A 70,700-nucleotide genomic window follows, 5' to 3' on the forward strand; every position below is an offset into this window, starting at 1 on the left:
AGGGGTGCATTAGTTCCTCCTGTCCTAGGGCTTAAACTGCCTCGTGGCTAGTTTAATAAGCAGACAAACAAGACACTAGTGAACAGATGAGGGAATAGATAATTTCGGATAGTGATATATGTCATGAAGAAAATAAAGTGATCGAGTGGATCACTTTAGGCTGAGTGGTCCCAGGAGCCTTGCTAAGAAGGTGACTTCTGAGGAGGGGGACACCCACTGACAGAGCCATTCTCAATGGTGTTAAGAAAACATCTTTTCTTCCTTTTTTTAAAACAATGAATCAACTTCTTATTTCACTGACTGGTACTTCTGATTCTCTATCTGATGCCACATTTAAAATCTTCAGAGTCCCCCAAAACAGCATTCAGTCTTCTTATATCCAGAGACAGAGGCCCAGAGGCAAAAAAGCTCAGGCCCCAGGCTGTTTTCAGGTGGGACAATGGCAGACATTCCTATGCAAGCCTGTGTCAGTTTTTAACTGAAATGCCATTAAGCTCTCCATCCTGAAACTTTGTTCTATGGAGTCTGTGGCAGAAATACACTCATCTCTCATATACATAATTCCATGGGGGTGTGGGGTGGGCATTACACAGGTGCCAGCCAAACTTCTTATTCAGCCAGAAAGTGGACTTCTGGCTCATCAAGGAGATGAGCAAAACTGTGGTGAGTGTGCTGGCTCTTCCTCAAGGTGAGCTGGGCTGGATGTGAACGGAAACACATGATAAAGGTGAATTAAGCTCTATAAAAAAATTAAGTTGCTCCTATCCCTATGAGCAGTCTATGAGCTGCTTCCAAGAATCCAGGGATGCCCACATCCCATACCTCATCCAGACAAGGCCAATTCCTCACGCACAGCTACATGGGAAGCATAAAAACCTTTTGTTGGACTTCCCTGGTGGTCCAGTGGTTGAGACTCCTCACTTCCAATGCAGGGGTCGTGGGTTTGATCCCTGGACAGGGAACTAAGATCCCACATGCTGCAGGGCGTGGCCAAATAACCCCAAAAAACAAAACAAAACAAAATCTCTCAAATAACGTCTTGCTTTTAAAAAAAAATCTCCTGTACTGCTGAACCAGTTTGCAAGGCAGAAATACAGACACAGATGTAGAGAACAAATGTATGGACACCAAGGGGGGAAAACGGGGGTGGGGTGGGGTGAAGTGGTGGTGGTAGTGGTGGTGGGATGAACTGGGAGACTGGGATTGACATATATGAACTAATATGCATAAAATAGAGAACTAATAAGAATCTGCTGTATTAAAAAAATAAAATTAAAAAAAAAGGAAAACAACCTTTTTCTTTAAAAACAAAATCTTTGATTAACATTGTGGGGTGGGGATTGGGTCTAGGGAAAGATGTGGGATGGCTTTTTTATTCCCCCTGCCAGCAACAGCTATGTATCTACACACACACTCAGACACACATACATATCCATGTTCAAGGAAGTTTTTCTTCCCTGACTACGGGACCCCAGAATCCAGCCTGCCCCAGGCTGAGAGACAGTGCCTATTAACTGCACAGGTCTGACGTATCAACGTACTGTATAAGGCTCCTGTGTTGTCTCACAAACTGAGAGGGCAGGGGCAAAGGGAGTGGATACTCACGGGGGGGTTGCTTTTTGTCTGAAATCCAACCTACTTGGCAACCCTCTTAGGACCAGGCTCTGGGAGAGGTTCTGTGGGCACGATATGGTGGGTGACCTGACGGTCCCAGCCCACTGGGGTAAGAAGGGAGTGATTTCGCAGGGACAGAGTAGTATCTCTCACAGTCTCTGTGGGCTCAGCTTCTACACCCCTCGGCAATGCCTGAGTCCAGCACAGCAAGTGAGCCGTCTTCACTGACAGAGGCCGGAAGGGAGCGCTGTGTGGGGAGAACACCAGCCCAGTGAAACACTGGGAGCGCACAGCTGAGCTGAGGGCACAGCTTGCACTCTTTGTGCCCACAAGGGAGACAGTCCATTCTCATCAGCGAAGACAAAGACTTTACTCCACTGAAGATGCCAAAGCTGGGAGGTAGGAAGGTAGTCAGAGACACTGCAGCCCACCTGTGATGCTGGCTTGGGGCAGTGGATATCCCACAGTGAAATTCTACTGTCCTCAGTGCACGAAAGAAACACGGAGTCCTTGTGTAGAGAGGCAGCAACACAGGTGACCTGCCCAGAGTGAGCTCGGTATGAATTCGGAATCATCTACCGAGCAAGGTCCCAAACCTTGATGCAGAAGTCTTTGCTACCACCAACCGCTGTGTGCCAGAGCTTGGGACGCTGCAGACACGATGTCATGGTGCTCATACTTGCAGAACTTGCTGTCAATGAGTGTCTCATTCTCATCCAGCTCCCACAATTCAACAGCACCTGAAGTGGAAGCCATTAGGATACCTCTGTCCCCTACCCAAGTGAGGTCAGCCACTCCAGCCTCCGTCTGGACTCCAGCGGAGCAGAAATCTTCCTTGCGGACAGCACAATGGTCCCTAAAAAGCCAGAGGGAGCCAGCCCAGCAGAGGCCACTCAAGCTGGAAGCCGTCAGCAGGAATGCCCCGATACCACACCGCCTCCAACTGATGCTCCATACAGGTGGGCGCATCAGGGGGATGGTTCCACTCCCCGCTGCCAGGGGCACAAGTTGGGGGTGGGGTTTCCTTCCAAATCTCCATGGTTCCAACTCCAACCTGGCCCCAAACTGGACGCCCGCCAGAGGTTCAGCTCTGCCAACCCCCACGTGGTCCCTCCTCAGGAAAACATCTTGATGGCCAGGAAAACGTTCATGGTGAAGTGGTACCCTTACGTTCATAGCAGCACTATTCACAGTAGCCAAGACATGGAAACAACCTAAATGTCCATCAACAGAGGAATGAATAAAGAAGATGTTGGTACGTCTATACGATGGAATACTACTCAGCCATAAAAAGTATGAAATAATGCCGTTTGCAGCAACATGGATTCAACTAGAGATTATCATACTAAGCAAAGGAGGTCAGAAAGAGAAACACAAATACCATATGTTATCACTTATATGTGGAATCTAAAATATGGCACAAATGAACCTATCTGTGAAACAGAAACAGACTCACAGACATAGAGAACAGACTTGTGGTTGCCAAGGGGGAGCGGGGTGGGGGAGGGATGGAGTGGGAGTTTGGGACTAGCAGATGCAAACTATTATATATAGAATAGATACACAACAAGGTTCTACTGTACAGCACAGGGAACTATATTCAATATCCTTTGATAAACTATAATGGAAAAGAATATGAAAAAGAATGTATATATATGTATAACTGAATCACTGCTGTACAGCAGAAATTAACACAACATTGTAAATCAACTATAATTCAATAAAATAAATTTTTAAAAAAGAATAAGATATATTAAAGCACGTTGAGGGTGGGAAGTCACGGGTGATTTCTTTTTACCTTTTTAAAGCATTCTTGTATTTCCTCAACGCCCTGCCTGACGCAAAAATCTGGGGGATTGGATCCTGGGGTGAACCAGACAAATGAGGTCCCTGCTCTCATGGAACAGGTATATTTTATAACTGGGAGAAACAAAACCCAGAGTAAAGGAGTAACGTTATTTTTTTAAAAGATTGAAGAAATTGCACTGGTAGGTGTGCCAAAGAGCCAGCTGGAATCTGGAGTCCAGGTTAGGAGGTGGTTGCAGCAGCCCGGGGTGAGAGCGGAGCTTGCTGGGGAAGGAACAGAAAGTCAGGGAGCACCTCTCAACAGTCACCCATTGTGTGCATGGGTGTAAGCCCTTTCCCCTGTCTCAGCCTCAGTTTCCCCATCTGTTAAATAAGAGGAGACACTAGAGGTGTTTCTTGTTTATAAAAGATTTATTTATTTATTTATTTTTGGCTGCATTGGGTCTTCATTGCTGCACGCGGGCTTTCTTTGCAGTTGCGATGAGCAGGGGCTACACTTCGTTGGGGGTGCGCAGGCTTCTCACTGCTGTGGCTTCTCTTGTTGCGGAGCTCTAGCCGTGCGGGCTTCTGTAGTTGCGGCAAGCAGGCTCAGTAGTTGTGGCACGCAGGCTCAGTAGTGGTGGCTCGTGGGCTCTAGAGCACGGGCTCAGTAGTTGTGGTGCACGGGCTTAGTTGCTCCGCGGCATGTGGGATCTTCCTGGACCAGGGCTCAAACCCCTGTCCCTTGCATTGAAAGGCAGACTCTTAACCACTGCATCACCAGGGAAGTCCCTCCTTCCCTTTTAAGACTGAATAATATTCCACTGTATATATATATATATATATATACGTTAGGTAGTTGTGAGTTTCCTTCAGCTCCAACATTGTAGGATTCTCAATTCCAAGTGGCTGTCCACCCTGGGGCTGATTGCTGCCTGGTGGGTTGGGGACCCCCGCTTCAAGCTGACTTTCCCTCCTGCTCGTGTCACCAGGCAGCCAGGGGAGGGCCCCGGGGGATGAGAGGCTTTGGCTAAATACCTGCTGCCTTCTCTCTGGAGCTTCAGGAGCCAGGTCAGGGCCTGGCACAGGGCAGGGGAGGGGAGCTAATGATGGCCTGTCAGAGGCTTTGTCATCCAGATGAAACTGACCCTTCTCCCGGCCCCTGCTCCCAGGCCAGCCTGATTGCAGGGAGCCCTATTCTTCCCCTCCTCGGGGCCAGGCCTGGCCTCGAAGCAGCCTCTGCATGCCCAGCTGCTCTGGAGCAGCTGCAGAGATAGGTCAGCTGAGGAATCTGGGGTAGCAGCTTCCAAAATGCACTGGCTTTGGGGCCAGAAGAACAGATACAACGCATGGTGAAGCCAGCAGGCTTATGCAGTGGTTCTCATCTGGGGGTGACTAGTAATAAGAGCCACTGTTGCCTGAAGTTTTACTAGGTTCATCAGGTACCAAGCACTGGACATGAATTATTTCATTTAATCTCACACAGCCCTAGGAGGTTGGTACTGTTAGCCCCGTTTTACAGAGGAGCAAGCTGAGGCTTGGGGAGCCTTACACAGCTGGTAGCAGCCCAGCCTTGTTCGGTGATGAAGCCTGATCTCTTATCCCCTGGTTCTGCAATTGGGTGGAAATTTCTTTGGCGAGTTCCTTGGTGGAGGGCAGATGAGGGGGCTGAGTGGATGGAGGTCTATTTGCCTTCCCTGCACCAACAAAGGGCAGCAACTCTTGTAGCTGCTCAGGGTTCTGCTTCCAAACATGTGAACTACTGCTGTAGTTCACCTTATTTGTTTTACAGGTGGAGAAACTGAAGCCCTGGGAGGGACAGGAAACTGTCCAGGTTCACTCCAACAGGGTCTATGGCAGAGCTGGGATTAGAACCTGAGTCCAGCCTCCCAGCCATGCTCTGTTTTTGGTGCCCACGTGGCCTGCTGGAACTTGTATGTGACCCACACAGGAAGGAGGGCACTCTGGGGCCTCACCTGCTGGGTCTGCTGGGCCTGGACCCCCACCCTTCCTTACAGAAGGAGGGAGATGCAGAGGTGGACGGCAGTGGTGCAGAGAATAGCATGCAGGCTGGAGCTCAGTTCTGATGCTGCTGCTACCTTGCTGTGTGGCCTGGGTAGCTCTGCTCTCTCCAGGCCTCAGTTTCCCCTTCTGTTCAATGGGGGTTGCTGACAGTTTGGACCAACAGGCACTGAGCAGGGGAGGAAGAGTGGTTAGTCAGGAGGAGAGGAAGGGAGGAGAGGAAGGGAGTGTATGGAGAGAAAGGGAGGAGCCACGGGGCCGCAGGACACCCTGCCTTACGCTGCTGTCCTGGGGAAACACCCCAGGTTCCGCCGCCCACACTCCACAGCTGGCTAGGGGACGCCGCTTGGCCTGAGAGTGTCCAAGCCTTGGATGAGAGAGTTCTTGGTCCCCTAGACTGCCATGGGGCCCGTGGCTTCCTTTCTTCAGCCCCAAGACATTCCCTCGCCCTGAGAACGGTGCTGGCCTCATGGGGACCTAGAGGAGTCTGAGTTCCTGGGTGGGCACTCCCATGGGTGTCAGCCTCACCCAGCCACGTGTGCTTGCATCCCCACAGTGCGTGTATGTGCAAACCCACCTGCACGTCTCACACAGCAGGGACTCTCACAGGCCAAGAGAGGCCCAAACCAGTTCTTATTTTTGAGGCTCCCAATAATTTAAAAACGAAGACATGCCGAAACAGTCTGGCCACAACTGTGGTGTGTTTAACATACTTTTATTTAATAAATTAACATCTTTAACATGCGCACACACACTCACAAATCCAATGCAATTGAGAGATTCATAAGATCATTGCAGGAATTACAAATTATATGAGTTCACAGTGCTGTGTAGTCTGGTGACGGGATATAGTTTAAAATTGTATGATGAGCGTCCCGTTCTTTCCATCTTGCGCGTGATTCCCTGGGACTAGACATCCAGCCTCCTTTGAGTGTACATTGTTTTCTAACATTTTATTATGAAAAATGTCAAGCATCCAGAAAGGTTGAAACAGTTGTACACCGAACACCCATATCCTTATCATCTGGAATCTACGAGGAACATCTTGCAATATTTGCTTCAACTCATATCCATCCCTTTTTCCATTCATCCACCCAAATCCATCCAAATCCATCCTTTCATCCCTCTATCCCTCCACCCGTCCATCTGTTTTTTGATGCATTTTTGAGGCTCATGAATGTGAGGACTCAGTCAAATGACACTCTTTTCCCGCCTCCTTCTCCCTGACAGTAACAGGCCTTGCTGCACTCACACTCACACTCACACCCCCCCCCACATGTATAACCCTCACCGGCTCACACCTCACATGATTCACCCATGTTCTCCAATTCATGCATGTCCTCTCCTTACACATATTGACATGAATTCACATATGCAAACATCACACATAATCACCTGTGCACACACACACATAAGGACACACACACACACACAGTGCCACATGTGCATTTGTGGCAGACTTTTGATATCTGTAAAAGGAGCATCCAGAGACCTAGAATCCTCAGACCTGTGACCCTCGGGTAGTCCGTGCCAGGCCCTGGTTTACTCTTCCAGCCTTTGCTTCCGGCAAGTGTCAGGGGCTCCCCTGCAGCTCCCCGCCCCACATGTCTCACCTTTCCCACTTTTCCCACAGTCTTCTCCCTCACCTCCCAGCCACATCCCACAGAGAAAACCTCCGACAAAAGTTCCTTCTGGAGTGTTAACCACATCTGGGTACAAAGCCCACCAGACTGCTGCTCCAGGAGGGCAGGGACAGTGTTGGCTTGTTCACACCACATCCCCGGCACATGGCACCCAGCAGGCGCTGTGGTCGGTTGATAAAGGAACAAAAGCGGCAGAGCTTTGCAGCCCCTGGGCAGCCTCAGGGGCATACGCGTCACACATGCTCACCGCCATGCACACACGACACATTCTGCGCGCATCCGTGCTCACAGGTACATCGTGTGTCTGCGTTCATGCACATACCTGTCTGCCTGTCTCCATATTCTCCAGATGGAGTCAATTCCAGGACCTGAGTCCTTTCCTAAAGCCTTGGTCGCCTAAGACACATCTGCTGGAGTGTGAGGTCCAGATGTGGCCCCCTGACCGTGCGCTCCCGAGCTTGGCCCTGTGCATCTGCATGGCAGAGGTTAAGAGTACCAGCTCAGGGCTTCCCTGGTGGCGCAGTGGTTGAGAGTCCGCCTGCCGATGCAGGGGACACGGGTTCGTGCCCCGGTCCGCGAGGATCCCACATGCCGCGGAGCGGCTGGGCCCGTGAGCCATGGCCACTGAGCCTGCGTGTCCGGAGCCTGTGCTCCGCAACGGGAGAGGCCACAACAGTGAGAGGCCCACGAACCACAAAAAAAAAAAAAAAAAAAATGAGTACCAGCTCTGAGAATTCCCTGGTGGTCCAGTGGTTAGGACTCCACGCTTCCACTGCCGGGGCCCTGGTTCAATCCCTGGTCGGGAAACTAAGATCCCCCAAGCCGCATGGCGCGGCCAAAAAAAAAAAAAGAGTACCAGCTCTGGAGTCCGACAAAACCCGGGTTCCATCCTTGCTCTGCTTGTAATCACTTTATATGTTTCACGTGTGACTTACATGAGTGCTACTTCTTGGAGCATGGATTTCCTTATCTGTTAAATGGGAAAATAGTTCCCATCTTAAAAGCGTCTTATAGGAGATGCTCTTAGCAGGGTGCCTGGCGTGTTGTAAGCACTTAAAAATGGTTGCTGTGTATATCATTATTGTTGTTACTTCAGGCCTCTGCCTCAAACTCCCATGCACCCTTTGGGAGGGAGGGCAGCCTTGGTGGGGGGCTGTGTATGGGTGGATGATGTCTCATGAATGCCTCTCCCCAGAAGCTCCCCCAATCCCAAGCCCTTATTATCCCACATGCATATTCATAAGGGATAGCTCCAGCCCTGCTCTGTAAATGGGTCAGAAGAAGGAAGTGGAGGTCAGGGCAGAGAGTGAGGCTCAGGGGACAGGAGGCTCAAAGCCAGAGGGCATCTGAGTCCTCAGGGACAGGAGGATGGTAAGAGGGATGGGCAAGGATGGGTGGGGGATACTGCGGGCCATGGGGGAGTTTGAGCAGGGGATTGTCCCCATATTACAGATTTGAAAACTGAGGCCCAATGAGATCAGATTAGAGAACCCTTGGGCTGAGTGGCCCAAGAAGCCAGGTCCTGCTTCCTTTGGGATCTGGAGAGTTGAGCATCTGTCTGGGCTGGGTGATGGGCACAGGGGGTTGGACCAATTGACCCCTGTAGGTTTCTCTCAATGGGTGTAGTTTACATGGCATTACACGGTTGGAAGAGCTGTGGTGATCCTGAATCCCAACCCTCCACTGAGGCTCCAAGAGGATGGGTGACTTGCCAGGATCACACAGCTGCTGACAGTAATCTTGCCTTTGGAGGTGTGAGAGATAGAATGATTCTGGTCCCTTGCAAGAGATTCAAGACTGGTAGAAAAGTGGGTGGGCTTGTCAGGATACCAAGGAATGAAGCGTCTTTATCTACCTCCTCATTTCATCTCCTCACTACTCCCGTGAGACAGCTGGAGCAAAAACGATGATCTCCATTTTACAGATGAGAAGCACGAGTCTGGAAGAGGAGGAAGCACCAGAAGGCTGCAGAGTGAGTTGTCTGCAGGGGGTCTGCCCCTCTGTGCAGGGCGATGTGGGGATGTGAGAGCCCAGCTCGCCTCCATCTTGGGCGGGGTGAGGCCAGGACAAGGCAGCACATCACCCCCCTCTGGAAAATTTCAATCTAAAAAATCAGAGGGGGCTGTTTCTCTACACTTGCAGGTATATTAATCCCTCCCTCCTTTCAGATAATTGCCCGTTTCTTAGAATGCTTTCTGGATGCTTGGAACTGCTCTGTGAGGTTAAGTAAGATAACCACTCCCATTTCAGGGTAAGGGGTGGAAGTAAGAGAGGAGACGTGATCTTCTGGGTGGCAGAGGGTGTGAGAGGCAGTAACAGAACAAGAGTCTCAGCGAAGTCGTGGGTGTTTTCTACTGGACCAGTTCATGGACAGGGACGGGTTGAGGGATGGAAAATTCGGCTCTTGGGGTAGCAGTGTCAAGAGGAACTGACCCTGGGGTGGATGGCCGTGAGAAGGGCTCACTTCAGACTGCTAGGTGGCAGACTGAGGACACTGGCCTTGTGGTAAACGTTCAGGCATTCATTCATTCAGGAAGCATCCACTGCCTTAGTGTGCCAGGCCCTGTGCTGTGCCTAGGGCAGGGGAGGGACCGGCCAGAGGTGAATCAGACAGTCCTTGGGTGGCTCAAAGTCTCCTGAGGGTCTCTGCCTAGGACTGAAGACATTATTGGACAGAAAAAGAGGCTGACTGGGTATTGTCACCTCTGCTTTCAAACAGAGGCAGTGAGATGTCGGGGACAGGCCTTGGGTTCTGAGATCAGGGCCAGATTGGGTGGTCTTCTAGCTCTGCCCTTCTGAGTTGTGTGGCTTTGAGCAGCAATAATAACTAAGCACAATAGTCATAGCTGATGTTTATTCAGGGCTCAGTTTACGTCTAGCACGTCACTTTACTTCTTTGAACCTGTTTCCTCATCTGTAAAATGGAATGGAGTAGGAGTTAGTCTACTTCTCAGGGTTACTATAGGGCTTGAATGGGACCATGTAGGTGAAAGAGTTTGGTATAAGCTTGAGCTGTGTGGTAACTTTAGCTATTTGTGGGGCTGTAAAGGGGTCCCGTGTTGTAGAAACACAGGGAAGCAGGAGGATATTTATTCCTAATGGAGCCAGGTAGTGGTTTTGGGGGAAGGGTGGTTCTCTTCACCAAAAAGATATGCGACTGTGAGCAAGGCTTTGAAGGGTAGAGAGGGGGATAAAGAGAAGGACTTTCCAGGGAGAGGGTATCTTGTGTGCAAAAGTGTGGAGGAGGGAAAGTGTAGGGTATGTTTGCGGAACAGTCCTGGTACAATGAATGGCTAAGCCTGGCGCCCCGTGAATCACCAAGGATGCAGTCAGGTAGGATCTTTGGCCCTGGGGCCAGCTTTGAGGCAAGCAGATTTCCTTCCCTAACATTATCCCATCTACGGCTGAGTGAGGAGCCGGCTGGAGGGTGAACCGAGAGTGATTACAGAGCCCTGCTTCTGGGTCTCTCCCACTTACCTCTAGGGGACGGTCTGGCAGGAATGTGACCCACCCACCCCTTCTGACCTCCTTAGCTGGGGGTCAGGTTCGGGCATCCCTGGAGCGATGAGCCGGGTGGCTCTGGGGAGCATGTGGCCCAAGACAGGAGTCAGTAGAGCTTAAAGAACAGGTGGATGGAGGGGAGGGAGGACAGACGAGAGAGGGGGAGGACAGACGACAGACGAGTGCGAGGTGGGGTCTTAGGAGTAACAGGCACAGGGAGCTCACACTTGGCAAGCATCTCCTATGTGTTGTACCAGCCCTTTGAGGTAGGTATCCTCACTTTACAGATGGGGAAACTGAGGCTCAGAGAGGTGAAGTGACTTGCCCATTTCTTTGTCCAGTCATTCATCATTCAACGCTTATGTATTGGGCAGAGGCTCCGTGTCAAGCGCCGAGGAGTCAGGGGTGACCATCTCTTGGCTTCTGTCCCCTGCGGTGGGGGTCCGGGGGAAGTGTTGTGAGGTCGCATCGCGGCCTCGTCGGCACTCGAACCCAGGTCTCACTATTTCCAAACCATCACTTTGGATCCGGACACGAGCCCCGTTGCACGGCTCGCGCGGCCACTGGAATCCTCGGTACCTCCACTTTCCCTAGGGTCCCACCTGCCGCACCTGGCCCAGGTGAGTCCCGGGAGGTCCTGAGCGCCGCCGGAAGGCGGCGAGCGGTTCCGGCAGGTAGGGCGGGGCGGGGCCGGGGCGGGACTGAGGGCGGGGCCAGCCCGCGACGCCAGGAGCCCGACCGGATTCCGCGCGCTTCTGCCCGCGCCCTGCGCCCCGCGCCGCCGCCGACATGGGGGCCTGTCTGGGCGTCTGCTCCCTGCTCAGCTGCGTGAGTCCCGCCCCCGGCGCCCGCCCCCGCCGCCTGCCCCTTCTTCGGCCTCGCACTTTTGTCCTGTCTTCTTCCTCCAAATAGTTTCTTCTTTTTCCTTCCTCCAAACTTGTCTTTCTGGGCCCGCATCCCGCCTCCTCGCCCCTCGGGTCGCCCCTCTCACCGACTTCCCCCGCCCCCATCCCGGGCCCGCGGGCGCCGGGGACAGCTGGTGTCCGGGGATCGGGTTACCGCGGGGGCGGGGGTGGGGCGCGCTCGGGCGGGGGAGGGGGTGTCCTGGGCGGGCGCCCCTCCAGGGAACTGGGGAGACTGAGGCCCAGAGCCCGGGGCGGCTGCGGCCCCAGCTGGCTCAGCTTGGAGTCGTCCTGGCAGTGCGCCTCTGGTCTCCCTCCCGGACGCTCTCTTTGTGTGGCCTGCCGGTCCCTGTGCCTCTCTGCCGTGTGTCCTTCTCTGTTTCTCTGGCAATCTGTCAGTTGGTCTTTCTGTCCCTACCCGTCTGCCTCAGTTTGTCCATTTGTATGTGTCTGATATCCGTCCGTTCGTTTGTCCGACTGTCTTTGTCCGTCTGAAGCCTCTCCATCTGTCATTGTCTGTCTAGACGGCTCCGTGTCTGTCCGCCGGGGTCTGTCTGCCCGTTCAGTCTGTCAGTCTCTCTGTGTCTTGTCTCTGCTTCGTTCAGTCTGGCTCAGGCTAATTCCTGGGCACTTCCCCCAATGAACCCCAGACGCTTGCCCTCTGGGCCCCAGAGCCGAAGTTGGGGGAGGGGAGGAGGCCTCCTTTGCTTTTCTAAGCCGGTCTTGAGTGAGGGGTGCGGGTTACCACCGCCATCGGCCCAGCTCTGGGTGGGAAAACCCGGGAACTGAGGGAGGTAGGGGTGTGTGGGGGAGGGATTACCTGGTCGTCTGCTCGGGGACCTGGGGAGCAGCCAGCAGAGGGGAGGAGCGTCCGCCAGACCCCGTCTGGGAGGCCCCTTCTCTTTTCTCCTTTCCCAGCCCCTTCTCCCTTCCCTCTTCCCTTCATTAAATCTGAGGTTCATTCAGGCAGCCCCCTCCCCCTCTGCCCCACACAAAAGATGAGCAGAGAGGCAGGAGGGGGAGTCTGGTGGCTGCTGAAATCCCAGTTTCCTTTGTCCCTGATTTGTGTGAGTGTGTTAGGATGGGGGTGTAGGAGTGGACAGCTGGGGGATCCAGAGATTTACTTTACAGCCATTTTTGGAGAATGATATCTGCACAGAGAGGCTACATAGTGGGTTCCTGGACTCTTGTCCTCCCTGGGCCTCTATTTCCCCATCTGTGAAGGGTGTGTGTGTGTGTGTGTGTGTGTGTGTGTGTGTGTGTGTACACGCACACACCTGCAGGAGGGGGAATCAAGAGCTGGTCCCTGAGATCCCTCCCTGCCCAGTGAAACCAAGGTTTGGGCTAGGGCTCTGGCCAGAAAGGGTTTGCTTCCTGATGCGGGAGGGAGGGTTTCCTTGGAGTTGACCAGAATTCCATCAGGCTGGGCTATCCTGGGGATGGGGGGAGTGTTGAAGGGAGACCTGCCATTTCTCTGTGCATCTGTCTCCCTGTCTACCTCCCTCATAATGCTGTTGGGAAGATTTAAAAGTGCCCCGCCCTGTTAGAGTAAGTGCTCCAAATAGGAGCTATTGTTATTATCATCTTAAAAAGGTGGGTGGAGACTTCCCTCTGGAGCTAGTTGCTGGTCTCTGAGTCAGACTCCTACAATGCTGAGTCAGAAGGCACCTGACAGGCCTGCTCCAACCCCCAGTTTACCCATGAGGAGGCTGCAGCCCAGAGAGGTTAGCTGACTTGCCAAAGGTTGCACAGTGAAAGGAGGAGGAACTGCACAGTCAGGATTAAAATCTGATTCCTGGTCTAGGCTTCTGCCCACACCTTCCCTCCCTTCACATCCTGGATGCGGAGGGATAGGGTTGGCACAGAGTGGAATCGGCAGGTTCGCTTAGGAAGTATCTAATATCTGCAAGGGACCTGCCCCTCGGGTCAGTGGCCTCCCCTTGGCGTTCTGACCTCTGACATTTACTGAGTACTTACGGCATGCCAGGTGCTGTGCCGAGCCCTTCACCGCTGCCATCTCATTACGCACCCCACCCGCCAACCCCATGACATAGTTATCCTATTTTACAGATCCTGATACGGACAATAGCTGCTGTTTACTGAGTGCTTACTGTGGGCCCAGAGCTCACAGCCCAGAGCTGTCCAGTGGTAGCCCAGGCCCAGCAGTGTAGTGAGCACTTTGTATGTACCCTTTCATTTAATCCTCACAACGACCCCAATGAAGCAGTGAGTATTATCCCCATTTCACAGCTGAGGAAGCTGGATCAGAGAGGGAAGATGATTTCCCCACAGCCACACAGTATTAAGTGGCACAGTTGGGCACTACTGCATACCAATAACAACCTGTTTCAATGGACATTGCCCCACAGGAGTGACGTTCTAAGGGGGGGTTGCCAGGCATCTTTAGAGGGAACATTTTGGCATACATGGGTCGGTGGGGAAGACTTTTGTCCCTCCTGCCGTGACGCATTTGCGTCTGCCTCTTGGTCAGATGCAAATGTGTCACGGCAGGAAGGGGACAAAAGTCGCTCTCTTGGTCAGCATTTGGACTGGGCTGAAGGTGAGTCCTGGCTGGGAGATGAGATGGGCCCACTAGGGATGGGAGTCGCCAGCCAAGCCAGCACATGGTGAGTTGGATGGTTAGCAGATATTTAAGGAGGACCTTCTACAGTCGAGGGAGTGTGAAAGGCCTTTGGCTTAGACCCATTGGTCTTGGTCCTGGCTTGGCCTCTTCTCAGCGGCGTGACTGAGGACCTCTCTCCTTGTCTGTAAAGTGGCGAGAACAACGGCACCTGCCTCTCAGCATGTCAGGAGGGTTCAGTGAGACTTAATTAGCATGAAGCTGGCGTGCAACGGCTGCTCTGTAAGCTCCCGCCAGTGGTAAAGTGCTGGAGACCACTTTCGAGGAATGGGGAACCTAGTGAAACCCAGGGCTGTCTGATGGGCTCCAAGCCACCTCACTGCCCTGCCCAGAGGCCCATTTTATGGCTGAGGAAACTGAGTCCCACTTGTCTAAGGTCATACTGCCAGCTGGTGGCAGAGTCAAGACAGGGCCCTCTCCTCTTCACACTGCGTGGGGGAAGGAAGTATGCTTTGAGTAGTCGGGCTGACCTCTTCTCTCCTGGGTTTGGTCTAGTGCTAGGGTGGCTCAGCCAGTTATGGGGTGCCATGGAACCTCGCAGCGTAAAGACTCTCAGACCCCGGGCTCCTGAGTTCTGAATTCTCCATTCTGAGAACCTGGCTGGTGCTAAGATTCCACCGCTCTTATTTCTGGTGCTTTTCCATTGCTGCCTTTCCCCTGAGTGCATTTGTGGAGGGGGTGTTGTGATCTGAGTGTGGGAACAGTCTGTAGTCTGCCTTGGCCTTTCACATTGCATCACAAGCATAGCTTGTGTTGCTGTCAGTCTAGTGGCTTTCATCTTTCCTGCCTCTATAACATTCCATGGAGTCAGTGGGCCACCACTGTCCCCTGGTGTTGGGCAATGAGATCATCTGCAGTTTCCTGATAGTCTGATAAGCTCATACAACCTAAAGCTTCGTGCCTGTTTTTAGTTTTTTTCTGAATTTAAAATTTCTATTTTTTGATAATGAAAATCAACTTTATTGGGGTATAATTTATATTTAACTATATTTAGTTGTATATACCCATTTAAGTGTTCCCAACACATCTGCTCCATTCAGCAGAGAGATCCCTCTTAGGGATCACGATGTACCATGATGTACCACGATGTAATGATGGATATTTAGTTATTTCAGCTTTCTCCTATTATTTTCCTCGTGGGAAGTGTCACAGTGGACTTCCCTGTGTACATGTGTGCGCACGCGTCTGCCTTTACTCCCGTGGGCTGGTATTTCTATAGGAAGAGGTTGTGGTAGGAGTGATCCCCAGAGGTGGAGTGGGGATCAGAATGTATGAACTCCAAGGAGGCTCCAGAAGCAGGGGGGGGGCGGGCTGTGTGTATTGTTCTCTCCCTGACCTGGTCTCTCTGGCTACCAGCCAGGCCCTTGGAAATCCTGAGGTTTCAGGTATCAGGAATACCTGGATTCTGATCTCCAAAAACCACAGTGAGTTGAAAGGCCAGGCTCCCTGACTGCAGTGTGCAGCTTTTCTTGTGTCTCAAACGTCTCAAATTGAAATGGTGTCAAGCCAGAGCCGGACCCTGACCTGGGTACTTGGGCACTTGGTTCCTGAGATCAGTACCTGTTGGCCTCCCTTGGTTTTCTTGGGCACTGGAGGGATTGTTTTCATCGCTGGGGTGTTTTGAAATTTAATGAGTCTGCCATCAGTGACTTAGCAGGCCCTGATGCAGACAGGCTTGACCTTGAATCCCAGCTCCTTAGCTCACTTGCTGTGTGACCTTGGCCACATCACCTCTCTGAGTCTCAGTTCCCCACTTGTAAATGGGAAGTTACAACACACTTCATAGTGTCCGTGAGGCTTAATCTAGACAAAGCCCTTATCATAGTGTCTGGGACAAGTATCTCGTCATAAAGGGAAGCTATTACTGTTATTACCTGAATCTCAGCGCTGCTGTTCGCTTACTGTGTGACTTCTGGCAAGTTTCTTAATCTCTCTGATCTCAGAATGCTCTTTATGTTTACGAAACACTTCTTCTGGCATTTGCTTATCTCCTCACCGCCCCCCCGCCACCAAGGTAGCCACGAACAGGAGTCAGGATTGGGGTGGGGTTTGCAAGATACAACCAGAAATTGCTGGATGATTTGGACCGTGAGGGAGAATTTCATTCGGCATTCACGTAGCAACTGTGCTGTTACTTGGCTTCGTGGGTGAGAGATATGGGTAAGAAGGAGCATTCTCAGGGGCATTTCCGGTGTGGGGGATACGGGAGGGCAGCTGCCCCTCAAGCAGAGTGTGCTCTACCCCTTGTGACCAGTCCAGAAAGCAGGGGGCGGGGCCTCAGAGGAGCAAGGGGCCCTTTTCAGCCTGCTCTCCACAAAGCTGGTCACTCAGCCTAGGGCTGTTCCTGTCCCTGCCTGCTTTGAGAGGTGATGCCCAATGGCAGTGGATGAACACGAGGATCCTGCACATGGCTGCCAGACTCTGCCTGCCTGGCCGACCTCACCACTCGCTTGCTTATGAAGCTTTGGCCACAGGGACTTCTTTCCATTCCTCCAACGCTCAGCTCCTGTCTGCCCCAGAGCTGCCTCAGGCTCTGTTCCCTCTGTCTGGAACACTCGTTCTTCCCCTTGGTCAGGAGAGTGAATCCTCATTGTTCAGCTCTCAGCTTAAGTGTCACTTCTTCCAGGAAGTAACCCACTACCCCCAATCTAAACTAGGCCCCCGCCGGTCACTCTCATGGCAGCACGTATGTTTTCTTCTTCACACTTACCGTGACAGGTGTAATGACTTGCTGAGTATCTTTCCTGCCCTTGGAAGCTCCAGGATGGCAGAGCCTGTGTCTTCTTGCCCTCCAGACTCTTAAATACCTGAATGAGGAGTCAGGGCTGTTTGGGGGAAGAGAAGCAGTGAACCAGATGTATCTGGATGTGGGCCCACTTCCTCCCAGGCTGGGCTGCAGAACTGGCTCCCAAGGGATGAGTCTACAGCTACGAAAGGTGTGGCATCACCAGCCCTTAAGTGATTTCAGCCAGCCCTAGGGAGGGAGGGGCTGACGGAGGGCAGAGGAGCTGGAGACAGAAAGGGCTGGACGCCTCTGCTGTCCCAAACCGGTGCAGCCCCAGAGCGGGAAGTCACAGCCACCCATATTCTTCATTCCATTCATTCAACAGATGTTGATTTATCAGCGCTTGCTCTTTTTGAGGTCTTCACACACGTCTGGTATGACGCCAGACGCTTTACATTTGTTCGGCAGACGGTCACTGAGCTCCCGATGGTGTGCCAGGCACAGTTCCCACCTCTGGGAACACCATGGTGAACAAAACAGACAAAACCCCTTGCCCTGCTGGAGCTTGCACGCTAGCAATGAGAGGCCGGCAACACGAGTAAACTGTGAAGCCAATCGGGTGGTAGTAAGTCCTACAGAGAAAAATAAAGCAGGGAAAGGAGAAAGGGAGCCTGAGCGAGTTACAGTTTTTTTTGGTCGTGCTACAAGGCTTGCGGGATCTTAGTTCCCCGACCAGGGACTGAACCTGGGCCGTCGGCAGTGAAAGCACGGAGTCCTAACCACTGGACCGCCAGGGAATTCCCAGGGAGTTACAATTTAAAATCCCTACAGGACTTCCCTGGCGGTCCAGTGGTTAAGACTCTGCGCTTCCACTGCAGAGGGTGCGGGTTCGATCCCTGGTCGGGAACTAAGATCCCGCGTGCTGTGCAGCGCCGCCAAAACAATAAGAATTAAACAAATAAAATAAAATCCCTACAGTATTTCATTCTTAGAACTGCTATGTGAGAAGCAGGTACTGTTAGGATTCCCATTATATGGAAGAGGAAACTGAGGTTCAGAGAGCTTGAGTGAGCTGTCTAAGGTCACATAGCTAATCAGTGAAAGAGCTGGCCTTCCGGATTTTTTTTTTCCACTCTGCCTCCTCCTAAATAAGAAGCACTGTGACCCCAGCTCTCTCGCCGAAGCCACAGTAACACCTGAGATAGGTCCAGGTTTGAATCTGGGTTCCGTTGCTTACTGGCTGTGTGTCCTTGTGGGACCCAGCCTCTTCCAGCCTCGGTTTCCTTGGCCTCTCCCTTGGGCTTGAAAGTTAGATGGGGTGACATCTGGGGAAGAGGTGTCCCTTCGTGGTGTGGCACAGGCAGTCTCTGCGTAGGTTTGGAGATATTGAGCAGGCAGAGGGCAGTGGGTGGATGCTGCGTGCTTGGGCGGGGAAGGGGAGAGGAGACCAGAGAGTAAGGTGCCATCCTGGCCTCCCCGCAGGCGTCCTGCCTCTGCGGCTCTGCCCCCTGCGTCCTGTGCAGCTGCTGCCCCTGCAGCCGCAGCTCCACGCTGAGCCGTCTCATCTTCACTGCCTTCCTCTTCCTGGGGGTGCTGGTGTCCGTCACCATGCTGAGTCCCAGCGTGGAGAGCCAGCTCTACAAGGTGAGCCACCCGCGGGACCTGGCCTCTGGCAAAGGCTCAGCTACCAGGGGCCCGGGCTTGGGGGCCCAGCCGATCAAGAGGTGGGCAGGAGTGCCAGCGCACCGATGATCCAAGCTTGACGATGGAGGGTCGTTTCTTCATATTGGGAAGAGGGTTTGAGCCTTATTGTTTCTCACAAGCCTTGGTCCCCTTGGGAAGTCTCATGAATCATTATCGCCATCCCCTCCAGACACTGGCCCCAGGGTAAGCTCTCCCCACTTTCATGCATGAGCCCAGTTTGAGGGTCCTAAGTCTTCCCTTCATCTCAGTGTTTCATAGCCAGTGGGATAGTTAGGCCAGAGGTCCTGACATACTGTATATACAGAGCGTGAATTCCCTGGGAAGTGTGCTAGTCATGCAGAATCTCAGACCCTGCCTTAGAGACTAGTTCTGTAGGAGAGGGGAACCTCCAGGGATTCTGATGTAGCTGGTGGGCGGAGAGCACTTTGGGAAATCCTGCCCTGGACCGTGCCATGCCTTCCGTTTGTCCCTGGGGGGCTCACTCATAGGGCTTCAGCCGCAGAGGTGGGTGGGAATGGAGATGGGCCATGGGTGGAAGTGGGAGGCTCGGGTGGCCCTTCTGGGAGAGCCTCCTGCCTGGCGGCCTGGGCAGAGTCAGCCCGGGTTCTGGGTGGGGTGGGGTCTTCCAGCTGCTCTGTCTGTCTCCACAGCTGCCCTGGGTGTGTGAGGAGGTGGCCGGGTCCCCCGTCGTCCTGCAGGGCCACATCGACTGTGGCTCCCTGCTCGGCCACCGTGCCGTCTACCGGATGTGCTTCGCTATGGCGGCCTTCTTCTTCCTCTTCTCCCTGCTCATGATCTGCGTGCGCAGCAGCCGGGACCCCAGGGCTGCCATCCAGAATGGGTGAGGAGGGGCCCCACCTGCACCCTGGGCCCCTCTCGCTGTGGTTTTCCCTACCCTCGGCCTGTCTCCAGCAATCTCCAGACCCTAACCCTCAGACTCAGGAGCCGCTGAAGCCAGGAGGGCACAGCGCAGAGGTCGGCTCATCTAGTAGTTCCCATTTCTCAGATGAGGAAACAAAGCTCAGGAAAGGCAACAGCATCCCTAGGGCCACACACCAGTTTAGTGACACAGTTGCGGTTAGAGCCCAGGTGACCATCCTCACCCATCACTGGTCCTTCCCTCTGCCCCTCGGGGCTTTTTCTAGGGCCAGGACAGAATTTCTGTGCCTGTCAGACCATCAGGAAGTCTCTCTCACCTCTCCCAGTACCTGCTCTTCGGGGTTGGGGTTCTGGGGGTCCAGCCTTCTTCTCTCCCCCTACTCAGCTTTCTTGTCTGTCCTCCCCCTTTCCCCACCATAGGTTTTGGTTCTTTAAATTCCTGGTTTTCGTGGGCATCACCGTGGGCGCCTTCTACATCCCTGACGGCTCCTTCTCCAACAGTAGGTGGCCCTGGTGGGGAGGGATGGAGGCTACCAAGGATGAGCGTGCTGGGGGCTCCTTTGCACACAGGCCCCAGACTACTGGCTGGGTCCTTGCCTTCCACCCAGGAGAACAGGACTCTGGTGCTTGGCCACATGGCCTTTGGGCAACTCGGGGTTGGCGGGAACCTCCTTTGACCCCGACCCACACCCTGACACAAGGCATCTCTGTGCGTGGCCAGGGGCTCCTGAGGGCGGGGACTTTGCTGCTTCTCAGTGTCCCCAGTGCAAGGTGTGGCACAAATGACTGTTGAATGTATAAAAGTGAGCGTGAGAAGAGACCCAGACCCAGGGGCTGCTGCGCCATGGCTGAACCCCTTGCCTCCCTCCCCTCTGCCTGCCTAGTCTGGTTCTACTTTGGTGTCGTGGGCTCCTTCGTCTTCCTCCTCATCCAGCTGTTGCTGTTAATCGACTTTGCGCACTCCTGGAACCAGCGGTGGCTGAACAAGGCTGAGAAGAGCGACTCCCGCGCCTGGTATGCAGGTCAGTGCCACCCAATGGCCTCGCGAGGGGGCTGGGCTACCTGAGGAGTCGGGGCGGGGGGTGGTCCCTGAAGCTGGACAACGGCCTGGAGGGCATCTCGAGCTTCCTCCTAGGGGCAGGAACTGAGCTGTCCGTGTCACGTGGAGGGAAGGGTGTGTGGCAGGGGCCTGCTGACCCGGGGTGGCTGAGGTGGGGTCAGATGAGAGCTGTACTGGAGAGTTCAGAGGAATCTGGTTGAGTGAGCCCTGCAGAGCGAGCCACGAATGACACCTGGTCATTGAAACCCCAGTGGCAGAACGGGTCCCTTTTCAGTTCTTCTGAATCGATCAAGAAGAAAGGCACTCTTCAGGGTTGATTTGATTTTCACACCTCCCTGATCACCAGGCATCTAGTTCACTTTTTGAGAGATTGTTCTCTATTCATTGTCTTTTTTTTTGGCTGCGTTGGGTCTTTGTTGCTGCGCGTGGGCTTTCTCTAGTTGCGGCAAGTGGGGGCTACTCTTCGTTGCGGTTGCGCGGGCTTCTCATGGCGTGGCTTCTCTTGTTGCGGAGCACGGGCTCTAGGCGCATGGGCTTCAGTAGTTGTGGCTCGCGGGCTCTAGAGCGCAGGCTCAGTAGTTGTGGCGCATGGACTTAGTTGCTCCACCGCATGTGGGATCTTCCCGGACCAGGGCTCGGACCGTGTCCCCTGCATTAGCAGGCGGATTCTTAACCACTGCGCCACCAGGGAAGCCCCCGGGGACTGAAGTTTAGTAGACATTCCTTGGAGGAGGAAGTTGGGGCCTGAGACCCAGTGCACTGCTCGACAAGGGATGGGGGTCCTTGCACCTCTTGACCCACCTGCCGCTGCCCCTCCCTCCCAGGCCTCTTCTTCTTCACACTCCTCTTCTACGCACTGTCAGTCGTGGCCGTGGCACTACTGTTCATCTACTACACCCAGCCTGGCGCCTGCTACGAGGGCAAGGTCTTCATCAGCCTCAACCTCATTTTCTGTTTCTGCGTATCCATAGTCGCTGTCCTGCCCAAGGTCCAGGTGAGCCTGCCTGTCTCTGCCCAGCCTGAAACCAGGCTCCTCGGTGTGTGGGACTTCTTGTAGGAACCTTGGGGTCCTGGGGCCAGGGCTGTCAGTCACAGAGGCTTGGGCCAAGAGTGTGGGCTCCCAAGTCAGCCTCCCTGAGTTAGAGTCTTGACTCTCACATTTATATGCTGGCTGTCTTTGGGAAAGTGCCTTAACCTCTCTGTGCCTCTTCCGTCTCAAATGTAAAATGGGAATAATAACACTATTTGGAGTTATTCTCAAGATTGAGACCATGTTTATGAACACTTAGAACAGTGCCTGGCATATCCATCAGACATTGGCTATTGTTATCATTATTTTGATGTCATCATTGTTTTCATGCAAATCAGGAGATCATTAGGAAGGGTCACTGAGTGATGATTCCTAGACACCTCAAGAGGTGGTATTAGAAGGTGCAATTCCACAGTTTCCAATCCCAGACTATCTGGGATGATGGGTGGGAGCTCCCAAGGTAATCACTTGTTCTTCAGAAGGGAAGCCCTCTGAATCCAGTGGTATTTCACAGTTTGGGATATCAGCCCACCAGGCATTTCAGAGGTAGCTTAGATAGTCTTTGGGGGTCCTTAGCAGAAAGGTTGGGAATCTCCCTTCTGGCCAGAGCTTCCATTTGCCAGTAAGAAAACGGAAGCCCAGAGAGGGTGATGCCTCTGTTCCAGGTCACACAGCAATCAGTATTCATTCAGCAAATACCTCTTGAGCATCCACTGTGTACCAGGCACTCTTCTAGATGTTGGAGATACAGCTGTGAGGAAGAGGAGGAATAATAATAGCTAACAGTTAATGACATCTGTCATGTTATTTAGTCCTTGCACCATCATCATCCCCACTTTCCAGATGAGGAAACAGAGGCTTAAAGGAGTAAAGAGACTTGCCTAAGGTCACACGGCTAGTAAGGGGTGGAGCTGGGATTTGAACCCAGGCAGACTGGCTCCAGAGACGGTGCTCGTAATCATAGAGTTCAGATTCATATTTTCAAGTGTGTCTGTGTGGTGAGGAGTGGGAAAGAACAACCGATAGGAGACGAGGCCAAGTGAAGTAATTTTGGAGAATAAGTGCTATGTGGAAAATAAAAGAGGGTATGGGCTGAAAGGGAGGTGGGCAGGCAGGGCCGGGGTCTGCTGCAGTCAGGGTTTTCAGAGCCTTTTGCGGGGGTCCTGTTTGAGCTGAAGCCTGAGTATAAAGACACTGCTGGTGCAGAGATATGGGGGAGGAAGATGTCAGGGAGAGGGCAGGGCGAGTGCAAAGACCCTGAGGTTGCAGAGGATTTGGCAGGTTCCGGACAGAGAGGTGGCCACCATGTTCGGGGAGTAGTCAGCAGGGAGGGCTGTCGGATGAAGATGCAGATGGGGTAAACGAAGGAGGGCTTTCATTCAGAGTGTGAGGAAGTGCTGCCCTTGAAGGATTCTCAGCTGGGGAACAAGTCGGGTAATCTGTTAAGAGAAAAAATTAGGACTCTACCGTTGGGTGGGCGAGGTGGCAGTGGGTGGCCCGGGTGGTATGTTTTCCCGAAGGGTGTGGGGTGGGATGGCCCTAGGGTGGTGAGGGTTTCTGAGGTCCCCCGGTCGGGCGTGGCTGGGCTGGGTGGGGGTGGGGTGTACCCAGGTTTGGCAGGAGTCACACTGTGGGCTGCCCTTGCCAGGATGCCCAGCCCAGCTCGGGTCTGCTGCAGGCCTCGGTCATCACGCTCTACACCATGTTTGTCACCTGGTTGGCCTTATCCAATGTCCCCGGTGAGTAGAGGCCTGGGTTCCAGGTGGCCTGGTCTTCCTCCTGGGCTGGGGACCCTCAAAGATGACGGGGACATTCCCAGCCCATTCCAAGACTTAGTCCTTCAGGGAGATGGGAGGACCCCATCTGTTCCTGGAGCTGTCTCTGTTGTTTTGTCTGCTGTCGCTGGGACTTGAGTGGTTGGTTGTGTGTCTGTCTGTCCCTTGGCTGTCCATCTGAGCCCATCCTCTGGGCTCCCTGGCTACAGACCTGGCCTGCGTGGGCTGAGGGTGACCATGCTCCCATCCCCAGACCGGAAATGCAACCCCAACCTGCTGACCCTCTTTGGCAATGGGACGGTCCTGGCAGGCCCCGAGGGCTACGAGACCCAGTGGTGGGATGCACCGAGCATTGTGGGTCTCATCGTCTTCATCCTGTGCACCCTCTTCATCAGGTAGGGTGGGGGGGCCGGTTTCGGGGAAGGAATCACGATTGGGAGCCCTGAGGCACAAGTGACGGGAGGATGTGGGAGCTGGGCCACCAAGCTGGAAGGCGCGCTCCGCAGGCAGCACATCCAGCCCCGGCACTGTGCTGGTGGGGAAACTGAGCCCCTCAGAGGGCGCAGAGTGACTGGGCAGCGGAGGCGGGGCTGAACCCTGCCTCCTGGCCCAAGGCCTTTCCCGAGCCCGGGTTGCCATGTGCCCAGCTCAGCCGGGTGCAGGCAGCTGTGGTGCCAGGGCCGGAGCCTGGACTGGGGCCAGCGGGTCCAGGCTCTATCACTCACACCTGTGTGTGGCCGCTTCACCTTTCCAAGCTTCAGCTTCCTTTTCAGTTAAAGGATGATAGCCTCTAATGCCCAGGGTGGCTTGTGACCCCACAGTGTCCCTTGAGAAAAAGCAGCTCATTCTTAAGATCACATGTGCTCTTAAGAGCACATTCTTGAAGGGGTCTTAGCAAGTGCTTATCAGCGTGGACTTGAGCCTGGCACCTTGGGCAAGTCTCTCAACCTTTCTGTGCTTCAGTTTCCTTATCTGTAAAATAGGAATAAAAATACTACTTATTGCATTGGATTGTTGAAGAGTTATGATGAGTTAATATGTACAAGGCACGTAGAAAAGAACTTGGCAAGTAGTAGGTGCCAGATAAATGTTTGCCATTATTGCAAAGAACTATTAATATTTGCACAGCTGGATGGCTGTGAGTGGCTGTTTTGTGTCACCAGATGGTAATATCAAGTATACTTATTGTTGACACTGGCAGACTCAGGTATTGCCTCCCTGTGGCCTGGCATTTCTCCAGGTGCCACTTTGTGTGTGGGCACCTCTGCCCTGATCTTTTCTCCCCCAGTCACCCTTCCTGGGCAGCGCCCGTTTGCCTGTAAGCAGCACACCTGCTTCTAGGCTCCTGGGCTAGAAGATTTTGAGGCTGTTTCACATTTCGTTTTGTTTTCACCTTTTTCAAAACATTTTCTCCTAGTTGAGTTGGGGCAGTTCACAAACACCTCTCTTCTTCGTCCTCTCCTTTGATTTCTTTTCCAACCCGGAAGGGCCCACGTCACCTCCATCTTACAGAGGAGGAGACTGAGACTTGGTGACGAGCAGCCCCTTGTCCGAGGCCACGAGCGCACAGTGGCCGTGGTGCTGGAGCTCACTTCCCTGCCCCCGGGCTCTATCCCTCCCCTGACGAGCAGCCCCTTGTCCGAGGCCACGAGCGCACAGTGGCCGTGGTGCTGGAGCTCACTTCCCTGCCCCCGGGCTCTATCCCTCCCCATCCCCAACGTGGGCGCAGAGCTGTGCTTCCTGATGCTTCTAATACTCCTCCGTGGCCTTCAGTCACTGGGCTGCGCCTCGGAGAGCGCACAGATCCCATCTGTTCTTAGCACAGTTCTTAAAACCCAGGAAGCAAGGAAGCATAAACGGCCACGAGGGCAGGGACCACTGATGATGGCTTTTGCCCCCAGCTGGATGGCCCAGATCTAGGCTCATGTGCACTAGATATCAGCACAGTATTTGGTGATTGGGGTCAACTGAAGCTCAGCAAGGGGTGATTTTTCAATTTGATGGAATGGGCTGGAATCCAGGCCTTTGTTCACTTTTTTCAGGATACAAGTTGGATCTTCAAAATTGTATATGTGTCTCAAACTATTAAATGTAGTTAAAAACATCAAGACCTCATTGTAGAAAAGCAATGACAGAAATCATTACTATTATTCTCTCTTTATTATAAACATAGAGAAAGGGGAGGCAGTGGGTAATACTACTTAGCTAAAATGAATAAAAGGTAAACAAACAAATGTACCAGCAAAGGAGCATTATTATGAACATTTTTAATGAATGTAGTAGCTGGTACGATCCTTTGCGGTACTAAGTTCTCAACACGTGTTTGTGGAGATGGCAAATAAACAACCAGAATAACAGGGGCCGCTTATCTGGTTTCTACTCTGTGCCAGGCACAGTGCTGGGCCTTCAAACACCATGACTCCATTTAATCCTCCCAGCAACCCTATAAGGGAGGTACTGTTATCTCTGAATTTACAAACGAGGAATCAGAGGCTCAGAGAGGTTAAGCGTCTTGCCCAAGGTCACATAGGGAGTAGGGGTAGAGTTGAGAGTCAAGGCAGTTTGTTAACTCCAGGGCCCAGGGCCTAACCTCCAGGCCGCCGGCTCCCGAGCCTCTGGGACCCTGGTGCCCATGGTCATCATGGCCAATGCCGTGGTGCGTGAGGCCCCCTGGCGCTGCCCACCCACCCACCTCAGTGGTGACGGCCTGACAGCCACAGGCACATCCTCCCCCCGCCTCCCCCAGTCTGCGCTCCTCGGACCACCGGCAGGTAAACAGCCTGATGCAGACGGAGGAGTGCCCGCCTGTGCTGGAGGCCACGCAGCAGCAGCAGGTGGCGGACTGCGAGGGCCGGGCCTTCGACAACGAGCAGGACGGTGTCACCTACAGCTACTCCTTCTTCCACTTCTGCCTGGTGCTCGCCTCTCTGCATGTCATGATGACGCTCACCAACTGGTACAGGTGCGTGGACGGAGCCTCAGGTCCGCAGTGCGCGTGCCACTTCCCTCCCCCTCCAGCCCTGCGCTGGGGTTTAAGACTTGGGCATGGAGGTGTCTCTCTAGGACCCTCCAGGGAGCCTGGCTCATCAGTGCCCCAGTTTCCCTGCCAGTGCCTAGTCCACGCAGTAGCTGGCACCTTCGCTAAGTGCTGAGAAGTGGGGATCACGGGAGGTGAGGCTGGGCCTGTGCAGGGCAGACCAGGTTTACAGATCAGGGTGGTGATTTGGGTTATGGGGTCGGATTTGGGATTCATGGTTTGAGGGTTAGGAGTAGGGTGTGGGGTCAGAATCGAAGTCACAGGGTCAAGAATAGGAGTCCTGAAGTCAAGAGTTGGGATTGGGGCCATACAAAGTAACAAATTTGGTCATTTGGTTAAAATTGGGGTTACAAGTCCAGAAAGCCAGGATTGAAGTGACCAGGTCAAGGAGCTAAGATCAGAGTAACTAGGTTAGCGGCCAGAACTGGGGTCACAGGGCCAAGGGTCAAAATTGAGGTCAGAGGTATCAGAACTGTGGTCATAGGGTCAGGGATGGGGTTATGGGATTGAAGGTCAGAGTCAACGTTAGAGGTCAGGACTAAAGTTAGGAGCTTCTGGGTCCCAAAGTCAGGGACCAGGAGTGCGGTCACGGAATTAGGATCACAAGGTTAGCGGCCTGAATCAGGTTCACAATATTATACCTAGGACTTGGGTCAAGGTTGGAATTGAGGTCAGGGTCAGGTCTACGGTACAAGGCCATGAGCTCTATGTAGGGTCTTAAGGCCAAGTGTCAAAAATATCAAAGGGCTTCCCTGGTGGCGCAAGGTCAAGAGTCCCCCTGCCGATGCAGGGGACACGGGTTCACGCCCCGGTCCGGGAAGATCCCACATGCCGCGGGGCGGCTGGACCCGTGAGCCGTGGCTGCTGAGCCTGCGCGTCCGGAGCCTGTGCTCCACAGCGGGAGAGGCCACAACAGTGAGAGGCCCGCGTATCGCAAAAAAAAAAAAAAAAAAAAAAAATCAGAGATGGGGCTAGAGTTTACAGGCTAAGGGCCAGAGGTGAAGTCAGGGGTCGCAGCTGGATCCTAAGGTCGGGGCCGGGACTGAGGTCACAGCGTCAGGGCCAGGCTCACTGGGATGATGGTGTGTTCCAGACCCGGTGAGACCCGGAAGATGATCAGCACGTGGACCGCCGTGTGGGTGAAGATCTGTGCCAGCTGGGCGGGGCTGCTTCTCTACCTGTGGACCCTGGTAGCCCCCCTCCTCTTGCCCAACCGTGATTTCAGCTGAGGCGGCCCCCTGCGGCAAGCCCGCCTGGTGCTTCGGGGCTCAGTGACAGCAGGCCGAGCACCGCTGCGCCTCCGGGACGTGCCTCTGAGCTGGGCCCCTCTGTTCTTAGTGCCTCCAGGGAGGAGGAGCATCAGGCCCCTCCCTCCCGCTGCCCCCCCACGCCCACCATGGAGCTGCCTCCTCCTTCCCCTCACCCCCATTCGCCCACTCTTGCCCTCTTGGGAAAAAAGGGCCCCTTGTTCTAAGGCTCCCCAGGAGAGGGTCCTGAAGGAGAGAAACACTGAGAGCTGCTCAGAAAGCAGGAGTGCTCACCGCGATGGGGTGCCCAGCACTGGGGCCCGGGTATTCCTGACTATGTACTCCAGGACACCCCGTCCCCTTCCTGGGCTCCGTGCCTTACTGAGTCCCTAAGACTCTGCCAATAAAGAAGCCGGTGTGTGTGCCTCCCATGTCTGTGCCCTTCCCCCTTGGCACGGGCCCCATCCCGTCTGGGCCCAGTGCAGGGGCTGGGAACAGAATGTCAGGGCAGAGGGGGCTGAAGGGCCAGACCATGAGGGGCCTTGAAGGTCAGACGGAGGGGCCCTGGCTCTGTCCTCTGGGCCGTGGAGAGCCTGCGGGCTGGGGCTATAGAGGAAGGAGGGGCTTTGGCGAAAGGGAGCCTGGGAGTGAGAAAAGGGGGTCCTGGAGCAGTGTCCATATGTGGGGTGATGAGGCCAGAGTCGGGGTGGAGAGGGGGCTCACGTGGGGAGGCTGAGAGGCTGGTCTTCGGGCCATCTTACCAGCGCCCATCCTGAGGTCCTGCCCACCTCTGACCTGCCTCTAGGGTCCTCCTGAAGAACTTGTCACCAGCCTCCACTTCTCCCTGCTGTAGACGTTGGCCCCTGCTCTGGCCCCAGGGTGTGGTGGGGAAGAGTGTGTGCTCTAAAGTCGGCCAAGCTGCCTGGATCCACTGAACTGCAAGGGCCATCGGGCTCCTGTGGGGCTCCGGGCAAGTCTTCGCCTCTGCGCCCTGGCCCCTCATTCAGCAGATGGAAAAACGCCACCTGTACCCAGGCTGCTGTGAGGCTCAGGTGAAACAGGTTACCCATTTCTGAAGGCGCACAGCGATGTGCGGGGGACGGACAGGCTCCTGGCTGGGGCCTCCTGAGCCTGGTCTTGACGTTGTGATGTCCATCCTCAGGTCATAACAGAAATCGAGGTGACTGGGGTTTGTTGGGGGCTGGGATGCAGTGGCCAGGGACGCAGCCCACTTCTAAGGAGCTTTAGGGTCACGGGGGCAGCACAGGTGCACGGGTGCACCAAGGAGGTGCCTGCCGCAGACCCTGTCAGGACAGTGGGAGTCGGCCAGATCAGGGGGAGGGAAAACGCCCAAGGGACAGGACACGGCATGTGAGCAAGAGAGCAGGGTGTTTGAGGACCAATGAGAAACGTAGGGTGGTTGCAGTGCAGAGGGCGTGTAGGGGTCAGGAGGTGGTGAGCTTCGGAGAGTCGGGCTGGGCCTGAGTCACACAGGCCCTTGAGGGCCATGGTGAGGAGACCAGATACTGTCCTGAGGGTAGAGGGGAGCCATGGAGGGTTGCTGAGCAGGGGAGAGGCCGTGAAGTTGTGAGCTGATCAGGGGGTGGTCCTGGAGGGTTTAGAGCAGAGTAGTGACGTGGTCAGACGGGTATTTCGGAAAAATTTTCCTGGATGAAGTGGAGGGTGTAGCAGCTAGAGGCAGGTACCAGGGCCCAGGGTGGAGTGGGTGGGGGCCTGGAGTCAGGCAGGGCCGAGGAAGCCTTCTCTCACCTTGAGACAGATCTTGTGGATGCTTTTGTCCCCTGATAGCTTTCAGCTGAAGGAGACCTCTCCGCGGAGCAGCCTGAGCTTCCTCCCCGCAACACATGAGATTTCATTTCTCTCCTTGTTTCACCTTAGGGAGAAAAAGCCCACTTTGTGCTCCCGATAACCTTTTTCAAAGGTTTGTAGAAGTGGGCACTTTTATCCTGCTTGTGTATCCTTGTTGCTCTACAGTTTTTCAGTTATTCATTCAACAAACATGTACTGAGCATGATTTGTGCCAGGGTCTGGGCTGGGGCAGGCCTGGCAGGGAAGGAAGCCAGAACCAGACTGAAGAGCCTGAATGCTGGCTAAGGAGTTTCAGGTCCCAGTTTGGCTCTGAGAAGCCACCTCGTATCCCCCAGGCAGGGAGCTCTCCCTCCGTGTTTCCTCAGCCCCTGTTCTCTCTGGCGAGACAGTGGTCACACTCCTGTACCTGGTGGTCGATGGGGGTGTCAGGTGTCAGGCCTGACCCACTGTCCCCCCAGGGGCTAGGAAGCCCACTCAGCCTGCTTGCTGTATCCCCCTCATCCCCTGCTGCTAGCATCATGGCTTCCACACATCCTCCCTCCCCCATCTTTCCTGCATCACCTCCTTCCTCTTTTCCTTCATATCCTCTTCTCTATCCCCTCTCTTCTCTCTCACTCTCCTTTGTCACCTCCCTTCCTTTGCCAGTCTGTGGGACAGGCTGTAGGACCCCAGCTCTTTTTGTCTGCCAGCGCTGACAGGCTGGGCTTCCCTGCTGGACTGCTAATGGGGAAGCGGCTGCCCTCATCCCCGGAGACCTGTGCTCTGTCCCTGGACACCTGCTTCCCAACACCTGGGCTGTGGTCCCTGCAGCGATACTACCAGCAGCCTCAGCCCAGCCTGCTCTGGAGCAACTTTGGACAAAGTTGTAGAACAAATATCTGGGCAGAGTGGGTGCAAGCCCTGCAGATCACGTGGGGAAACAGGCAGTGTGGTGCACTGGAAAGGGCTCTGGGCTCGGCTCCAGTTCTGTTTCCATGGCTGTCTCACCACTATCTCGTCACCTGAAGTTAGGCAACTCAGTTCCTCTCTCTGGGCCTCAATTGCAGCTTCCGTAAAATGGCAATAGTAGCTGTTTTGTAAACCGTAAAACATGGTGCTTTCATGAGACAAACACTGTGGTTAACCAGCAGACATTCCCAAGCCCCTTCTCCCTTTCCTGCCTCTGTCACAAAGGCGGGAAAAGTCAACTGTCACTTTGCAGCTTCCCTGAGAGTTAGAAGTGGGTACCTGAAAACATTCTAGCTAAGTAGACCCAAGTGGGGATGCTAAGGAGCACTTCTAGAAAAGTTTCTGATTTTCTTTTACAAGGCACTACTCATTCCCCCTTTTCCTATTTTAACACAAATACGATGCCTGGAGCCACAGCAGCTATCTTGGGACAATGAGGCAACGAGCCCGAGGATGAGAAACCAACATGGTGAGGATTGTGGTCCAGAAAAATGGAAGGCGTCTAAGTCCTTGATGCACTTTTGAGCTGCTGCATCAACCCTACTGTACCTGACTCCAGACTTCTGTTATGTGAGGAAAACAAACACCAATAAATTTAAGCCCCTATTAGTTGGGCATTAAGTTCCTTGCAGCTGAATGCATTTCTAAATGATATAACATGTGAGATGTTTAGTGATAATAAAAATAATAAACAGGAGAAACTTACCTCCATTCCTCAGGACTATGGGCTAGCAACAGTATAGCACCCCCATATATATGTGTATATTTATAAATAACTGTATATTGTATATGTTTATATATACATACATATATGTTTAGTAGCAGGAGAAACTGTGACAAGACTTTTTTTTTTCCTGCCCCTGCCCTGGACTTCGGTCCTGCTCCCATGATCTGACTAACTTGGCACCTCTGCTTTACTCTTTCCCTCTTTCCCATGGACACTATTATACTTTGTGATATTGTGATCAAATATATATCTGGTCTTTGCCCGTTTCTGGCACAGAGCTCCTAAAACCCTTGGAATTTCCTTAGTGATAAGAGTGAAAAAGTGGACAAGACAATTTTTTGAGATATTAAATTTTCTCTCCTCTGCCAAACACATGGGAGAAGAAGGTTCTGGACCTCCTTGTCTTGGGGGAGGTCTGAGGAAGAGTGGGAAGCAGGAGAGAGAGGTTACCTGCAAAATATACTTCCCCTTCTGCCTTTGGTATCCAAAAGTCCAAGTTTGTTGAGCAGCTTCTGGGCAGTGGGGGAGGGGATGGTGATGGGGGCAGCAGAGGCGCCTCCTGGACGGAGAGGAGAGAACCCCAAAGGAACTTGATTAGGGATGGGGGTGGTTCTTCCCAGACCCCACAGAAGTTCTCCATGACTGGAAGAGGAGGCCGAGGGCTGTGAATTCTATGAGCAAAGATGGGGGCACCAGTTCCTGCTGAGTTGGGGGAGTCAGGCAGAGCCCGGGGAGCAGGTGAGACCTCAAAGGGTGGAAGCACGGTTCCCTGCCCTGCCCGAGCTGCCCCCCGCCCCATACCAGATCTTTCTTGCTCTGTCCACTGCCTTGCTGCTACCTGCAACCTCAGGACTTTTGCACTATCCAGGAGGGGTCATGTGTGTTGGGGAGGAAAATGAAAAATGGCTGAGGTTGAATTTCCCACCAGCCTGGCTGGATGGGGCTTTGCATAGAAAGAAAGTTGATATAAAACAAATGAACAGGGCTTCCCTGGTGGTGTGGTGGTTAAGAATCCGCCTGCCAGTGCAGGGGACATGGGTTCGATCCCTGGTCCGGGAGGATCCCACATGCCGCGGAGTAACTCAGCCCGTGCGCCCCGACTATTGAGCCTGCGCTCTAGAGCCCGTGAGCCACAACTACCGAGTCTGCGAGCCACAACTACTGAGCCCGCGTGCCACAACTACCGAAGCCCACGCACCTAGAGCCCGTGCTCCGCAACAAGAGAAGCCACCGCAATGAGAAGCCCGCGCACCGCAACGAGGAGTAGCTCCCGCTCGCTGCAACTAGAGAAAGCCCACGTGCAGCAACGAAGACCCAACGCAGCCAAAAAATAAAAAATGTAAAAATAAAACAGAGATTCTGTTTCTTGCACACCTGTGAATTGAGCTTGATACCCCCTTTAAAATAGCTGTAGATAGAGGCTGATTTATGGCAGCCCCGTCCCCCCAAAAAACAGTAGGAGTGTGGAAAGCATTTCGTCTATTTCATTTTCTCGAGCAGCGGCACAGGATTCTATTGAGCGAATATTCCATCATTAATTTAACTAATCCTCAGTTAACGCGCATCCACATTGTTTTCAGTGGTTTTTCTGTTTGTTTGCTTTTGTCTTTCCTACTACCAGCCGCTGTGTTTATTCTGGCAGCTTGCTGAGCTGCAGGAAGAAGGTGGACTCCAGAGCCAAGATCCTCTAGGTTCTTATCTCAGTTTTGCCCATGAGCTACCCCCACCTCTCTGGGTCTCAGTTTCCCCATCTGCAGAATGGGGATTGTACTAGCACCCACCCCATGGGATGTTGCCGTGGTCAGTGAAATCACATCTGTAAAGGGCCTGGCACCATGCTCGGCTCACCGTAGGAGTCAAAGAAAGGGTGCCTCCTTCCTTTTTCTGGCTATCAGTCCTCGGGGACTGAGACAAAAGTCTAGGCCAAAAGATGAGGTCACCTTAGCCTTCCCTCTACCTCCAGAGACACCTGTCCTTTGCCTCTCTGGAGGAGGATGTGAGTGACAGGTGGCAGGAGGTAGGGAGAAAAATTATAACAGGAGCCAACATTTATTGAACAGTTCCTGTGGACCGAGCCTGGAGCAAGGAACTTCAATGCCAATAGCAAGTCTATTAGTGTACAGAGAAAGCAATTCATAAGAGAAAAAGAAGATGGAGACCTTGACTCCCCAGTCTTCTCTGATCCCCAGTCTAAATTAGCCTTCCCATTTCTCTTAGTTTTCTTAAAAACTCTACACTTCTCTGCATACATAGCCTTTATTACGGTGTGTGATTACATATCTATTTGTGTGATGATCGCTGTATTGTCTGACTTCCCCTAAGGTCAATAAGGGTGAGAACGTACTCTCGTTGTTTATCATTTCTCTGGTGCCTAGAACAGAGCCTGATAAACAGAAAATGCTCAATAAGAGAAAGGTTAGTTGATTGACCATCTGAATGAGTATTAGTTGATTCTGGAGTAGCCATGAGAAAGCCTAGGGGACAGAGAGTTTATAGCAGAGTAGGAAGGGCCAGAGCCCTGGGCTGAGGTCAAGAGGCCTGGGTTCTGGTACTGAATGTGCAGGGTCAGAGGAAAATTCCGAGGAATGGCTTTGAAGCTGAGACCAGCAAAATAGGTGGGGATTGGGTGGTTCAAAGAGCATAGGAAGGGCTTCCCTGGTGGCGCAGTGGTTGAGAGTCCGCCTGCCGATGCAGGGGACACGGGTTCGAGCCCCGGTCCGGGAAGATCCCACATGCCGCAGAGCGGCTGGGCCCGTGAGCCATGGCCGCTGAGCCTGCGCGTCTGGAGCCTGTGCTCCGCAACGGGAGAGGCCACAACAGCAAGAGGCCTGCATACCGCAAAAAAAAAAAAAAAAAGAGCATAGGAAGACTGTCCAGGGCAGAGAACTGCATGGCAGCAGCTCTGCAGTAAGAGGACAGGACCATCCAGGAGCTGAGGAGCTCAGGCAGCATGGTGAGGGGTCAAGTGGTGGAGGTGGGGAGGTTCAGGCTATGGAGTTCAGAGGTCGCAGACTGGTGACCGGAATGCATGTCCGGTTTGGCCCTTGTTCTATGTTTAAAACAACAAGAACCTCAACAAAGATTATGGTGCCTTGCTCTGGAGCACACCTTCCGTCTACCTCAGCTTCCCCTGCCCCTCCTCAGCATCCCCCTGCTGCTTCATCTTTTTTTAAATAAATTTATTTATTTTTGGCTGTGTTGGGTCTTTGTTGCTGCGCGTGGGCTTTCTCTAGTTGCAGCGAGCAGGGGCTATGCGGTGCGCGGGCTTCTCATTGTCGTGGCTTCTCTTGTTGTGGAGCACAGGCACGCGGGCTTCAGTAGTTGTGGCATGTGGGCTCAGTAGTTGTGGCTAGCGGGCTCTAGAGTGCAGGCTCAGTAGTTGTGGCGCATGGGCTTAGTTCCTCCACGTTATGTGGGATCTTCCCGCACCAGGGCTTGAACCCGTGTCCCTTGCATTGGCAGGCGGATTCTTAACCACTGCGCCACCAGGGAAGTCCCTGATTCATCTTTTAAGTGACCTGCCTGACCATGAAGATATCTGAGTTGCAGCCTGCTGCAGGGCCAGGTAGGCTGTGGACAGGGCACTGGGAAGGCCTGAGGCCTGCCCACCCTCCTCTGAAATGCCTCCGGGGCTGCAGGCTTGGTCTGCCTTAGCCCTTCTCTGTTCTGTTTCCCAAAGGGTCCTGGGCTGGTGAGGTCCTGGCTTGTGAGGGTGGAAGGGCCCTTGTGGTGGGGGGAGTACCCTATGGTGGTCAGATCCTGAGCTGGAGTCCAGAAGGTTTGGTTCCCATCTTGGCCCCTCCACTTGCTTCACCTCTCTGAGCCTCAGCTTCCTTGCCTGTGAAAGGGGTGATAAGAGTCCCTACCCCAGAGGCTTAGGGTAGTTGTTTGACTTTGACTGTGAGCAATTCAGGACAACCCACTCACTTATTCATTTGTTCAACATGCCAGTGTGTGAGAGTTTAGTCAACTGTACAGTTTAAAGACGACACAGGCCACAGGACCACCGTCACTTCTGACACCAATTGCAGGTTCAGGGGTTTCCAAAACTGCCCTTAAGTTTGATCATGCACTAGGAGAACTCCCAGAACTCAGTGAAAGCTATTCTACTCACAGTTACAGTTTATTACAGGGAAATGACAGAGTCAAACCAGCCAAGAGAAGACAGGAATAGAGTGGAGTCTGGGGACACATCAGCAGCTGAGCTTCCGCTGTCCTGTCCACGTGAAGCCAGGGTGTGTTCATTTCCCTGCATCCATGAGCGACAATATGCACAGAGCACTGCCAACAAGGGCAGCTCACCTGAGCCTCTGGCATTCAGAGTTTTGATTGGGCCTCCACTGGGTAGGCATGATTGATTGATTGATGACTGATTGGTCAATGGATACTGTGTGACCCAAAGCCCGCACCCTAAGTCATGCCATTGGTCTTTCTGGTATGGCCAGCCCCCATCCTAAATCACATTGTTACTGAGCAGAGAGGTGTGAGGGAGCCGGGCAGGAGCACACGGCCAAGCCCCCGCACAGGATGACAGCCCTCGGTAGCGTGCAGAGTGGTGCAAGGTGTTTGTTTGAGAACTGACCCCTTCCCACCCCTCTCCTCAGGCGTGAGGCTCTGCAAAGGGAAGTCAGCACCCTGGCAGGACCACTGCCCTGTGGGTGAGCTTCCTTTAGTGGATGCATCCCATCGGCTCGCCTCCTCATCTCCCGAATGGACGGTCCTTGCAGGCTTTGCCTGCAAGCCCAGAGGCTGCTGGCCCAAAGGAGGCCCCACCGGCCCTCCTTTGAATCCTTCATCTGGGCCCTCATCATCTTGTGTGCCCCTCTGTCTGTGGTCCTCTCCTCCATCTCCATCTGTGATGACCACTGGCTCCTGGCTGACAACTGCCTCTTCCGGCTGTGGCGTTTCTGCACCGCCTCCAACCAGACTGGACTGCACTGTCTCCAAGACCTGAGTCAGGCCCACGTGCCCAGGCTGGCCTCAGGCGTGGCCGTGGCCCACAGCGTGGCCACCTTGGCCGTGGGGGTTGTCATCTTGGTCCTGGAGCTCCTCATGGTGTCCCAGGTGTGTGAGGACCCCCATTCATGGCGCGAGTGGGCCCTGGGCTCCACCCTCTTCCTTGTCTCGTTCATCTTCTCCTTCAGGGCCCTCCTGAGCTTCCTGATCCTTCTCAGGAACCAGGTCATGCTCATCGGCCTCCCCCTGATGTTCTGGGGCAAGTTCGCGGCCCCCTTCCTCTTTTCCCTGAACGCCGTCAACGCCATCACCCACTTCAACAGCATCACCCATCCGTGGGGCTTGCCTACAAAATTTTAGGCCCCCCTCTGAGAATATCGAATGCTGCCAGGAAGCGTGGTCAAGATGGCACTTTTCCAACGTGTGACATTAAAACTGCCACCTCTTAGCCTTTGGCTGGTTGGGCCAGTGGCCCAGGAGCCTTTGCGGCTGGTCCACCAACCCCGGGGTGCAGCTGGCTCCGTGCCACCAGCTGCAGTCCAGCTGCACCGGCTTAGCCAAGTTATTAGGACGTTGATTTTACAAGAAGAAACATATTTTTAAGAAAAATCACATTGTTACTATCTGGCTAGTCCCAGACCCCCCAGGCAAACAAAGATTACCGTCCAGAAGGTGAGAGCAAAGGTCAGACCTCTTTTGGGCAAGGTTAAGTTTTATTTTATATTTCCAGCTTCACTGAGATATAATTGACACATAACATTGTGTCGGTTCAAGGTGCGTGTGCTGATCTGACACGTTTATAAATTGTAAAATGATTACCACCATAGTATTAGCTACCACCTGCATCCCATCACATAGTTATCATTTCTTTTTTATGGTGAGAACACTTACCTACTCTCCTAGTAACATTCAAGGATATGATACAGTATCATTAGCTATAATTACCAAGCTGTGTATTAGATCCCCAAACTTGCTAATCTTATAACTGGGAGTTTGTACCCTTTGACCAATACCTCCCCACCCCCAGCCCCTGGTAACCACTAAATTCTCATTACATACAAGGTCAGCCTGGAAAAGAGACGTGACTTCTCCATCTTAGAAGACCCAAGAAGAGCCACCTTGCCTCTACGCACACTTATAGCCTGAGCAGCCTGGAGCCGGTAGGTTGACTTAGAATAAACACTGCTAGCATTAGCTAGCACTTATTGAGGATTTTCTACGTGCACGGGCTCAACCGTTTCCGTGCATTAACTCACCTAACCTTCCCACATTTTCCACAAGGAAGAAGTATTCATGGCCTCATTTTATGTATGAGAAAACCAAGGCAAGGAGAGGTTTATAACTCACCCACCACACACAGCTGGTAAGGGGCTGAGTCTAGGATTTGGACACAGGTCTAGGTGACATCTAAGTCCACACTCTCTGCTACCTGCCTCCTATATTCTAAAATTACGGGGTTCGATTCAACTGTGAAAATTAATGAAAGAAGGGAAACCTCACTAAAATGGAGTGGGAAGCCAAAACGGGGAGCTCTCATAAGGGTATCACTCCATCAATACTGATTCCCAATGGGAAGAGACATACCTTGCATCTCCAGCAGGAAATGAACTACTTTACTACCTGCAGCCGGAGGAAGAAAGATTTTCTCCTCCACTGAAAACAGCTGGGCCAATGAGAGACTGACACAACTCGGCCAATGAAAAGCCACTATTCTTTGAACTCCCGGTTTCCTCCAATGGACATTTTGTTTATAACAGCCCCTCCCAACTTCCCCTTCTCTATAAAAGTTTCCTCTCCTTCCCTTTACCTGGCTTGCCCGTGGTTTACCATAGTTGCAATTCTTTGCTGCTTCCCAATAAACACATTTTGCTGGTAAAATAACTGTTTTGTTCTTTCGGATTAACAAAATATATTGAGTTCAAATTCTGGGCTCAGCCACTTATGGGCTGTGTGACCTTGGTCAGGTCAGGGATCCTCTCTGAGTCTCAGTGTCCTTATTGACAGCAGTTAGGATGCCCCCTCGGTTCCCCCTCCCTCCCTTTGGCCTCCTGACTCTGTCGGGATTATTCACCCGACTCGCCCACAAGGCTAGGGACTGCTGGAGGGAAGAATCGCAACCTATGTGTTCATACAGCTCCCACCGCCACCTGCCACACTGCCTGGCTCAGAGGAGGCGTCTGTAAATGTTTGCTGTTATTGAAGTACATTGGAGCGTGCCCCGGAGAGACCAGAAACGAACCCTGCTGAGCAGGGGGAGGGCTGTGCAGCCAGGCATCCTCGTGGCTGGGCGCCCACCTGGGAACCTGGTCACACCTCAAGGGGAAAGCACAGACCTTAACCCCCAGGGACCCGGCTGGGTGTAGGCCAATGTCTCGACTTGCAGTGTGGCCTTAGGCGAGGACGTAACTCCTTTGGCTTTGCTTTTCCCATTAGTAAAATAAGGAAGTAGGACTAAACCATTGGACAGCTAAAGCCTGTTCTCCTACCTCGGCTGAAAGGCCCTCAGGAGCTCTGGTCCGGGTCCTCACAGAGGAAAGGTCTGTGATGGTCTTTTTGAGAATGCCTCCTTCTCTCTGGTCTTGATGGTGTGTTCCTCCTCCTACTGTGCCCCGTCACACACGTGCACGCACGCACGCATGCATACAAGGCACACATATGCATACACACGGCGATGCATACAGTGGACTGTCACTCAATATCCACTCACCCCTCCTCTCTGGACCTGCCTTAGTGCAGGAACTAGAAAGCTGAAAACACACTTCCCAGACGCCCTTTCACTTAGAGCTAGAGTTCTGCGTGTGACTTAGCTTCAGCCAATCGGAGACACTTACATGACCTTTTGGAAGGTGGAGGTGAGTTTCCGCAGACAAGCATTGTCTGCAGATGTTTGTGGTTTTTTCTGTGGCTATTTCCAGCGTGTGGGCACCAGGTTCAGGTGGGGTGAGAGGTGGGGCTGGGCTGTGCAGATGCTGGTGGTGAGTCTGCTGGCAGTGCCGATCCACTATGACAGGTGGTGGTGGCAGCCGGGGCTCCCTGATCCTGGTGGCTTCAGCAGGGGTGGTGAGGGTCTGGAGCCAGGGGCAGCTCTCTTGAAATAATCAGGTCTCCTGATTATTTATAACACATAACACTCTGTAACGGATTCCTTTCTGTTTAGCTAGAATACTTACTTTCTGTTCTCTGCACCTAAATCCTTCAAGTCTTAGCTCAGCTGTCCTGACCCCCAAGCTAGACCGAGTCCTCTGTTAGGTGCTTCCCATTCTCCAGTTACACCTGATATCCGACCAATGTCTATTTTCTCAGAGCCTGGACGAATTCACATCCTCTCATCACATATTTAAGGGGCATGGGTAGGCTCTGTTCTTGGTGCTGGAGATAACAGCCCTTCATAGTGTGAAAATTAATAAAGGAAACCTCACTGCAATGAAGTCCGGAGGCCAGAAGAGGAAGCTCTCAAAGTACCACTCCAGGTCAATTACAGACCCCAACAGAATAATATTCAACAGGGAAGAATCATCAATTACAGGCCCCAACAGGAAAAGATGCACCTTGCACCTCCTACAAGAAATCAACTACCCTAGCAACTCAGCCAATGATAAACCATCATCACCCTGAACTCTCACTTTTATCCAATGGACTTCAGTTCAGAACAACCCCTTCCAACTTCCTCCTTTATCTCTATAAGGTAAAGTTCCTTTCCTTTGTTTGTTGGACTTGCCTGTGGTTTTTGCTGCGGCTTGCTTTCTGAACTTGCAATGCTCCGCTCTTCCCAAATAAACCCACTTTTACTGGTAAAATAGCTGACTGTTTGATTTTAAAGTCAACAATGTGACAGCACGAAGTAGGGGCTCAGTAAATATTAAGGAAACACACAAAACAGGTCAACAAATTAATAAATCAGGTAATTTCAGATAATGAAAAGCATTATGAAAACAGAACAGAGTAAAGGAATGGATGGATAGTTGGAAAGCTATCTTTCCAACTATGTATACATTTCCTGAGCCAGGGTTGGGAAGGAGCTAGGGGAAGCCTCTTTGAGGGGGTGACATTTGAGCTGAGACCTGAAGGAGAAGAAGCCAGGCATAGGAGGGTCTGGGGAAGAGAATTCCAAGCAGGTGTAGAGGCCCTGAGGTTGGAAGGAGCTTGGAGTGGTGTTTGAGGAGCAGCCGTCAGGACAGTGTGGCTGGAGCAGAGTGATTTGGGGCAGTGGTGGAGCGGGGAGGGAAAGCATAGGCCGAGTCACGTCAGTTAGGCCTTGGAGGCCATGCTAAGGAGTCGGATTTTATTCTGAGTACAGCGAGAGGCTGTCCGAGGCCCTGAAGCAGGGACGTGATGTGACCGGTTTATTATTTGTTTTAGATTTTGGATTTTTTAAAGGAACTAATTTTTTAAAATTTATTTCTCTTTGGCTGCGTTGGGTCTTCGTTGCTGTGCGTGGGCTTTCTCTCTAGTTGCAACGAGCCGGGGCTACTCTTTGTTGTGGTGTCCGGGCTTCTCATTGCGGTGGCTTCTCTTGTTGCAGAGCACGGGCTCTAAGAGGCGCGTGGGCTTCAGTAGTTGTGGCACGCGGGCTCAGTAGTTGTGGCTCGCGTGCTCTAGAGCGCAGGCTCAGTAGTTGTGGCGCATGGGCTCAGTTGCTCCGTGGCATGTGGGATCTCCCCGGACCAGGGCTCAATCCCATGTCCCCTGCATTGGCAGGTGGATTCTTAACCACTGCGCCACCAGGGAAGTCCGTGGTTTATGTTTTAAAAGACAGTATGATGTCAGGGGGTGGAAGAAGGTCAGAGTGGGATCAGGGTGACTGATTTGGGAGGTGACCATAGTAGACAGGGAAGGAGGTGAATGACTAGTGTGACAGCCCAGGAGATGGTGCAACGTGAGCTGAACTGGGAAATTCTTTGGAGGTAAAACCAGCAGAAATTGCTGATGGGTTAGACATGGGGGTGTGAATAAAACAGAAGAATCAAGGATGAGCCCTGGCTTTTGGCCTGAGCAACTGGGTGAATGTTATCTACTGCAATGTGGACAACTGGAGTTGGATTCGGAGAGGAGAGGTCATCAGATTTCTGTTTGGGATGTTAGAACATCCAAGGGGAGCTACTGAGAGACTGCATAGTTCAGGGGTTGAGAGCAAGGGCTCTGGAGCCAGACTGGCTGGGCTGGATTTCTGGCCTTTTAGTAACTGTATGGCCAAGTTACTTTAATCTACTTTAAACCAATGCCTTAATTTTATCATCTGTAAAATGAGAATAATTATGGTACTCATCTCATAGGATTAATGAGGATGAAATGAGTGAATTTATGTGCAGTGCTTGGGACAAGTATGTATCACATGTATTGTTGCTACGATTACGATGAGGCCAAGCCAGCAGTTAGATATAAGAGTTTGAGCTTAGGAGAGACGCCAGGGCTGGAGCCATTGACTTATAAAAGATACATGTACAATTACTAGACTGGATGGTTCTTCCTGGGGGAGAATACAGAAAAGTACATGGACATGCATGTTGTTGTATTCACCACTGTATCCCCAGTACCTCACACAGTCTGCGTATAATAGGTGCTCAATGAACGTGTGTTGAGTGGGTACGTTTGCCTTGGCAGAAGGCTCCTCTAGTGGCCAGACTGACCATGTCTGTCTTCCAGATGGAGTCCCCACCACCCTTGGGCCCTTTCACTGCTATATTCCCAGGGCTCAGCACGGGGCCTGGCACAATAAGCCCTCAATAAGTACTAGTAGTAGTTGGAAGAGTAAAAGGCTACCTACAGGTGTGCCTAGCTCAGGGGTGAACACAGAGTAGGCCTGACCTTGGAACCTGTGCATGAACGTGACTGTTGGCACTTGGCAGCCGTGCCACCGCATTCGGTGTTCTCACTGGGTTCCTGGGCTCTAAGCTCAGGAACTAGATGTTCCAGACTCTATTACTGGCAAGAGTACGGGTACAGTTCAGAGTGTCCTGAGGAAACGTGCTCACAGGATATTTAGAAGGTGGAAGAGGGTAGAATCCATCTTTCCTTCTTTGGCAGCCATGATAGATGTGTGGCCTTCTGCAGATGTAAGTTTTTACAGCAGCTGGATGACTCCATCCTCCGTCCCACTGCCGGTCTTCAGCCTCGGGACTGCAGGACAGCACTGACTGCAACGTGGGCCAGGACTTACTATAGTTTCTCAACTCCAGGTGGCAGCAACAACATTCTAACTCTTCATATCTAGCTACACTGTGACTCTTGACCCTAGAAGCAGGTGGCATCTCCTGACTTTACTCCCGATACCTTCTCTGCAAACATCTAATTCCCTGTGTTAAATTCCTTCCTGCTTGAAATTCCTAGAGTGGCTTTTGTTTTCTTGATGGAACTCTGGTTGATACAGCAACCGTCAGGGAGGGACAGGGTTGTGTTGCAGAAAGAGCTGGGACTCTGGAGCCAAGCAAGACTGGATTTTCATCCAGGCTTGTCCATTTTTTTAGCTGTGTGAGCTTGGGAAAGTCACTTTGTCATTCTTTGCCTCAGTTTCTCCTTCTCTAAAATGAATATATAATTAAGTAGTTAATAATCATCATTTATTAAGTATATAACATGAAATAAGCACTTTTCTAAATGCTTTGAATATATTAACTCATTGCAAGTTCCTTAATAATCCCATGGTCAGATTTTAGATATTTAAAACAAAATTTTAAAATCGAGGTAAATTAACAGGAAATTAACAATTTTAAGGTGTACCCTCCGGTGTCATTTCATACATTCACAACGTTGCTCAAGCATCACCTTTATCTAGTTCCAGAATATTTTCATTTCCCCAAAAGGAAACCCCGTACCCATTAAGCAGTCACTCCTCATTCCCTTCTCCCCTCAGCCCTTGGCCACCACTAATCTGCTCTTTGTCTCTATGAATTTACCTCTTCTGGACATTGCGTATAAATGGAATATGCGACCTTTTGTGTCTGGCTTCTTTCACTTAGCATAATTGTTGAGGTTCATACATGTTGTAGCAGGTATCAGTACTTCATTCCTTTTTACAGCTGAATGATATTCCGTGTATGGATACACCACATTTTGTTTACGAATATTTGGGTCGTTTCCACTTTTTAACTATTATGAGTAATGTTGCTATGAGCATTCATGTACAAGTGTTTGTTTGAATAGCTGTTTTCATATCTCTTGGGTATATACACACATAGAAGCAGGTGCTAAAATTGTGTGTTTGTGATTGTGTGGATGTCCCACCCCGATATGAGGCTACACCATGCCACTGGCTGCCCAGAGAGAGAGGGCAGAACACCATGGCGTCCTGTACCAACTCTCCTCTGGGCAGTAAGCCAGAATGTGCACTGGGTTGGTCTCTTCTCTGAGTTGAATCCCAAGATCTTAACTAGTGCCTGGAGACAGGCCAGACTGAGCCATGACCTCATCTTATTGTACTGTTTAGGCTTTTCTGAGAACTCTTAAGATCACCCAGCACAGTCCGAGTAAGATGCCTCCACCCAGCTAAGAGTTTTTAGAACATTCTGTAACCAAGGCAGGACGACTGATCCACTCCCTAGTGGGTGCATAATGACTACAGGTGAATAAGGTGACTTTGGACACATTTCTTGAAATGGAGACTCAGTTTCCTCTCCTGTAAAATGGCAATAATAATGCCTTCTTCCTTCCTTCACTCACTCACTCTGTTCATTCATTCGCCAACTATGTATTGTGCACCTATCCTGTGTCTGGCCTTGTTCCAGGCACTGAGGACACAATGGTCAGCAGCAGACATCGTGCCTACCATCCCGGGGCTGATAGTCCAGTGGAGGAGATGGATATAAACCCAATAGCCACACAAACACATGTGAAGTTCTAAATGTGTCAAGGGCTATGATGGAAAGGTAGCCAGAGCTATGACCTTCCATAGCAAGACAATTCAACCTGCCTGAAAAGGGATGGATGGCTTCACTGAGGAAGTGCGACTTGAGCTGACGTCTGAAGCAGGAGTGTAGTGGTATCACGCGATCTATATTTTTTGGCCGCACCACGCGGCATGCGGGATCTTAGTTCCTCGACCAGGGATCGAACCTGGGCCCTCTGCAGTGGAAGCGCAGAGTCCTAACCACAGGACTGCCAGGGAAGTCCCTGTATCACATGTTCTTAATTTACATTTCCCTGATGACCAGTGATGTTGGGCACTGTTTTATATGCTTACTGGACAGTTGAATACCCTTTTGTGTGTGTGCGTGCGTGTGTGTGTGTGTGTGAAGTGCTTGTTTAACTTATTTCCCCCAGCTTTATTGAGGTATGATTGGCAAATGAAATTGTAATGTATTTAAAGTATACATCTGATAAAGTGATGATTGATATACGTATGGTACATTTGGTAATATATATCAGTACATTTGGTGAAGTGGTGATTTGATATACATATACACTATAAAACTATTCCCACAATTAAGTTTTTGAACACATTCATCACCTCATAGAGTTCCTTTTGGCGGGGGACGGGGGGATGAGAATCCTTAAGAGCTACTCTCTTAGCAAATTTCAAGTATATAAGACTGTATTATTAACCATAGTCACCATGCCATACATGCCATGCATTAGTGTACATTAGATCCTCAGAACTTATTCATCTTATAACTGAAAGTTTGTTCTTTTTGACCAGTCATTCCTGATTTCTCCTCTCCCCCAACCCCTAACAATCACCATTGTAGACTGTTTTTGTGAGTTTGACTGTTTTTTTTTTTTAGATTTTATGTGTCAGTAATATCGTACCACACAATTTTTGTCTTTTTCTGTCTGGCTTATTATATTTAACACAGTGGCATCCAATTTTATTCATGTTGTTACAGATGGCAAGATTTCCTTCTTTTTAAAAGGCTGAATAATATTCCACTGTATATCTGTTGAACTCTATGGCCCATTTTTAAATTGGGTCATCATGTAGACGCTTCTTGAGAAGTGCGTCCTTTTATTGACATACGTTTTGCAAATAATATCTTCACCAATCTCTGTCTTATCTTTTCACTCCCTTACTGTTGTCTTCTGATGAACAGTAGTTCTTAATTTTAATGGAATCCAATTTATTATTTTTTTCTTTTACGACGCTTATTTTGCCCTGCTTATGAAACTTTTGCCTCCCCCAAGTTCAGGAATATATTCTTTAATTTTTTCTTCTGGAAACTTTGTTGTGCTACTCTTCATAGTTAGGTCTATGCTCAAACTCATATGACCACTGCTATTATTTGTCTTATCAACCCTTACTCTTCCTTCAGAATCTAGTTCCATCACTGGCTTTTCTTTGGAACACCGTGACCGCTCTAGACTTATTTAAAATGCAGTTATATCACTGAACACATTGTGTTTCAATCAGGATTCAGTTGCATGCTGGCTAGTCTAAGCAGGAAGGAATTTTTCAAGGTGCTAAGTGGCTCACAGAATGATGGGGTGAGCTGAAGAAACAGGCTCCAGTTCGAATTTTCAAGAACAGCTCTCAGAAGTCGACAATCAAGAGCACGGCTCTAATTAGAAAGATTAGGCTGCAGAATCACATCACTGCCACAGCTAAGAAGCTGCTACTAATGTACCAAGCCATGCCTGCTATAATCCTTGGTAGCAGAATGAATGAGTGTCCAGTCTTATTCTTAATGTCTACTAAGCAAGGGAAACCACATCATTACTAACTGTGCTTCTGAAAAACCAAATGTCTCCACAATTGTGTTGCTAGCAGAAATGGCAAAAACAACGGGAAGATGGCCTCCATCTCGCTTCCATTTTCCTAAATCTGGTGTGAGTGAATCTGACTGCCCTTTACATAAATCCCCTGAGTCCTGGCTGCCAGGGGCCCTGGGAGAGCACACTGGAAGGAGGGAGCTGTCCCAGTGTATCCATCACACACAGTATTGTTATATGTGTGCTCTTTTCTGTCTTTCTTACTGGAAGGGATGTGTTCCAGGAGGGCAGGGTTCTATTAACCTTCGTGTATGCCCAGTGAGTAGGTATAGTGTAGGGGCTGGTTAAATGTTTGTTGTATGAATTAATTAAATGTGTTTCTGCTTATTGCCTGTATGTCACTTAGGATACTTTTAGTTATAGCCAACTGAACAGCCAATTCAAATTTGTTAAAAAAAAAAATAAAGAGAGTCTATTTGTTCATGCAACTAAGAAAGGCAGAAGTAGATCTCACAGCAAGTGAGGCTTGATCAAGCTGCCCGACAATGTCACCAAGGGCCTAATTTCTTGTCATCTCACTGATCTGACTTCTTTCTCCGATGTTGGTCTCATTTTCTGTCCTCGTGGGTTTTATTTTCTAGTGAAGATGAACAGATGATTTTATTTTATTTTTATTTTTTTAAGACGTATTTATTTATTTTTGGCAGCATCGGGTCTTAGTTGCGGTGCACGGGCTTCTCTCTAGTTGTGACGTGTGGGTTTTCTCTCTCTAGTTGTGAAGTGCAGGCTCCAGGGCACGTGGGCTCTGTAGTTTGCAGCATGCGGGCTCTATAGTTGAGGAGCTCGAGCTCAGTAGTTTTGGCGTGCGGGCTTAGTTGCTCCACAGCATGTGGAATCTTAGTTCCCCGACCAGGGATTGAACCGGCACTCCCTGCATTGCAAGGCGGATTCTTTACTGCTGGACCACCAGGGAAGTCCCAGATGAGTTTAAAATATGGACTATATAGTGTATTAAAAGCTGAGATATGCTCTGAAGAATAAATAAAAGAGGAATAAAATAATAAATAATGAATTAAACTTAAAAATAAACAGGATTGGAGGGCGGGTCAGCCAGTGGTTCTTAACCTCTTCTGTGCCATGGGCCTCTGACAGTCTGGTGAAGCTTAAGGACTCCTCAGAATGTTTTAAATGCACAAAATAAAATATATAAGACTACAAAGGTAACCAATTATATTAAAATAATGAATAAACAAACTTATGATGGGATAATGTATGTATTTTTATAGATACTTAATATAATAAGATATTTTAAATACCAACAAGTCAAAGCTTTAATTTTATTTTAAAATGACACATCAACATGAGACACTTACCCAGTTTTAATAAGAACATTAAACAGTGAGGTGAACTTTGACTTACCGCCTTCCACTTGTTGATCAACAAACTATGTAGGGAAAGGAGCCTGGAAAGCAATTAACATACCTGGGTCACTGGTATGAGACCACGAGACATAACTGTTTGGTGACTGAACGGCTACTAGGCACAGAGTTGCCTGATATTGGCTGGCAATGCAGGAGCAGCAGATGAGAACATTTTGATCACATGTATTCAGCAGGAGGTTTAATAATTACTCTAATTTAGAAGTAATAATGAACGTAAAGGATATTTTGAGAGGTTTGCAACCACTGCAATGTGATGTGAATACCTGTGATTTCCACTGGTGACAGACACAGGTACTGATCATGTGACTGTGGTTTGCTACCTATATTTATAATGAAAGAAATGATAAATTTCAGTGAGAGGCTGGTGAAAATTAAGATATAAGTACTTTCCTATATGGACGTCCTGAATTCTATCTGTGGCCCCCAGGTCAAGCAGGTAAGTCATTCATTGCCACCCCACCCAGAGGTGAGGTTAGTATTATCCAACTTCTAATGGTTGGAAAATTCTGATATGATAGGGAAGGTGGGGAATGGGTGCTGGGGAGGTCACGAAAGAGTGTCCACTGTATCTCTGTGGATCTTTCATGAATGTGTTATATTCAGTCCTGGTTTCCACATCCTGGGAATCCCTCCTCAGTCTTAGACAAACCAGTAAGGCTAATTCCTCTACTCATCCAGCTTTCTCTGTAATCTGTGTGCTTCCATGAGTTCATGAATTTGGCTTCATTTACCTGAACTTCGACTTAACCCAGGAGCCGTTTCGCATGGGAGAGTGGGTTAGTATCCAGAAAACTGTCTTCACGCTCTGGTTCAATCCATTTGGGTTTTATTCTCCAGGTTTTATTCTCAGGGACTTATAAGATCATTTCATCTGACCACACGCAACTCTCAGATAGGTCATGAAGGAGTGAGAAGGTCCTCTCTTCCTTATAGAATATAAAATCAGGACAGCCCTGAGCTGTCAGAGAGCAGATTCAGATGCTTCCTTGCACACTTCAGTGTTAGCAGAGGACCTGTCCATGCTGGGACCAAATTTCTGAGGCAAAGACCTCAGTTTCCCGATCTGAGAAATGGAATGATTGGGGGAGATCAGATATTCTTAGCCTGCAAAAGACTTTGATAAGAGAAGAAAGGAATAATAACTTTCACTTGATTCTCAAAATGGTCTATGATCAAGAAAAGTTTAGATCCCTTGGATTAGATGGTTTCTAAAAGGCCTCCTGGACATTCCATCATCACCGTTGCCATCACTAAGATGACCAGCTGTCCTGATTTGCCTGGGTCTGAGAGATTTCCTGGGATTCAGGACTGTTGGTGCTGAAACCAGAACAGTCCTGGGCAAACTAGGGGATGGTCGGTTAACCTAAGAATCACCGTCACCACCGCCACCATCATCATTACCATCCTCATCACAATCACCCCCACTGTTACCATCTCTACCATTACCACCACCATCATCCTCATCACCACTGTCACTATCATCACCATCACAGTCATTCTCATCTGTAATTTACTGGATTCTTACTATGTGCAAAACGCTTTACATGCATGGTCTCATAAGTTCATTACAAAGCAGTAAGGTAAGAACTAAGTCTTAAGAATTCAGGCTTAGGAATGTGATAGTAATGAGCTCGAATCCCAGTTCTGTCACTTACCAGCTGCAAAACTTTGCAAGTCATTTACCCTCTTTGAGCATCATTTATTTTTCCATTCCTATTACTTTCCCCTCTTCTCCTTGTTGTATATCTCTGTCTCTAGCACTGGATTTCAGGATGCTTGAGGGAAAGCAGTTTGTTCTATTCATTTTCTCTGTCATTCCACCTCACCCAAGAGACTGATATAGAATAAACATCTGTAAATAACAATAATTGTTATAATGGTAGCTAATAGATATATTTTTTTGAGCACTTACTTTGTGCTGAGCTCTTTTCTAAGCACTTTACATGTATTAACTCATTTCTGATTTAGTTTATTACATTATATATAAACAAAAAAAGATCAAAGAAAAATGGTGGGAAATGGAAATGCAAAATAATATGGTATGTTTTACAGTATAGAAATTAAATCTCCATAAAGCCACATGAGAAACAAAAATATAAGATAGTAGAAAGAAATACATGTTTGTCATTAATCACAATAAATGCAAATGAATTTAATTAACCAGAGTTCTCTGATAAGATTTTTTTATAAAGATATGTCTATATACTATTTGCAAGGGTCACACCTAAAACACAGTGACACAAAAGAACAAAGTACAGGCATATCTCAGAGATATTGCAGGTTTGGTTCCAACTCCTGCAATAAAGTGAATATGCAGTAAAAAGACCTACACAAATGTTTGGTTTCCCAGTGCATTTGAAAGTTATGTTTATATTATACTGTAGTCTACTGTGTGCAACAGCATTATGTCTGAAAAACAGTGTTCATACCCTAATTTAAAATACTTTATTGTTAAAAAATGCTAACCATCAGTGACCAAATGCTGTTGGGAAATGGTGCCAATAGACTTGCTTGACTCGGGGTTGCCACAGACCTTCAATTTGTAAAAAAAATGCAACTCTCAGATAGGTCATGAAGGAGTGACCACAATAAAGCAAAGCAAAAGAAAATGAGGTGTAAACTGGCGGAAAAGACATAATAGGCAGACACTAACCTAAAGAAAGCAGGTGTGTCAATATCGATACAAACGAGATAGGTTTTAAGGCAAAAGTCTTTGTTAGGTATATAAGAGAATCGTTTAATGATAAACAACTCACCAGGAAGTTATAATGAACCTAAAGTTCTATGGACCCAATAATGTAGCCTCAAATTATACTAAAGCAAAAATTAACAGACTAGGAGAAATCTACATATCTACAATTAAAATGGGATTTTTAGAGATGCTTTTCCAATAAATGATGTATGAGACAGTAAAAAAGTAAAAATAGAGAAATTGGAATAATAAATTCAACAACTAGTGGGGATAGAGGTTGGGAAATAGATTCCTTAAAAATTAGTGTTTAAGGCTAATGACAGTTGTGTTGGTAAGATGTGGAGAAACAGGAACTCACATATTTCCAGCAAGAGTGTATATTGGAGCCATTATTTTGGAGGGAAATGTGGCAATATTGGGCAAGTTTGAAGATGAGAACAATGATTGAGCAATTCCATCAATAGATGTTTGCCCTAGAGAATCCTCACCCACATGCACAGGGAGACATGTACAAGGATGTTCCTTGCAGCTCTGTCCATAATAGTAAAACGTGCAAAAAATCTAATCAGCACTCTGTTAAGGATGGGTAAATAACCTGAGGTTTGTTCAGATAGTGGATTACCCTATAGTATTTGAAATAACTTAAGTAGAGCTACATAAACCAATAAGGATAACATAAAAACACACTGAAGACTAAAAAAATAAAGTTGCAAAATGATATGGTATGACACGATTTATGTTAGTTTTTTTGAAATGCACAAAATAATACCCGATGCTGTTTGTGGGTATATGCATATGCAGTAGAAGTACAAGAACATGCATGGTATTTTTTAAAATTTTATTATTTATTTATTTTTGGCTGCGTTGGGTCTTCGTTGCTGTGTGTGGGCTTTCTCTAGTTGTGGCGAGCAGGGGCTACTCTTCGTTGCGGTGCATGGGCTTCTCATTGCAGTGGCTTCTCATTGCAGAGCACGGGCTCTAGGCGTGTGGGCTTCAGTAGTTGTGACACGCAGGCTCAGTAGTTGTGGCACATGGGCTTAGTTGCTCCGAGGCATGTGGGATCTTCCCGGACTAGGGCTCGAACCTGTGTCCCCTGCATTGGTAGGTGGATTCTTAACCACTGCGCCATCAGTTTGAAGATTTCCCTGTGAGGGATAAGGAAGAGGAATGGGGTTCTGGCCACGAGACCACTAACCGTAGCTCTAACTCTAACCAGGACTGGGTCTCGAGCCTGGTGGGGGTCGGGGGAATCCCTCCTCATCCTTGTTGTGTATTAGTTAGACTCCAAGATGGCCCTTGCTCTGCTGTCGGTCACGTGGGAATTTGGGCTTGTGATCTTGAGCAATTCCCAGGATCTCTCTGGACCTCGATTTTCTCATCTGTGAAATGAGCTAAAGGTATTTTCCCTAGAGGTGGACTCAATCTTGACCTTCACATTGTCAGAGGCTTGTCATGGGGAAGAGAATTTGGAGATGTCTTTCTGCTGGGTAAGTACGCGGTGGTGGAACATTCGCCCTCAACTCCCTCTGGTTTAGTCATCACGCTGGCTAAGTGCTCTGTTTGTGTCCACACTGCCTTCCAAGGGCTTGCACATCAGTGTCCCAGTTCAGGGACGCGGGGGATCGGCAATGTCACCACAGGCCTGAACTTCTACTCTGAGTGAAACAGTGAAAGGGAGGTGGCCCTGTTCCCCCCTCCCCCACCCAGTCACCTGGTTGCTGCAGCAGGGCTTTGGCTGTGGGTGGTGGGTAAGAACCTTTGTTGGCTTCTATGGCCATGTGGACTACACCGGCTCTGGGGATTGGATGCTATCAGGTGACTGAAGGCCCCCACCTTCAGACAAGAATAAGAAAATGTGGGTAGCAGTTTGCATTGTAATTAACCGGGACTAAAGCGTTCCTTGTAGCTCATGACTTTTGGTTCACTGGAACCAAAAGCAAAGTATAGTCCGGAACCGAGGGGGAGTTAGTCCCTATTTGGCTGACCCTAAAACATTTGGAATTGCATTTGCTGAATCTGGGATCCCAACAGGTCTTGAACCATTGGGCGGGAAATCACCAATCACTGATGGACTTGATCAGTGGGGAACGGGGCTCCCCCGCCCCTTCCTGCTGCCACCAATAGCTGAAGCTGGTGGTGGGGAGTAAGAACCCAGGAGTCAGTCTGAGGCAGGAGGATAGAGGTAGCATGAGAAGCTGCCCTCAGTAAGATCTTCTCTCTGCCCAGTGGCCCCAAATGGACCAGAGTTCTGTTTTTTTTTAATTGTGGTAAAATATGTATAACATAAAATTTACCACGTTAACCCTTGAGTGTACAATTCAATGTTATTAAGTACACTCACGTTGTTGTGCAACCATCAACCCATCCACCTCCAGAACTTTTCTGTCATCCCAAACTGAAACTCTGTACTGGATAAGCCATCGCTCCCCATTCTCCAGTCCCTTCCATGCTGTCCCCATCTAGCCCTTGGTAACCACTATTTTACTTGCTGTCTCTATGAACTTGACTAATCTGGGTACTTCCTATAAGTTGAATCGTACAATATTTGTCCTTTTGTGTCTGGCTTATTTCACTGAGCAGAATGTCTTCGAGGTTCATCCATGTGTCAGTGCTTTATTCCTTTTTACAGGTGAATAATATTCCACTGCACGGATATACCACATTTTGTTTATCCATTCACTTGTTGATGGACATATGCATTGATGGACTTTTAGCTATTGTGAATAATGCTGCTATGAGCATAGGCATACAAATGTCTGTTTGAGTCCTGCTTTCAATTTCTTTTTGGATATATACTTAGGAATTGCCAAATCATATGATAATTCTGTGTTTAAATTTTTTTAGGAACTGCCATAATTTTTTTACACAGTGGCTGCCCCATTTTACATCCCTGACAGCAATAGACAAGGGTTCCAGTTTCTCCACATCCTCACCAACACTTTTTAATTTTTTTGGTAATAGCCATCCTAATGCGTGTGAAGTGGTGTCTCTTTGAATGGACCGGGTATTTAAACTATGAACAGGTACTTACCTTCCCTGGAAGTACAGTAAACTTGGCTGCAGCCAGAGGACAATTGCCATGGGCACCTGGATGGGGAGTAAGGAGACTGGCATAGTGAAACCCCTATCCTGGTTTTGGCCACCTGTTCAGTGGGTGGTTGATCATGGAGGGAAGGAAAACTAACTCTGCACCTTGAAATCCCCTGATTGGTCAAACTATTTGTTATTGAACACAAGTTCGTGTGCTTGATGCACAGCAAGGCCAAACAATACGGAAACAATGAAGTTTGGAGCAGAGAAAGGTTTATTGCAGGGCCATGCGAGGAGGACGGGTGGCTCATGCCGCCCCCAAAACCCAAACTCCTTAAAGGGTTTCAGCAAAGCATTTTTAAAGGCCAGGTGAGGGAGGGGCATCCCAGGGTATGTGATCAGCTCATGCTCTGATTGGCTGATGGTGACCAATCCTTAGGCGCCAGAAGGTCTGGGAACTATGTGCTCGTGATCATCAAGTAGTTAATTTCTTCCATTTGGTGGTGGTTTTAGCATCTGAAAAACTCAGGAAATATGCATGAAATACTCTCTGGGTACTTCAGAGAGGAGCTACAGCAGAGGATATGGGGGAGGGGTCCATCCCAGGAAGGCCCCATAGGGTCCTGCTCAGTTATGTATTTACAGAGAGTCCTCCACAAGCCGGTGAAAAGAGATGTTGGGTCTAAAATGAAGTGGGGGTTTTTGTTTTGTTTGTTTTTGTTTATTTGTTCTTTAGGTCTTGATTTGTCAAGAGAATTTTGAAAAATGCTGAAGATCTGGTCCATATCGTCCCTCATGTTACTATTCCCTATGTATCTAGTGCATGGAGACTATTTGTGACACTAGGTGCCCTTGTTCTCCACCTTCTCTGGGGTTCCCCACAGCTCTCCCTCTCCTGTTCTGAGCAGTTCAGCTCCTCCCCTCACTTGCAGCTACAGAGGAAAAGCCCTGCCATTACCCATGTTCAAGCATGCTTACCACTCCCACAAGTGACTTATCAATGCATCTTTTCCAACTACTCCAATGGGAGTTCCATGAAGCAGGAGACGTTGGTTTGTTCACTGCTGTATCCTCAGTGCCTACACTGTCCCAGGCCCATGGTAAGTGCTTGATAAATATTTATTGAATGAGTTGATTAATATATGAATGAATGAACAATGCATTGTACATTTCTGAATAGTAATTCTGTAAATACCATGTTCTTAACCTTGTCACATTTCCGGTGGTATTTTAGTCCCCCTTAAAAATCAGCAGCTTCCTGACTGGTCAGTCCCTGTGCAGTTCTGAGTGCCTTCCATTGTCCTCTGTCAGCACAGTGAAGTCTTCCAAAGGAAGTGTGTATTGAGTTGGACAGTCTAGCTTAGGCTGCAGTAACAAACAACCTTCAATCCTCAGTACTTAAACAATAAGGTTGTTATTTCCTCAAACTATATATCCAGCAAGGGTTGGCTGGGGGCTCTGCTCTACACTGTCCTCACTCTGGGACCCAGGCTGATGGAGTAGCCACCATCCTGATTGCTCATATAGAAGAAAAGACGACGATTCACACTGGCTCTTAAAGCTCCCTACTGGAAGTAAGGTATTGCTTTAGCTCACATTTCATTAGATGAAGAAAGTCACATGGCCATACATAACTTCAAGGGATGGGAGGCTGTGATAGACTGTATTATTGCCAAAATGTTTGCTGTCTCTCCCTGTAGTCCTCTCCCCACTGACATCAGGCTTGGCCATGGGACTTGTTTTAGCTACTGATTTTTAGTAGAAATGTGCCATGAGGGTCTGCTCCTTCAGCCTGAATCCTGGAATGATGGAACAGAGCCAGAGCTGACCCACAATGGGAGCATAAGATGAGTGAGAAACAAATCTTTATAGTTATGAACTTGTATGATTTGGGCATGCTTTGTTATTGGGGCATAACTTAGCTTAAATGGATCGATTCAGTGGGGAAGTGTAATTTTACCAATTACAGGAGAATTGCGAATAGCCGATGGACAGCTCTAATGACTACCACCCAGACCCATTTGAGCTGGACATCATTGGAGATGAACAGTAGCTTAGCAGGCTGGAGGGAAAGGGTTTCAGGCAGGAGGAAACTTCTGCAAAGGTTTGGAACAGAGAGGGATGTGATAAGTGGGCTGGGTGGGACTGGAGAGTCTTCTGAGGTTGGTTGTGTGGTGGGAAGGGGGAGACTGGCAAGGACAGAAGAGGCCATTATATTCCCCCAAGACTGGCTGTTTGCCCTGGTCTCCATCAGACCCAGATCTGAGGTCATCCTTCGAGATGACTTCTGTGAGTTCTGGAAGCCATTTTGTTGGGTGAGGTCCTGCTTCTCTCTGACCTTCAGGTTTCCATCTGTAAAACCAATATAATAATATTCACTTTGCAATGTTGTGACTATTCAGTGACTATTTTAACTAGTAGTGAAAGAAGCCTGGGATCTGGAATCATACAGACCCGTGTTTGAATCCGGCTCTGCCACTTACTGAGAACCTCAGGAATTTTTAAAAAAAATTTTTAGGAATTTTTTTTTTGTGTGTGGTTCGCGGGCCTCTCACTGTTGTGGCCTCTCCCGTTGCGGAGCACAGGCTCCGGACGCGCAGGCTCAGCGACTATGGCTTACGGGTGCAGCCGCTCCGCGGCATGTGGGATCTTCCCGGACTGGGGCACGAACCCGTGCCCCTGCATCGGCAGGCAGACTCTCAACCACTGCGCCACCAGGGAAGCCCAGGAATTTTTTATAAACATCTGTGAGCCTCTGATTTCTCATCTGTAAAACAGAGATGGTACACAACACTGTAAATCAACTATACTCCAATAAAAATTAACTTTAAAAAATAGAGATGGTGGGGCTTCCCTGGTGGCGCAGTGGTTGAGAGTCCGCCTGCCGATTCAGGGGACACGGGTTCGTGCCCCGGTCCGGGAGGATCCCACATGCCGTGGAGCGGCTGGGCCCGTGAGCCATGGCCGCTGAGCCTGCGCGTCCGGAGCCTGTGCTCCGCAACGGGACAGGCCACAACAGTGAGAGGCCCGCGTACCGCAAAAACAAAACCAAAAACAAACAAACAAAAAAAAATAGAGATGGTAATTAGTGCTTCATGGGGTTGTCATGAGAACTATAAGAAACAGTGAAACTCTGCAATGCATAGTAGGAGTTCCATAAATATTCATTAACCCAACTGCAGGGCTCATAGAAATGTTGGGTCTGACTCATCTTTCTTTGATTCTAGACTTGCTACAAACCAGATGGTTTTGATGCATTTAAGGCAAGAGAATGTGGGCTTCATGAAGCTTCATGGCCTTTAACAGCACAGTTAAAGAAAATCTGAGGTATCTTGGCATTTAACCACATGGCCATCCCAGGATCTAATAGGACCAAACCCCAGTTATTCACCAAGGTCGCACCCTGCATTTCAATCCCATTCTGAGTCCATAGGATCAAACTATGAATGTTCCAGAAGAAATGTGCATATGATCAGGCAGGCTGTGCTGAGAGTCATGTACTCACCTGACCTCTGCACGAGCAAGTCCCAGCTCTCAGAGAAAGGTAGGGCTGTCAGAGCCATCTGCAGAACACCTGCTTGTACTAAACTGTGTACCAGCCTTTAGAGGCCAGGTTATGGCACAGAAACAGTCCTCAGATCCCAGTAATTTAAACCAACAGGGTTTAAGCTAAGATCTTGATTTGGTTGTCTCATTCAGCCCTCAAAATAGCCCTAGCATCCTATCCTAATATTATTTCCATTTTTCAGATGAGGACATAGAGGATCAAAAAGGTAAAATAATTTGACCAGAGATGGCATTCAGATGAAGATCTTAAATTGTCTCATTACACTGCTTCTTGGGTTTTACAGTTGAGAGACTCAAAACCTGAGAGGGCAGACTTACTCAAGTCACACGGCCCTGTTAGCTTATCTCCATGTCAGCACCATGTCACAGGTCTCCTGATTCCTAGAAAGAATGAGTTCTGAGTTTATGAATGTACATAATTTATAAATCAGATGCCATCAAATCTCAATGTTTACACTATGATCTCTTTGGTCACATCCAAGCTTAAAACATCATCCTCCCTCCCAAAGATATGATACATAATTGACTATATTTTAATGTATTTTATGGATTGTTTAAAAGCATATATTTGACACTTTAAATCATTTCATGTTTATATCGGTTAAAAGTGAGGTTCTAAATACATTTTATTTTTCAAATTGCTCACCTGCTGTCTGAACACCATTTGTTCTATAAATTTTTTCGTTTTGTTTTTTTCGATGATTGGTGATTTTTTTTTAAAGAATTTAAAAAATTTTTTTAATTTATTTTTGGCTGCTTTGGGTCTTCGCTGCTGCACGTGGGCTTTCTCTAGTAGCGGTGAGTGGGCGCTACTCTTTGTTGCGGTGCGTGGGCTTCTCATTGCTGTGGCTCCTCCTGTTGCGGAGCATGGGCTCTAGTAGCTGCAGCACACGGGCTCAGTAGTTTTGGCACGACGGCCCTAGAGCGGGCAGGCTTCAGTAGTTGTGGCACGCGGGCTCTGTAGTTGTGGTGCACAGGTTTAGTTGCTCCGCGGCATGTGGGATCTTCCCGGACCAGGGCTCAAACCCGTGTCCCCTGCATTGGCAGGCGGATTCTTAACCACTGCACCACCAGGCAAGTCCCTGGTGATGTGTTAAATTCTTTTGTTCTGAGCTTTGTTTCTGGCCTGTCAGTTCTGTCCCATTGATTTTTTCTCTTCTTGATCCTGAACAGGTTGTAGAAGCTGACAGACTTTGATATGTATCCTAGATCTTAAGTGTCTTAGCTGTGACATCCTATATTTACTTATTCTACAAATATTCACTGAAGCAAATTCTGTGCCAAGTCTTATACTAGTGTGCATCACTGGAGACCCAGAAATGCAGAAGATGTGTTCCCTGTCTTCAAGCTATCATAATCTGGTGGGGACAATTCATAGGGACAGAAACGCAAGCACAAATGCCAACAGTAATAGTGAAGCACTTCATGTACATTATCTCACTTAATCCTCATCACTGCCACTTGAGGTCACTGCCCCTCATTTCTCAGAGGAGGGAACTGAGGCTCAGAGCTGTCAGGTAATTTGCCCACGGCCCCACAGTTAGTGAGTAGTAAGCCAGGGTGATTTCCAGCCCAGGAGATTAACACCTCTGCTATACCAGGTCACTTGGCAAACAGGAGGAAAGGAAGAATACTGTCCAAGTCACACAGCAGGTTATTTTCTGGGTAGAGACTCACTTCTTTGCTACCCAGACATAAGAGACTTGCCATCTCTGCCATCCTTGGGTCCTCCCCACCCTCCCGCCCAGGCAGGGCTGGCAGAAGAGAAGAGTCAGGGCAGGAGCCGGCTCCTTGATGAACTGCCTTCCTGGAACAGGCCAGGAGGCTCTGGTCACAGCACAGAGGTGGGGTGTAAGCCTGCGGGGAGTGTCAGCTGGCATTCCAGGGGCAAGGCAGCCCCAAAGTGGTGGCTTCAGCCCGAAAGGGCCAGCAGGTCACAGCGACCTCAGCAGCTCACATGTACAGGGAGGGTGCGGCCAGGGAGGAGGGACGTGACTGGACACTGAGTGACACAGATAGGCTCATGTTTCCATCTATCAGCGTGACTAAGACACTCTTTTTGCAACTCAGCAACCTCTTCTATCAAGGGCTAAGCTCCCCCAAGAAAGTCAGAAAGACTTGCAGGCTCTTTCTGCCTTGGCCACATACCTCCCCCAAGGGCATAAATTACAGAAATAGCCACTGGCATCAATGAGGAGGAGAGAAGAAGGGAAAAAAATAGACCATATCTCAAAACAGACTGATGGCGCTTCCCTGGTGGTGCAGTGGTTGAGAGTCCGCCTGCTGATGCAGGGGACACGGGTTCGTGCCCCGGTCCGGGAAGATTCCACATGCCACGGAGCAGCTAGGCCCGTGAGCCATGGCCGCTGAGCCTGCGCGTCCGGAGCCTGTGCTCCGCAACGGGAGAGGCCACAACAGTGAGAGGCCCGCATATCGCAAAAAAGAAAAAAAAAAGCAAAAACAGACTGACGTTCAGGTCTCAGCTAAAGCCATTCATTCTTGGGATTGAGTCTCAACTGTGCTGCTTCCCAACGGTGAAGACTTGGGTGAGGTGCACCTGCCCTCGGAGCCTCAGTGGCCACATCCGCGAAATGGGAATAATTTATACAGTACTTCTGCCCACACCACCCCCGCCCTCGGCACAGTGCCTGGCACATGGTAGTTGCTTAACGAGCACATGTTGCATGAGTTCATACTTGTCTCCCTCTGGTTCGGTTGAGTAGGAGCGTCACAGGGCAGGGATTTTGGTTTGGGCTGTTCACTGCTGTTTCCCCAGCACCCAAGCTAGAGCCTAGCACAGAGTAGGTGCTGGAGAAATCTTTGTTGGATGATTATAGAATAAGTAACCTAGAGCCTTCCCTGGCCCAACAGACTTCTCCTTCCTACTGAGGAGAGGGGCGTAAGTCGAAAGGGAGTAGAGAAAAGTGGTTAAAAGCAAAGCTCCCTGGACTTGGGAGACCTGGGCTCAGGTTCTGTCTTTGTCATGTACTTGCTGTGTGACCTTGAGCCAGTGACTTCCTATTTCTTTTTTTTATTTTTTAAATTTTATTTATTTTTAGCTTTAGTGGGTCTTCGTTGCTGCGCTTGGGCTTTCTCTAGTTGTGGTGAGGGGGGCTACTCTTTGTTGGGGTGCACGGGCTTCTCATTGCGGTGGCTTCTCTTGTTGCGGAGCACAGGCTCTAGGCGCGTGGGCTCAGTGGTTGTGGCGCACTGGCTTAGTTGCTCCGAAGCCTGTGGGATCTTCCTGGACCAGAGATCGAACCCGTGTCCCCTGAACTGGTAGGCGGATTCTTAACCACTGCGCCACCAGGGAAGTCCCTGACTTCCTCTTCCTGAGTCTTCATTTCTCCATCTTTAAGATGGGACTTAAGAGTTATTGTGAGGATTAGCTGAGATAACCCGCTTCCCAGGCTTCCCTCCCTCTTTCCCTGTCCTGGCAGGACTGCCAAGACCCCTTTACGGTGGCTGACCTGGGCATACTGGCCAGCTGCCATCGGACCTTCCGCCAGGCCCTGCCGCAGGTCTCACCCTTCTGTGCGGTGAACTGCAACAGTAGCCCCTGGGTGCTACTGTTATTGGAAAGGGGTTGGTTCTGAGCTAGAACCGTCAGCATCTGGAACAGTGCCTGGCACATTGCAGGGACTCAGTCACGGGCACCTCATGGTCCCATCCAGTGGGAGCAAAGGAGTGGGTCACCAGTTGGGCTCTTGGCCATGCCAGGTGGAGCTGGAGCAGGTGCTGGGCCTGGGCATGGCCCCCTCGTGCATCATCTACGCCTACCCCTGCAAGGCTGTCCCCCACATCGAGTGCGCCACTTGCCATGGGGTGAAGCTCCTGGTCTTTGACATTGAGAAGAAACTCAATGAGGTGGCCCAGGACCACCCGGGGCCAGGTGTGACCGGCAGGGGTGTGCAGGCAGCTGGGGTGACGGTCAGGGGGCTGGGGACAAAGGCAACGTAATGAGCAAATTACCCAACCCAGTACTTATCCAACAAACATTGGTCTAAGAAAAATGAAGAGGTGGACCTGCAAGTCTCAGCCTGGTTTAAGGGGGTCTGGCAGCTGGTGGTACGTGGGAGCTCTATTGCATTTGGACTGAGACAGCCCAGGTTCAAATCCCAGCTCGGTCATTTACCTGATATATGTATTGGGCAAGTCTCTGAACATTTCTAACACTTGGCTCCTTCATTTTCAAAATGGAGGCGTGTTGCCTGGCACACAGTAGGTGTACTATACCAATGCTGTATCTGTTTTCTACACTCCCTTCCCTGGGTGTAACTGAGGAAGAGGTAAATGTATACACGTGTGCTCTTGGGCTGGTGGTGGATGTGGAGACTCGGTGGTATTGGACACCCTACTAGATCTGGGGGCCCGCTGGGAAAGAGGCTGGCAAGCAGTGGTCTAGGCCCCCTGGCATCTCGGCTGAGTGCCCTTTCCTTGCCCTCCCCATTCACTGTGTCCCTTGCGCAGGCTGGTCCTCCAGCTGCAGACCAGAGACAACCAGAGCACCGCCCCCCGAGCGCCAAGTTTGGGGCCAGCCTGGAGGTGTGTGGGCACCTGCCCATGTCTGCCAGAGACCTGGGGTTGGCGGTGGCGGGAGTCGGGTGAGGGAAGCTGAAGACTCCAGAGCTGGGGGCGGGAGCCCTGGGGTCTAGTCCTGCCCTTGGCAAGCTGCAGCCCCTCTCTGGGCTTGTGGGACCCCATCTGTCAAAAGAGGAAGGATTGGATATGAAGTTTACTTAGGTCCTCCTGCTCCAAGGCACTGGGGTTTGGGGTCTGGTCATGAAATGTCCCTGAGAGGAAGAGGAAACCAGGTGGCTGTGCCGCCGCTGGGGTGTGTGTGCGGCTGTGTGTCACGTGGACCCCCGGGTCTGGAGGTGAGGGCCCCCCATGGTGCCTTCATCCGTAGGTCAGCCCGAGTGTGCAGGTGTCTGTGAGCTCACAGCTGGGCTGGCACAGTCAGGGATGTTTCCAGGTGTTGGTTTCTGCTTTTGGCCCCGGTGGCTCTGTGTCTTATATATGCCAGCGCATCTCTCTCTGTGATTATCCACGGTCTTTGTGGCTTTATGATTCAGAATATATGAGGCCATAGGTTTCTGCACACATTTCTCCTGAGTTACATGCACGGACCGTGCTCAGCTTCCACATGGGATCCGACTGCCAGACACCCCAGAGCTACATGCAGGACGACGCTGACTGACGGCACATGTTCGAGATGGGCTGCAGGGTTGGGCAAGACATGAGCCTCCTGGCTATTAAAGGGAGCTTCCCAGAGTGAAGGGTTTGGGGCCCAAGTTTGAGGAGGTGAGCTGGCGAGGGCCCTGTGGCTGGTACCTGTGCTCAGGGAGATCACAGGGTGTGCCCGGGCATGTGCATGAGTGTGGGTGCCTGTGTACACGTACATGTGTTTGTGTGTCCACCTCTCTTTGGACCTCTGCGTGTACCAGGTGTGCATGTGTGGTTTGGTTCCGTCCAAAAGCAGACCCTGAGACAAAAACTTGGGTGCTAGTAGTTTCTTTGGGAGACACCAATGAGGAAATCAGGAGAGTGAGACAGAAGGGAGGCAAGTCAAAAAAAGAAACGGTCAAGCTGGTTACCACCGTGGGCATCTGGACCAGCCCCGCTGGGGATCATCTGCGGAACCAGAATCATCTACCAGAGGACAGGGAGCTGGGGCCTTTGTCCATCAACTCCTGAAGTTGTGGGCAAGGGATGGTAATTCCCCCACACCCAAGCTGGTTTCTGGTGAAGCTGGAGAAAATCGTCGGGGAGAGAAGAAGGTGTAGGTATGTGTATATGTGTGTTTGTGTGTGTACATGTTTCCCTGTGTCCGTGTGTAGAAATGTGTATATCTATTAAATAACTATTCTCAGTCTGTCCCATGATCTAGCAACCAGAACAATAATACCTGACCCAGTGGGGCTTCCGGGACCCTCCTCCAGATGAAGGTAGTTGTCCCTCCAAACAGGTTGATGCTCAGGCCATATTGTTTGTAAATATGTTGACTTTCACTCCCAGCCAATGAATGTCTTAGTGTGTGCACAAATTTGCTTGTGTATACATGTGTGTCTGCATGGGTGTGTGTGTAAGTGTTTCTGGGTGTCTCTGGACATGTGTCTTCGTGTGTGTACTTGCCCCTCCTCCCATCAAGCTCGCATGCTGGAAACAGAGGTGCTCTAAGAGCAGAGGTTACAAACAAGATACCCCTGGGCTTGTTTGGCTCCCACAGTAGTTACAAATTTTAGTTGCCAATATTCTTTGTTTTAAAATAGATGCATTTCACAAATGCCTGAAGTCCTCTGGCCCTCTCAAAAATTTGAGAGAGCTGATGATATAGAAGTACAGTCCATCTTGGCAACAAGTAAATCAAATTTATGGTGCATGTCCAGTATCTGACGGATCTGTGGGACTGGGAGAGTAGCTGCCCTCTTTGCAGAGGCACTGACTCTCCAGTTTGTTGTAAGACTTAACTGGCCCATTTTCTCATTTATGTTACCTGCTCGGCCCCTTAGGTAACTGAGCTTTCAACCTCTGCTTTATAGCAATAATCGGAGCCAACAGCCTCATACTTTACAGATGAGGGACTGAGGTCTCATGTGTGGGCAGGCCCGACTCTGTCAGGCTGGGCAGTGGAGGGATAAGTCCCAGCCAGTGCACACACCCGTGCCCCTCCAAGTGCTCCGATAGCTTCCGGGTGAGCCGGTGAGGGGGAAGAGACCAGACCTCGGTCTTTTCTGTCTTCCATCCCTTTCTTCCCTTCCCCTGTGTCCCTGCAGGAACTCTGCCCCGAGCTGCCCCTCTTCCCCTGCACCCTCTACAGAAGTCTCCCCTGGACATATGGGGAGCAAAGGGTGGATTGGGGTAACGGGTGCCAGCCAGAGAAGCTAGAGGAGCCCAACGACCCCACTCAAACAAGGTTATCTCATGGACGCATCGCAGAACATCAAATTCCCCATCTGCAAAGTATCTTGGTTCTGCCCAGTCAGACACTCAGGGGTATAAGTAGGCTCTGGGAAAATGTAAGTTAAATCAAGATGGAAGACATTTCCATGAGTTTTCTTTGCTTGGGGAGGATGGGCAGGTCTGAGTATATGATTCATGGGTCTCCAGGCCTAATCAGCCTGTAACAGACCCTAAACAAGAAGACCTTTGCTTTTTATTCTCCATAGTAAGAAGTCTCCATCACTTGAATCATGGGAAATTCTTTAAAAACAAAATACACTAGGTTTTCATCCTCAAGAAAATACTGAAAATCCAGGAGAAGTGCTCCTATGTCCCTCAAGGCCATCCCGTGCTCTCTCTCCTGTGACATAATAAGAAATAGATATTTGGTCTCTCTCCCTAGTTTTCTAGCACAGCTCCTAAAACCCCTGGAATCTCTGAAGAGATGTGTCTTTTTGTATGTTAACGCAGTGGCCTCAGGATTTAATCAATCATGCCTACATAATGAAGCCTCCAAAATCCCCTAACTGAAGGGGTTCAGAGAGCTTCCATAGGTGAACGTGAGGTGCTGGGAGGTTGGTGCGCCTGGACAGGGCATAGAAGCTCTGTGCCCCTTTCCACATACCTTGCCCTATGCACCTCCTCCTTCTGGCTGTTCCTGAGTTATACTGTTGTATAACAAACTGGTAATCTAGTAAATAAACTGTTTTCTTGAGTTCTGTGAGTTGTTAGCAAAATATAAAACCCAAGGAGGGAGTTGTGGGAACCTCTGATTTGTGGCCAGTGCGTCAGAAGCACAGGTGACAACCTGGACTTTTGATTGGCATCTGCAGTGGAGAGGACAGCCTTGTGGGACTGAGCCCTTAACCTGTGGGATCTGACGCTTTCTCCAGGTAGATCGTGACAGGATTGAGTTAGATTGTAGGACAGCCAGTTGGTGTCTGCAGAGAATTAGAAAATTACTTGGTGTTGATGCCGAAAGCTCAGCCTCTGTGCACCGAACTGAATCTCGGGAACAGAGTTTTGGGTGAAGTAGAAAAGAATAGCTTTATTGCTTTGCCAGGCAAAGAGGGACACAGTGGGCTTGTGCCTCTTAAAATTTTGTGTCCCAACCTGGGAGGATTTGGAGTTTTATAGCAGTAGTTCAAGGGTGGGGTTGCTGACAAGATTAGGGTGTGTGCAGGGCCTGCACTCCTTTATTTATTTATTTTTAATTAATTTTAATTGGAGTATAGTTGCTTTACAATGTTGTGTTGTTTCTACTGTACAGCAAAATGAATCAGTTATACATATACATATATCCCCTATTTGGGGATTTCCTTCCCTTTTATGTCACCATAGTGCATTAAGCAGAGTTCCCTGTACTATACAGTATGCTCTCATTAGTTATCTATTTTATACATAGTATCAATAGTGTATATATGTCAATCCCAATCTCCCAATTCCTCCCACCTTTCCCCCTTTCCGCCTTGGTATCCATACATTTGTTCTCTACATCTGTGTCTCTATTTCTGTTTTGCAAATAAGATCATTTCATCTCATCTCAGGTGGTCAGGTCTCCTAATCTTTTTTTTTTTTTTGCGGTACGCGGGCCTCTCACTGTTGTAGCCTCTCCCGTTGCGGAGCACAGGCTCTGGACGCGCAGGCTCAGCGGCCATAGCTCACGGGCCCAGCCGCTCCGCAGCATGTGGGATCTTCCCGGACCAGGGCACGAACCTGTGTCCCCTGCATCGGCAGGCGGACTCTCAACCACGGCGCCACCAGGGAAGCCCGGGTCTCCTAATCTGGATGGGCTTCTCTGGTCCCTTTAATCTGGCCTCAGGTGGTTTCTTGACTGCTCCTCCTTTTATTAGCAACTGTTCAGAATCTGCGCTTTGGAACTCAGGGAAGGTCATGGAGGCTGGAGTCTTGCCTTCAAATAAGAAATGGGGGACAAAAAGGCTTCTGTGCCCAGGAGCCCCACAGGGTCCTGCTCGGTTTCAGTGTGGAGCAACCCCCATATATCTGGTTACAGAAGTGTTCTGTGAGTGGAGAGAGAAAAAGAGTGTGGCTTTCTTTCATCATCCCTCTTCGACTGGACCCCTGCAGCTCTGGCCTCAGCAGGAGCACCCCTGAACCCACTTCTCTAACTGCCTCTTCCAGGCTGCTCCAGGCTGTTCTGGTTTCCTGCCCTCAGTCACTCTGAGCCTCCCCCCACCATCCCAGAGTGAAGCTCAGATCACACCATGGTGCTTTACAGACCTCTTCTGAAAGTTTGATGATGAATGGAATTACTGTGTGGAGAAGAAAACATAGTAGGTTTCTAGGCAAGGGGCTTGGTTTCTCTGGGCCTTAGTTTCCTCATCTATGAAACGAAGATGACAGTGCTTTCCTTACCAGATGGACATGAGGAATGAATGAAAACATGCACATAAAGCATGGTGAGCTGGGACTCCCCTTGGTGGTGCAGTGATTAGGAATCTGCCTGCCAGTGCAGGGGACACGGGTTCGAGCCCTGGTCCGGGAAGATCCCACATGCCGCGGAGCAACTAAGCCCGTGTGCCACAACTACTGAGTCTGCGGAGCCCACATGCCACAACTACTGAAGCCCATGTGCCTAGGGCCCGTGTTCTGCAACAAGAGAAGCCACTGCAATGAGAAGCCCCCTCACTGCAACTAGAGAAAGCCCGCACGCAGCAACGAATACCCAACACAACCATAAATAATAAATAAATAAATTTATTTATTAAAAAAAAAAGCATGGTGAGCAGTCAATAAAATCACCTCATTACACGTGTATGTCATTGACAAGTACTTATTAAGCATCTATTGTGGGCTGGGCCTTGCTGAGTGATAAGACAGAGCAGTGACTAAGGCTCCCCTTTTCAAATTTATAGTCCATTTGAGAAGTGCATCAGTTGGGATCTTGCAGGAAAACAGAAAGGACCCCAGGTATTTCAAACACAGAGGGATTTAATTGAGGAAATTAGCTGAGAGAAGTTACCCAGTCTTAATTCCCCCAGGACTGACCCAGGGACAAGGATTTGAGTGCATACAGTTAATTCAGGAGCCGCAGGGACACTAGCAGGGTGGTGGGGAAGTGAGATAGGGAAAGGAAGGCAGCCAATAGGGGGCAAAACACATGGCTATCACAATGGGTGATTAGTGCTCAATTCCACAGGCAGCTCTGGGGTATAAAATACATGCCTCAGAGTCATCCCACATGAGGAGCAAGGGAGCTGGACTATTTAACCCCAACTCCCAAGAATCATTGTTTGAGGGCTCCTGGGCTCCTCTCCGTCTCCCAGAGTAATGGAAGTAAAAACAAAAATAAACAAATGGGACCTAATTAAACTCGAAACTTTTGCACAGAAAAGGAAATCACAAACAAAACAAAAAGACAACCCACAGAATGGGAGAAAATACTCACAAACGATATGACCGACAAGGTCTCCAAAATTGACAAACAGCTCATGCAGCTCAATATCCAAAAAACGAACCACCCATTATGAAAAAATGGGCAGAATAAACATTTCTCCAAAGAAGACATACAGATGGCCAAGAGGCACATGAAAAGATACTCAACATCACTAATTATTAGAGAAATGCAAATCAAGACTACAATGAGATATCACCTCACACCAGTCAGAATGGCCATCATCAAAAAATCTACAAACAGTAAATGCTGGAGAGGGTGTGGAGAAAAGGCAACCCTCCTACACTGTTGGTGGGAATGTAAATTGGTACAGCCACTGTGGAGAACAGTATGGAGGTTCCTTAAGAAACTAAAAATACAGCTACCATATGATCCAGCAATCCCACTCCTGGGCATATATCCACAGAAAAACATGGTTCGAAAGGATACATGCACCCCAACGTTCATCGCAGCACTGTTTACAGTAGCCAAGGCACGGAAGCAACTTGAATGTCTGGCAACAGATGAATGGATAAAGAAGATGTGGTACATATATTCAGTGGAATATTACTCAGGCATAAAAAAGAATGAAATAATGCCATTTGCAGCAACATGGATGGACCTGGAAATTACCATATTCAATACTAAGTGAAGTAAGCCAGACAGAGAAAGACAAATATCATATGATATCCCTTATATGTGAAATCTAAAAAAAAATGATACAAATGAACTTATTTACAGAACAGAAACAGACTCACAGACTTTGAGAATGAACTTATGGTTACCAGGGGGGAAGGGTCAGAGGAGGGATAGATGGGGAGGTTGGGATTGACATGTATACACTGCTATATTTAAAACAGATAACCAACAAGGACCTACTGTAAAAAAGTAAATAAATAAAATAAATTAGTTTAAAAAACCCAAATGATACCAAAACAGAAGTATCAACCCCACATAAATCATTAGAAAATAAAATTGGTAGAAATAAATCATTACATTTGAGCGAAGGAGAAGTGTGAGAAGTACAGGGTGTGATGGGAGGTATAGGTAAAAACCAGGCTTGGTCGGCATGCTGAGAGAAGGTGTTGCTCTCATGCTGGTGAGAGATGAGGGTCACCTGGGTCAGGGTGGTGGTGAGGGATGGGATGTGTGTCAGAACAGCGTGGTGAGCAAAGTGGAGGAAGACCATCTGGTACGCCCTGTGGGGAGAGTCCTGTAGATTCAAGTTCCCACCACCCTCCTTCCCCACCCCAGGTTGTCCTTTGGCCTTTGCAGCCTCCAAGCCCTCCTTCCACGCCCCTCCCCATTCAGTTATCTGAACAGTATCAGTTCAGTTATCATATGTTTACAATCATCATCTCCCTGGTACATCACAACGATCCTATAAATATTATTATATTTTAAATAAATAAATTTATTTATTTATTTTGGCTGCGTTGGGTCTTCATTGCTGCGCGCAGGCTTTCTCTGGTTGAGGAGAGCAGGGGCTACTCTTCGTTGTGGTGCGCAGGCTTCTCATTGCAGTGGCTTCTCTTGCTGTGGCACAGGGGCTCTAGGCTCACAGGCTTCAGTAGTTGTGGCACGTGAGCTCAGTAGTTGTGGTGCATGGGCTGAGTTGCTCCGCGGCACGTGGGATCTTCCCAGAGCAGGGCTCGAACCCGTGTCCCCTGCATTGGCAGGCGGATTCTCAACCACTGTGCCACCAGGCAAGTCCCCTATAAATATTATTAATCTCCATGTATTAGAAGAGGAAACTGAGGCTCAGGAAGTTGGTGTCACTGCCCAAGATTTTTTGAGAAGATGATATTTGAGCTGAGACCTGAAAGATGAGAAGCTACTCTTGGGAAGGGCTGGAGAAAGCACTCGAGACAGAGGAGAGCCACTGCAAAAGCCCTGAGGTGTGAAGTGGTTTAGAATATTCTAGAAATAGGAAGGAGGTCTGTGAGGCTGGAGCTCATTTCTCAGACCAGGGCTACCTGGCATCTGACTCCTCTTCAGGAATCGCCTCTCTGATGGTGACTCTGACTTCTCTCTCCAGCTCTGGCCACACACTTGGTGACAGTCTGCACTCAGTCTCTCTGCAAGGGCCATCTCACATTTCCCTGCCCTCCCTCAGACCTGGGGACCAGCGCTCTCACGGTAAAGCCTGAGGCTCCCGCCCCAATCCCTGGACTGGCCTCAAGGGGGCAGCAGTGTACAGAGAATGCCCAGGGTGAGGCTGCCAGCCCAGCCAAGGCCTCTTCCTCAAGGGCTCTGCTTCCCGCTGCTTCCAGACTAGAAGCAGATTTATCACAAATTGAATGAAACTTAAACCTCAAAGTCCTTCACTCTGTTAAGCCACTTTCAAGGCCCAGGAATGGGCTCACAGCAATTTTGTACTAATAATTTTGCTTTTTTCCCCGTAAATCTTACAGAGTATCCCAATCTGTATAGCTTCAGATCCCACCAAACCTCTCAGGGCTCCAGGGGATTCAGGAGGAAAAATAAGGTCACTGGTCAACTGAAGTTGAGCCAGTGAGGGCCTGAGGGCTTCCTGGTGGGTTAGGACACTGGTCACAGCCAGTGCCTACCAGCCAACATCAGCTTTCGACCTCTAGGCCCCCACCCTGAGGGTCCCTCACAACCCTGACGTGGCTCTGCTCCCAGTGGGTTCTTGGTCCTTAGCAAGCCGCTTTCCTGCCTGGGCCTTGGTTTCCACTTCAAAGTACAGCCAGAATGAAGACATGAATGAGAGAGGTGGCCACCTCAGCTCCTGACGGCCTCTCAGTTCCTGGTTTTGCCTTTCCTGGGGTCTCTGAGATGCCTCAATTTCCTGCTAAGAAATCACCTTTGAGTGACTGAGTGTGAAGGTGATTTTCTTGTAACCCAAAGAACTAAGAAGGAGCAAAAGATCTGCTGTATCTTTTAGCAGATTTTTGCTGTTACAGAATGCACTGAACAGAGCCAATGTGGGTTAGGCTGCCCAGCACGCAGACACTGGGACCATGTTGACTGCTCAGTGAGTGGCTCTTCTGAAACCAGGAAGAGGTTTGTCGACTGACAAAAACAATGCACAACCTCAAAGTTGAGGGTTAGGTTTTATTTGGTGGACATTCCGAGGACTTCAGACCCCAGACACAGCATCTCAGATAACTCTGAGAAACTGTTCTGAAGAGGCAAGGCAGGGAGCCAGGATATATAGGAGTTTTTGCTACAAAGACCAGGTAGTTGGAACATCAAAATATTACTGTTAATAAAAGAAAACCAGACATCTCAGGTTAAGGAATTTAGAGCTTGTCTGTACATGGGAAGAGGCAAGAGTCTGGGCTCACTGATGTCATCTGATATGCACCTCAGGTATCTGGGGCCAGCACCCTGTGCTTTCTCATCCCGAGTCTCCTCGGGGTGCACTGCTGGGGGTGGCCGCAGTAGTCGACTGCTGGGTGGCGGGCATTCTTTGTTTCCGTCCTGAGTTCCCTCAGGGCTCACCATTGGGGCAGGTGTAATGTGATGGCCGGGTGGCTGCAACATCCTTTGTTTACTGATATGGCAGGCAATATTTTAGTTCACAGGCTGAAGAAAGTTGGAATGGTTGAAAGTATTTGCAAGCTTGGACTAATTTATTCCATTTTGATTTGGTTTGGGCCAGTCTGAGCTGGTTTTATCTGGTTAGACCCCATTTATTACAGGTTCATCAGGCAGAGGTGAGTCTTGGCCTGTTTGGACTAATTTTTGCCATTTGAGCTGACTTAGGCTGGTTTGATCCAGCTGCTCATCCATCACATTGGCAAAAAATGTTCAAACTAAGAACCCTGGGGAAGGATGCAATTTGGCAACATCTATGTGCCGAAGCAATTTGGTAATAGTTATTAAAATGAAAACCACAGACATTTTTTGGCCTAGCGATACCACTCCTAGAATCTGTATCACAGAAATGAGAATGCAAGCATGGAAGGGTTTATGTACAAAACATTTTTGTTGGCAGCATT

The 70,700-nt window shown here is 49.9% G+C and overlaps 1 protein-coding gene and 2 pseudogenes across 4 annotated transcripts; 2 read left to right on the plus strand and 1 right to left on the minus strand.

Annotated features, from left to right (window-relative positions):
• Positions 1–1,635: 1,635 nt before the first annotated feature.
• On the minus strand, positions 1,636–2,653 carry LOC136123199 (methylosome protein WDR77 pseudogene; annotated as a pseudogene).
• A 5,710-nt stretch (positions 2,654–8,363) lies between these two features.
• SERINC2 (serine incorporator 2) lies at positions 8,364–27,996 on the plus strand. Of its 4 annotated transcripts, none has more exons than XM_065896365.1 (11): positions 8,364–8,435; positions 8,989–9,036; positions 18,316–18,477; positions 19,188–19,378; positions 19,837–19,916; positions 20,301–20,438; positions 21,301–21,470; positions 23,155–23,245; positions 23,535–23,676; positions 26,028–26,243; positions 27,412–27,996. In XM_065896365.1, the coding sequence occupies exons 1-11, from the start codon at positions 8,433–8,435 to the stop codon at positions 27,545–27,547; spliced, it is 1,377 nt and encodes a 458-aa protein (XP_065752437.1). In that variant the 5' UTR covers positions 8,364–8,432; the 3' UTR covers positions 27,548–27,996. The 4 variants fall into 4 exon arrangements, with proteins under 4 accessions (XP_065752437.1, XP_065752429.1, XP_065752447.1 ...); XM_065896357.1 differs by lacking the exon at positions 8,364–8,435 and adding an exon at positions 15,921–15,934 and having other exon boundaries at positions 8,989–9,025; positions 27,412–27,547; XM_065896383.1 differs by lacking the exons at positions 8,364–8,435; positions 8,989–9,036 and adding exons at positions 11,342–11,393; positions 13,061–13,142.
• A 7,784-nt stretch (positions 27,997–35,780) lies between these two features.
• LOC136123295 (voltage-dependent calcium channel gamma-like subunit pseudogene) lies at positions 35,781–36,386 on the plus strand (annotated as a pseudogene).
• Positions 36,387–70,700: the final 34,314 nt, after the last annotated feature.

This window comes from Phocoena phocoena, chromosome 1, assembly GCF_963924675.1.
Source record: "Phocoena phocoena chromosome 1, mPhoPho1.1, whole genome shotgun sequence".
NCBI lineage: Eukaryota > Metazoa > Chordata > Mammalia > Artiodactyla > Phocoenidae > Phocoena > Phocoena phocoena.

Excerpts from the sequence above, each read along its gene's own strand:
- SERINC2 (XM_065896365.1), top strand. Across the intron at positions 9,037-18,315 it reads AAGCACCAGAAGGCTGCAGA|GCGTCCTGCCTCTGCGGCTC; the intron begins GTGAGTTGTCTG and ends GCCTCCCCGCAG. Across the intron at positions 26,244-27,411 it reads ACGCTCACCAACTGGTACAG|ACCCGGTGAGACCCGGAAGA; the intron begins GTGCGTGGACGG and ends GGTGTGTTCCAG.